This window comes from Ischnura elegans, chromosome 3 (assembly GCF_921293095.1).
Source record: "Ischnura elegans chromosome 3, ioIscEleg1.1, whole genome shotgun sequence".
NCBI classification, from domain to species: Eukaryota; Metazoa; Arthropoda; class Insecta; order Odonata; family Coenagrionidae; genus Ischnura; species Ischnura elegans.
Window position 1 is genome coordinate 137,169,772 of NC_060248.1, and position 72,089 is coordinate 137,241,860.

The 72,089-nt window shown below is 36.5% G+C and overlaps 3 protein-coding genes and 2 long non-coding RNA genes across 6 annotated transcripts in view; 3 read left to right on the forward strand and 2 right to left on the reverse strand.

The window, feature by feature from the left end:
* Positions 1–1,045, forward strand: part of LOC124155143 — a 5,555-nt gene extending 4,510 nt beyond the window's left edge. For both annotated transcript variants that reach the window (XR_006864159.1, XR_006864158.1), the window contains exons 2-3: positions 10–181; positions 509–1,045. This is a non-coding gene — a long non-coding RNA (uncharacterized LOC124155143). The remainder of the gene's footprint in view (positions 1–9; positions 182–508) is intronic.
* A 9,113-nt stretch (positions 1,046–10,158) lies between these two features.
* LOC124155144 lies at positions 10,159–19,498 on the forward strand. The gene is made up of 4 exons (XM_046528864.1): positions 10,159–10,719; positions 10,856–10,978; positions 11,812–11,894; positions 18,988–19,498. The coding sequence occupies exons 1-4, from the start codon at positions 10,425–10,427 to the stop codon at positions 19,420–19,422; spliced, it is 936 nt and encodes a 311-aa protein (XP_046384820.1). The 5' UTR covers positions 10,159–10,424; the 3' UTR covers positions 19,423–19,498.
* On the reverse strand, positions 19,424–20,862 carry LOC124155145 (putative nuclease HARBI1). The gene is made up of 3 exons (XM_046528865.1): positions 20,423–20,862; positions 19,587–20,175; positions 19,424–19,503 (listed from the first exon to the last, which is right to left on the reverse strand). Exons 1-3 carry the CDS (start codon positions 20,688–20,690, stop codon positions 19,491–19,493), a joined length of 870 nt encoding a protein of 289 aa, XP_046384821.1. The 5' UTR covers positions 20,691–20,862; the 3' UTR covers positions 19,424–19,490.
* A 726-nt stretch (positions 20,863–21,588) lies between these two features.
* LOC124155305 lies at positions 21,589–32,349 on the reverse strand. Its single transcript, XM_046529022.1, has 2 exons — positions 30,113–32,349; positions 21,589–21,661 (listed from the first exon to the last, which is right to left on the reverse strand). The coding sequence occupies exons 1-2, from the start codon at positions 32,347–32,349 to the stop codon at positions 21,589–21,591; spliced, it is 2,310 nt and encodes a 769-aa protein (XP_046384978.1).
* Positions 32,350–38,366: 6,017 nt separating this feature from the next.
* On the forward strand, positions 38,367–40,873 carry LOC124155146. Its single transcript, XR_006864161.1, has 4 exons — positions 38,367–38,643; positions 39,121–39,365; positions 40,397–40,558; positions 40,684–40,873. It is a non-coding gene; the product is annotated as an uncharacterized LOC124155146 (long non-coding RNA).
* The last annotated feature ends 31,216 nt before the right edge of the window (positions 40,874–72,089 follow it).

Consider the following 72,089-nt stretch of genomic DNA (forward strand, 5'->3'; position numbering starts at 1 on the left):
TTCTTCCAGGCGGACGTAGCTGTGTTATATGGTCAATAAGAGGGGGAAATGTTACTGATAGGACCTTTCAAAATGATGTGAATTGCGGATTGATATCTGGAGAATTTAAGGAAGCATGTGAGAGTGTCACGGGAAACACTTTTGAAAGAAGTTTGAGGAGATGTCTCAGGAGAACACATGTGTGAGTAAATGATTCTTTCATAGCCCTTTCATTGATATGTATTTCCAAGGTTATTCTAATTTTTTTTTTCTTCCAGGCGGACGTAGCTGTGTTATATGGTCAATAAGAGGGGGAAATGCTACTGATAGGACCTTTCAAAATGATGTGAATTGCGGATTGATATCTGTAGAATTTAAGGAAGCAAGTGAGAGTGTCACGGGAAACACTTTTGAAAAAAGTTTGAGGAGATGTCTCAGGAAAACACATGTGTGAGCAAATGATTCTTTCATAGCCCTTTCTATAGTATGTATTTCCAAGGTTATTCTAATCCTTATTTTTTTCTTCCAGGCGGAAGTAGCTGTGTTATATGGTCAATAAGAGGGGGAAGTGTTACTGATTTATTAATTATTTGCCCAGTTTTCCCCTTTTGGGTAATTTCTTTTTAAATTTTGGGTTGCAGAGAACAACAGGGAACTTCTTCATTATTGGCATTAATGGGCTTGAGTTACTTGAGAACATGATAGAATACTTGTTGCTATGATCAGGATTTCATGTATCAGGCTAATGTAATGTTAAATGACATTTTGACTTTATTCTTAAATTTGATTAATATCTGAGACATAACTTGTTTCTCAAAATAGGAAATGTCTTTTTCATGTGGGAGTGTTAGAACTTATTTCAATAATGATTATGTGCTTAGTTTTCCCACCCTTTTTTGAGCTAAATATTTTTATTCTTTCTAGGTTGAGTTTGGGAACTGGAAAATACATTCTAATGGCATGAACTGGTATATGCTATTGGAGTATATGAGGCCTTATGCATTGCTGTGAACTTGTCATTTTGCAGGCATATGGTAATGGTGAATGGCATTTCAACTTTATTTTACATATTTGGATAATGTGTGAGACTACTGCAATTTGAAATCCTTGGAAATTATGTAATATGTACTGTTTCCGATAGTCTTTTTAATTGTACTTCAGGTTTGCAAGGATTTTATTAGGATCTTACATCAGGAGGAATATCAGTATATTTAGAAGTTGATGATTTTAAGTATGGAATTGATGTTTAGTACAATCCATTTATTTGAAGATATTATTCTATTAACTACAAACACAAATACATAGTTCTGATTTTTTCGGGATCATGGTAAAATTGTTGTTGGGTATTCTATACACTGACCTATAATGATAACTTGGATGAACATAAATTTTTCCTTTTGAATGTTGATTTCCCATGAACATACTTGTGCATCTCAAATTGAATGGTTTGTTCAATTAATTACATTGTTAACTCTTCGGTTTACTTTGTCTCATGGTATTTATATGTTATGTTTTCTAGCAGCCTGGTGCAGTGGATAATCATAAACTATTTGAAAAATTGTTCTTCTTAATCCGGGACAGGATACTATGCATTAAGTGGCAGGCTGGATTTGTAATCCTGAGGGTGATACCTGTTGTGTGGACCTTACTGCTACATTTGCCAGCATTAGCAAAATCATCATTCCTTAAAGTCTAAACATTATGGCAGTGCACCTTTAAATGGATGTTTTAAAAGCCTTAAATTATGTGCATCTGTTTTGAAATTAGTTTGATCAAATTGTACTACTATTTCAACAAAATTATATTTTATTTATTCTGGAAAAATATTTTATTGCCCATGACTTTCCGTTTTAATGATCAAACATTACTTTATTTGACTGTAATTGTAAATAGTTTTGTGATTTACTGAACTGTGGAGATTGTAGTGAATTTTATTATAATATAAGGATGTGATTACGATGTGCCAGCTTTTTTTATTTCTATCCAGCAATTCATCTCAATAAGTATTTTAATTGTTAATGGTCTGGGTGTAATTTGGAATGCATTTGCTCTGTGTTGAATTAAATGCAGTTGCAGTCGGATTATTTGTCATGATTCTTAGAAAATTGGCAAGCAGATGGTTCTAGTATTACATACATGATTTGGAGTAGCAATGTTAACAAATTCACAACCCTCTTAGATCAGTCATCCTATCGCTTGGTTTGGGCATTTTTCGAGAGTCGAACCAAGGTCCTCAGACTAAAATACCGCCCGTATTATCAGGTATGCTATAATTTTATATAACCTTGGGAGATTTCATGAATCTAACTTCATAAATGAAGGAATGAAACATGGTTCCTTGTACCTATTCACCCGGATCGCTGAAGACAATTTTTGTTGTGTGGGTTGGGGATTTTTTCAGAGTTGAACCGAGATCTTCAGGGTCAAAAACCGCCCTTATTATCTAGTATAATGTAATTAACTATGACCGTGGAAAATTCCATGCACCGGACTTCCTAATTAAGGAAGTGAGACATGGTTCCTTGTACCTATACACACGGAGCGCTGTAGAACGAATGTTTTTTTCGCTTGGCTTGTAAATTTTTCCAGAGTCGAACCGAGGTTGTCAGACTAAAAACCGCCCGTATTATCAAGTATACTATAATTTCCTATGACCTTGGGTGATTTCATGAATCTAATTTCACAAATATAGGAATAAAACATGGTTCCTTGTACCTATGCACCCGGAGCGCTGAAGGAAGAAATTTTTTTCGCGTGGGTTGACAATTTTTCTAGAGTCGAACCGAGGTCTTCAGTGTCAAAAACTACCCATTTTCGCAAGTATATTATAATTATCTATGACCATGAAAACTTTCATGTACCAGACTTCCTAAATAAGGAAGTAAGACATTGTGGTGCCTTACAACCCATGCATCCGGAGCGCTGCAGTGCGAAATTTATTTTTCCCGTGAGTTGACAATTTTTCTGGAGTCGAACCGAGGTCTTCAGTGTCAAAAACTACCCGTGTTCGCAAGTATATTATAATTATCTATGACCATGGAAAAATTTATGTACCAGACTTCCAAAATAAGGAAGTAAGACATGGTGCCTTAAAACCCATGCATCCAGAGCGCTGCAGTGCGAAATTTATTTTTCCCGTGAGTTGACAATTTTTCTAGAGTTGAACCGTGGACCATAGACTCAAAATACAGACGTATCATAAATTTCCATTTTATTAACTATTTATAAAAAAAAATTTCATTTCCCTGCATCGATTACGTTGTGAGAAAACCGTGTTTCCTTTTACCTATGTCTCCCATTTAAATGCACGTAAAATTTGAATTCCCGCCGCGCTTGAGAATCAAGATGGCGGATTACATTGGTCAAGTGCGTGACATGGGGTGCGTTCCGAATCACGCATCATGTGCATCGATGCGCATCAGGCCGTTCCGAATCAAGCATTGATGCGCATTGATGCGGCCCTGCAACGAGCATATTTCGAGGTTTCGGAAGCATCAACTCGCATCAGAAATTCTTGATGCAGTTGATGCGAAGGCGAAAATGGGCGCAACCTTTAAAATTTTGACTGGTGTTTTGTGTTTGCATAGGGTGTTTACACGACTATATTGTGCTTCTATTATCGTAGGAAAGAGTTTAAGGAGTTATAGATATTAGTTTTTGAAATAATTAGTCCATATAAAATTGAAAATGGGAAAATGTATATCCGTTGCGTTGAAGTGTGCGTGTATGTAACTTGTTTACAACCGTTATTAATTTAATTGGTGGTAAAAAATGCAAAATACGATCTATAATTTCACACATTAATATGCAGGCGTGGTAGTTTTAACGGTATTTTTGCTTCTGTACACTAACTTGTGGAAATGTTCGACACTCTAACGTTATATGGTGAAAAGATAAGTTGAAAAGCTACATCAGGGAGTGTTTATAGCATAGAGACTGTGGTTTATAGTATAATAGTATCTAAGACTTTGTTCGTCGGAATATTAGAATTGCTTACTCTTTGCATAATCTCACTGGTCTATCATTTTAAGGCATATATGTTGCAAATTATTGCCATTTTGCCAAACGTTTATTAGCTATTTAATGTGCGAAACTATACATTCATTGCAAGTGAATTTGCTCGGTAGGTACTAAAATTATTTTCCCCTGCTAAAGAGATCAGTTCACGTTATGGTACCACAAGTAAAGGGACATTCAGGGTAGTGATGCCGTGATAAATAACATCATCAATTAATTAATTTATGCAAGGATCATGGATGTGTGCTTGATTTACATGTACACTGCAGTGCTGTGTGCTTGAAGAACCCCATCGAGTTGATTGAGTATTCAGTGCAATTGTTTTGTTCATACCGTGTGATTTGGTAAGCCCGGATAAATACGTATTGCAGTACTGCAGTTAGTTTATAAATTGGCTCCAAATACTCTTTAATCGACGCATTGATGACGCGGCCAACTTATTTTCAGTGTCCTCCTAAATGCTATCCAACTAAAGGCACACTTCTATCAATGTTTTCAAAAGTAATGGGTTTCCAAAATGGTTCTCAGTTGAACTTGGGTATTTGTCTTAAGAAGCTGAATCATATGATATCAAACATTGAAAAGTAAACAAAAACATTGAAAATCGGAAATCGCCATAATTATAGTGATTACCGGTTTTCAATGTTTACGTTCAATTTTCAGTCATAATTACACCGTATAAAATTTTGTAAAATCAGGAGGAAATGCTAAATTCTATTTGATGAATGCCACTCTAAGTAAATGGACAATGCCCAACTATCCAATCCCCAAAATGTACTTAATTTTATTGTGATTTAGGCTTTTTATGCACTCGGAACAGTAAAATATGTACCTATGTTGAAAAATGAGACATTGACCTACACTCCAAGAACTATTTTAACATGTTGTAGCTATTTATTTCTTAACTTTGCAACTAGGTTACAAGCACAAAAACCTCCCTTCAACCAGTTGCTTCCAACAGCTAAAAAATTCTATTCATTAATGCAGTTCAAATGCTTACCATTGTTAAGCCCATTTGGAAGCACATTTGCTACCATATTTTGTAAACATGTAATCAGCAATTATTTTTTCCTTTGGCAACAGAGTTTTTAACAAAATGATGTCTAACCTCTGTTCTTTGACCTTCCATGCAGTGCCAAGTTTTTTTTTGCTCCAGCTGCCTAACTTACATACTCGCCTTCTATTGTATACATAGCCACTGCACAGCACTGCTTTTTGTTTTCCCAAGCTACTGCTCCATTAACTAACTTAAGTGATTAACTAACTTAAGTGACATAAACTAACAATTGTCATCTGTTCAATCTATTTTGTCAATGGCAAAGTCAGCATTTTTGTATCCCTCCAGAAACTTTCCTGACTAAGAATAAGATAATTTATAGTTCCCATTAAAATATCTTAATATACTCTTTGCATATGCCCAGTATTGCATTGTAAAATCATCAATAAACCTTCTTAAGTTTGACACTGCAAAGACGCGATCTGGCCTTGTACAAATCATTGCATACATAAGAAAACCAATCAAAATTAGAAATGGAGCATCAGGAAAAGTTTTTGGGTCACTGCAGGAGCTACATTCAAACCTGCTTCTATGAGACAAAGGTTGATTGCAGGTCAAGTTAGTAGATGACAAGGAGATTATGTGATCTGGTAATTTTCGAGCCATTCCATTTTTTAAAGAAAACGTCTCTTCTGCTTCCTCGCTTCCGAACACTGACTCATTTTCTTGATTACTCTCAAAACTACTGTCTACATTAGTTGGAACTTTGTCATTACCCTCACAACTTGATTCAGGGATGGAGTCTTCATTACTTGATATTCTGATATTCCCCTCACTACTTGGGTACCTTTGTGAGTTCAGCTCTGCCATTCTCTCCACTGCCAGGTTGAGGCTAGTACCTAATTATCCCTTATCCCCTAAGAGCCTAGGTAGAATGAAAGAGTTACCAAGAGATATTTGGAGCTCCCTAAACATATTTACAAAGAATACTATATCACATGCTTCAATGAATCTTCCCGCAATATCAGGGTCAGTCAAAAAATACCATTTTTGACTCCTCACAATTGCCAATACTTTTTGCATTTGGCATCCAGCATCTTTCATTGCTCTGTAGCCACATAAGCATAGAAAATACATCCAAATACTTTTAGATGTCTTCGATTAAATTTTCGTTCAGACCATCTCTCCTCAGGTAATGCATTCCCTCCTGCTTTGGATGTTACTGTTTCGAGATATACAGCTTCTCAACAAGCTTCAACCCAATAATATTTTAGTAAATTGATGCCAGAGAGTTTGTACCTAGCTTTCTATTTGCTCAGCGAATCATTTCTGCTTGAAGATTATAAGATTTTGTAGTTTAATCTTTTATCACACATGCCCTTAACCTCCCCTGTTATGCCTGTCCCATATATTCACCCCCATAATCTGTATGCAGGCATTTCATATTGTCCCCTGTCTCATTCTCCATGCTTGCCTCAAAAATTGTATAGCATTGAAGGAGTAAATGAGACTCCTTACTTTTAATAAAGAAAACAAAAACCTTTCTTGTGCAGTCATCAGTTAAGGTGAGCATACATTGTCCTCGTCCTTTTTCTATTCCATGTTCCTATCCCTTTCTTTCCTTACCCCTGAATTTATATGTATATTTTGCATAAATAATATAAATATATTTTCACCTATAATACCATCAGACCACACAATTCTGAGAGGATCAGACTTAATGTATTACATACAGCTTCCATTCTAGCACTTATCTCGAATCATTTCTTTGCTAACATGCCATAAACATATGCTATACAAGGCTGCAATTTATTAAATATTAGGGGGACAATCCACACCACTGACAACCACATTATAACCTGCATGTTACTCTGTCACAAGTCTGCTACTCTTGTGCCACAGACTTAGTAAACAGTCCTCTACTGCTTTGACAGTCAATCCTACGTAACAAGTTGCATTACTTTTACTTTATGAATTATATTGTTTCAAATCTTGACAACATATGCCATTTTCTTCATAACTAGTGGCTAGATCACTCCTTTTACTTCCAAAGATCTGGCATCAAATAAGCTGTACCCAGATTCATTAAACAAGACAGCTGTGTCTTTTTAACTAGCTTGCTTACAGACAGTACATTGGTTGATAAATTTGTAACATTTTGATCTGGAGTATAGCACTTTACAGTGTGGGAACATGGGCACTTAGGGAGGAGAATGGGAGAGGCTGGAGGTGTTCGAGATGTGGGTAAGGAGAAAGTGAAGTGGACTGAGAGAAGAAGGAAAGACAAAGTGCGAGACATGTTGTGTGAGGAGAGGCAGCTTCTGGATGGAATTCGAAGGAGACAGGAGGTATGGATTAGGCAAGTACTGAGCTGGGAGTGGATGTTGAAAACACTATTAGGGGATAGAATGTTGGGTAAACAAAGGAGAGAATAGGATTTTTAGATAGCATGAAAAGGGTGAAGTTGTGAATTCAGGAGGGAAGTCAATGAGGGCAAGGGGGACTTTTGGAATGCTCCATGCAAACCTACCTTAATACCAAGCGGTAGAATACGTAAATAAAAATATCTTGGAGTTAATTTTTAAGCATTATATATGCAGTATGACAAAGTGTTTGTGAAAATTTTATCGAGGTATTAAGTATTCCTTCCCGATTTTTATGAAAAAAATTTGTTTTCAAGTCGTATATCTTGTCGGAAAGCCATAAATTGATGTCTAGCAGCTAAATCTGCGTACTATTGATCGTAAAAATCGTCTCTTCAAAACGATTTGACCCGTAAAACTCACTGATGGCTGAGATATACTATACACTACGCTTCCTTATTGACCGTTTTTCGAGTTAGCTGCAAAAATTCCCGTCAATTCACTCAGTCTATCACTATTTTAAGTAAATATGAGTGGCAAGTTACGGCTTGGAACTTTCGATCGACCGTAATGAATATAATTAAGTTTTAACATACGCATCAATAAACGTTTTTCGTCATCATAAGTACTATGCACATTAAATTTCGGCATATCAATCATTGTGTTATCGCTTAACCCGAACTATCTTCCAGCACGGGTGCCTGCGGGTATTTTGAACGGGGAATACTTCCCGCTCATATCGCATCAAGCCGTTCCGAATCACGCATCAGCATAAGCGCATCAATGCCTTGATGCAATTTCGGAACGGCTGCATCAAGGTCATGCGTTGATGCGCATGATGCGTGATTCGGAACGCACCCATGACCTGGCTTTTTTTTACCGACCTTGGGGAGTCGTTCCGAAATGGAGAAAGAGTCAACCGTCCGGTATACCCGACGACAGCGCCAAAACTGATGATAGAAGAACTACGTGAAAATATGCAGGGAAACCACACAAACAATAATAAAGCAATGGCGGGGAATGGACGAAAGGTTATGGAGGAATAAGAAAAGATTTCATTGTATGAAACATGTTAATGAAGAATTTTTATGTAGGGACATAAAGTACATTTCTATTACTATCTGAATGAAACAGTTAAATTTTTAGATTCACTCCACTATAAACGAATACGTAATTCCTCATTAATGCAATGAAGACGAATCGACAGAGTCCACATATTCGGTAGACTCATAGATTTTATCAATTCCTCAGAATTTGATAAAAACAAATCCACAGAAAGAGTCAACCTTTTTCGTAGACTACTAGATTTCATCAATTACTTCTTATATATGATAAAACTATACGACAGAAAGAGTCAACTTTTTTGGTAGACTAATAGATTTCATCAATTCATCAGTATGCAATCAAAACAATGCCACAGAAAGAGTTAACCTTTTAGGTAGACTATTAGATTGCATCAATTACTTCTTATGTGTGATAAAAACAATGCCACAGAAAGAGTCAACCTTTTTGGTAGACTACTACCTTTCATCAATTCCACAGCATGTAATCAAAACAAATCCACAGAAAGAGTCAACCTTTTTGGTAGACCACTAGATTTAATCCATTACTTCTTATGTAATCATAACAATGCCACAGAAAGAGTCAACCTTTTTGGTAGACTACTAGATTTAATCCATTACTTCTTATTGTAATCATAAGATTGCCACAGAAAGAGTCAACCTCTTTGGTAGACTACAAGATTTCATCAATTCCTCAGTGTGTATTCAAAACTAATCCATAGAAAGAGTCAACCTTTTTGGTAGACTACTTGATTTCATCAATTCCTCAGTATGTAATCAAAACAATGCCACAGAAAGAGTCTACCTCTTTGGTAGACTACTAGATTTAATCCATTACTTCTTATGTAATCATAACAATGCCACAGAAAGAGTCAACCTTTTTGGTAGACTACTAGATTAAATCCATTACTTCTTATGTAATCATAACAATGCCACAGAAAGAGTCAACCTTTTTGGTAGACTATTAGATTTCATCAATTCCATAGCAAGTAATAATAACATTTCTACAGAAAGAGTCAATCTTTTTGGTAGACTACTAGATTTAATCCATTACTTCTTATGTAATCAAAACAAATCCACAGAAAGAGTCAACCTTTTTGGTAGACTACTAGATTTAATCCATTACTTCTTATGTAATCATAACAATGCAACAGAAAGAGTCAACCTTTTTGGTAGACTACTACCTTTCATCAATTCCACAGCGTGTAATAATAACAAATACACAGAAACAGGCAACCTTTTTAGTAGACTACTAGATTAAATCCATTACTTCTTATGTAATCATTACAATGCCACAGAAAGAGCCAACCTTTTCGGTAGACTATTAAGCCGATGTCCCACGGTCAAATTTGCGTCAAAATATTTTGATCAAAATTTGATGCAACTGACGCGCACCCTGTCCCACGGTCAAAATTTTGTCCAACTGGCTTTTGGTCCTATCGTTTGTACAAATCACCGATTTGTACAAATGGATAGGACAGGTTCTAAATTTTCATCCAATTGGATGAAACCAACCAATCACAGGGCCTTTGACAAAAAAGCATCGCCAAGCGCTGACACACAGGCCAAATACGTTAAACTTATTTATCGTCTGCATGAGTATTTTAATTAATAATTATGTATATTATGGACACAAAAATAAACTTTGTTGTATTCCACACAGTATGCATTAAAAACCCAACCGGTTTCCACTTTTTCAGGTCGTTATCTTAAAGCCAGTTTCACCAACAGCGATAATATTCTCAGTTATCTTCGTTTTCGAAAACTCGGTTAAAATTATTATCTCAGTAATCTGAGGATCGCGTTTCACCGACGTCGTTTTATCCAAGTTTTCCAAAACCGAGTTAATGAAAAGAAATTATTTTGCTGGTGAATTTTTCATACGTGTAACGTCGGAAAAATAAATGACTGTAACTAAGCGCTTGTCATTGAACAATTGGCTGTTGAGCACATAACTCATCTCACCGCCAGTGACATCAAGTGACATATTCTATTATATCAAAGATTATGGAGAGCAGCGGCGCAATTTCGAAGAGGAGGAAAAGCCCTAATATGTCATACGCTGAGAAGGAATTATTAATAGTACTTGCTGAAGACCACGCTAAAGTGATCGAAAACAAGAAAACCGATGGCGTGACCTCGCTGGTCAAAAATGAGGAGTGGAGAAAGATTGCCTTGAGATTCAATTCTCAAGGCGTAGGTCCCCAGCGGGATGAAATTAATCTAAAATCAACGTGGGAAAACTTAAAGAAGTCGGCGAGGAAGGTGGCGGCCGATGCGAGAGTTGAACGCATCAAAACTGGTAAGTATTTTTGTTTCATTAATCGTTACGACATTTTGTGAATTTGAAATATTACGCGACTTCATTATGTAAATAAAAAGTCTCTTTATGTGTAAGTATCTTAAATGATGTCTCTCTTCTATTGTTGGTATTTCAGGGGGAGGACCGAGCAAGAAAATCAAAACTGACCCCATACTCGATAGAGTGCTCGGCATTTTGGGCTCTTCCGCTGGGGGCCTTGAAAATCAATTTGATGGAGACAGCGAGGAAAACCACGGAGGTAAATTCAATGGGATCAGTTTTATTTATTAGTTATAGCCGTCAAATATAAATTATTGCATGCGTTCCTGTCGTCTAAGTACTACCATCACAAGGTTTTTATTCCAAATTATCAAAATTTTGCACAAAGATACACCTTTTTAAGTAGGCGGAGAGATAACACACCATCCATGGAACAAAACGTAATTACTTTGGTAATCATGGCTGCATCTGTTTCATGTGATTCCTTCCAGTATGACCATTAAGACATAGCAAATTTACAGCAGCTGTAATTTCCCTCTTTTGATAGCATAGTTTATGAAGATAGAGACCAACCAAACCGTCTTTCAATCAAATAATATCATGAATTTATCATTGTTTAGTAATATCCTCGAAACTAATGGCCTATTATGGGGTAAAAATGCTTCTTTTTACTTTTGTCAAACCCAGTGAATGCTTTTTCTTTGTCTACAACTTCGAGAGAAATTGAATTTTTTTATTACTATGATATGTCATACACGTTTTATTACTATTATATGACTATTTTATGTCTTAACAGTTAAAAAAAGAAATACTTCTTGGATATTTGTTTGATTACTTTAACAACTGAAAAATTAATCTGTGAAGTCAAAATATATCAGTTTCATTAATAGAGAATGTGAAACTTGTTTGAAAATGGCATCATTTATGAATTAGTGCATGAAATTGTATCCTGTTCAAAGAATGAGCCCACAGTGTAATAATTTTCACTTATAAAAATTCAATTTAAAATGAGTTTACTATTTTAACAGCCTGCCTTTATGTTTGTGTATTTGGATTGGAATGATCTGTCTAATGTATGTTTACTTAACTCAGGTGCAGTTGAACCTGATGATGGTGATGAAATGGAGGCCTTCGTGCTTGATGAAAGAGCCATCATTGTCGACGGATCTATTGAGGTGCTATTTTTTAAATTAAGTACTTTATTTGATTGAAATAAGTTTTTGTCATTCATTTAATTGCATCAATAAGAGAATCCTTACCCAGACGGCACAGGAAGTTTTCGTACCTGAATACGAGGGTGGACCATCAAGATACAAAAATCGCGCTTAGGAATTTACTAAAAAGGTTTTGTTTCTTTATTTCCTATAATGACGAAAAAAGATGCAAGAGGACTGGCAAATTCATATGCATCGATAAAATTGTATCTCATCGATAAAACTGTATTCGGTCTGGGGCTATTTTCTTTCGCGGGTGGTGCCATCTGGTGCCATCGTGCCATATCCTCCTAGAAAGATCACATGTCTTCACAAGCTAGCACAAGCCGTTGGAGATCGCGTCGTTTACGTAACGTCTTACCACATTTCAGGGATTTTTGTGGTTAAGTTTGTGAAAAATAGAGTGCCTGGTAATAGTTAAGTTTCCCTTATTCTTTAATTTCATTCACTGGGCTTCAGAAATGTGTTTGTGAGATATTTTTGTTAAAAATGCCTTTCGTGTGTTTATTGTCGGGATGACGTAATGGAAACTCCGGGACATGGTTCAAGGTTTTAGCTTTCCAAAAGATCCTGAGTTGAAGAAGAAGTGCATTTGGGCGATAAGAAGAAAACATTTCACCCCTACGAAAAGCTGTGAGGTATGTACTCTTTCTCGCTGTAATTATTTGGATGTAATTTTAAGTTAGAAGTGGCTTCGGGATGTTGATGCATCAACATCCCGAACTATTCAGTACTGAAGTACTATTATAGTACAACTATTCAGTACTAAAAATGGTGATTCAAAATATTGTAGCAGCAATTCTTTTGAAAATTCTTGCATTTTAGTTGTCTTTTTTGTATTAATTCATTCGGTAAACGTGTGGTTCAAGGAGAAACTAGGAATAAGCTGCCAAGTTTAAAGGATAGAATATTGCTTCTTAGCTTGCCCTATGGTGTATTACACGTCGGTTTTCATCATTTCAAATTATCTTATGCTATAGTTGAAAACAATAAAAATATCAGGCATACAAATATTTACTATATTTACGAGCCTAGTAATTTGATTTCTCATGCAGAAATACCAAAAATTGGAAATGATTTGACCTAATAAGTTACATGGTATTTTATTATTTATTAATTTTAGGTGTGTGAGCTTCACATCGCACCATTGTGATATCAGAAAGTAATCTGTGGCCTTGGACGAGAAGACGAGGAGAAAATTCTTGCTGAATTGAAGGTGCCCAGATTGGAGGAAGGTACCATTGCTTCACTGTTACCTGTCGCCAAGAAGACAGACATTGTGGCAGAAGTGACATATTTGTGGATGTGGATTTGATTTGTGCAAGTTGATGCTGTGATAGTGGACGTTCATGGGAGAAAGTATTGAAGATAGTTTTTATGTATCGACCAGTCCTCTTTTAAATAATTTTCTATTCGAAAGAGAATAAGAGTAATTGTTTCGCTAAATTAGATGTGGGATAGAAGAGAAAATTGAAAATATTATTGTGGTTGACAATAGAAAATACATAATATAAGTATTGTATTTCTGTGGGTTTTTTCTTTCCTGCCTCTTTAAAATTTCTTGTGGTGGTGACTTCATGCAAAGTAAGTATAAAATCGGAGGTGTGATCTAAGAGATACCATGTTTTATTTTACAAGTGTTTATGCTGGTGATTTGGCAGGACTTTAATATTTTTAATAGGTTGATACATTTACTGCAGTGACCTAGAGACTTTTACTCATCCCAAATAATTTTTCAAATACTTTAGCGCCTGATATGGGTAAGTTTTAGTAGCTGAGACTGAACTATAAGTTAATTTTTGCTTGCATTTTGATGAATTCGATCATACTAATAGCAGATGTGTCAGCAATCCTGTTTCATCGGCAATTTTTATTTAAAAATTTTATTTCGTCAGGCTTTAGGGTAAGCTTTTTAATGCTCGTGGGCTATGTGATGTCTTATTTAGTGTCAAAATTAATAAGAATTTACTCTTATTAACATCTCAAGGTTTCCAAGTAAGTACGAGCCACTTAAGAATGCTGGATGCTGGGGATGCGTGAATTAGCCTTGAGAATCTCATTTTTCGCAGAGTTATTTAAGTGGCCGAATAAGTTTTGTAAGTTCTCAATGGGTAAATAATACTATATCATGAATTCTAATTACCATGTAAAACTCACAACCGACAAAACCTTTTTCGGTCGTGAGTCTTTCATGGTAATTAGAATTCATGATATGGTGTTATTTACCTATTGAGAACTTACAATTCATAATGATTCGTATCAAGGTTCTCGCTACGGTCGGTAGCAATCGATTGTGTTGCGTTCGATACATTTTTCGATCGTGCGAGTTACGATATATCTAATTTCGACCTAATCGATTGAGATTAGCCTGAGTGCCGTGTTCCTGCGCGCTTCGTATCCAATCGTACGTGCTTAGTAGCGGACATTCACATGCTGCGTACGCGCTTCGTCGACAGGCCGCGAATGGAAATTATCCATTGACGAAAAGCGACGGAGCGGCACAGTATCCCCTTAGTCAATGGGTACTATGTACATACGAATTAGATACGGAGGGTTCTGTGCCGTCTGGGTAGATTCACCACTTTTAATTGTCCTAGTGTAACCAATTCAACTATACATAGTAAGATTTTAACCCAGCACCATCAACAAATATGAGCACATTATTGCATGTATAAATAAATCTCAATCATCTCATACTACTACATCTTACTATGTGGAACAAGTAGCAACAAACCAATAGTAATGATGAACGTCAATAAATAGCATAAAAAGGGCAAAAAAATACCCAGACGGCACAGAACCCTCCGTATCTAATTCGTATGTACATAGTACCCATTGACTAAGGGGATACTGTGCCGCTCCGTCGCTTTTCGTCAATGGATACATACCATTCGCGGCCTGTCGACGAAGCGCGTACGCAGCATGTGAATGTCCGCTACTAAGCACGTACGATTGGATACATAGCGCGCAGGAACACGGCACTCAGGCTAATCTCAATCGATTAGGTCGAAATTAGTTATATCGTAACTCGCACGATCGAAAAATGTATCGAACGCAACACAATCGATAGCTACCGACCGTAGCGAGAACCTTGATACGAATGAATTGTAAGTTCTCAATAGGTAAATAACACCATATCATGAATTCTAATTACCATGAAAGACTCACGACCGATAAAGTTTTTGTCGGTTGTGAGTTTTTCATGGTAATTAGAATTCATGATATAGTATTATTTACCCATTGAGAACTTACAAAACTTATTCGGCCACTTAAATAACTCTGCGAAAAATGAGATTCTCACGGCTAATTCACGCACCACCAGCATCCAGCATTGTTAAGTGGCTCGTACTTACATGGAAACCTTGAGATGTTAATGAGAGTAAATTCTTATTAATTTTGACACAAAATAAGACATCACATAGCCCACGAGCATTAAAAAGCTTACCCTAAAGCCTGACGAAATAAGATTTTTAAATAAAAATTGCCGATGAAACAGGATTGCTGACACATCTGCTATTAGTATGATCGAATTCATCAAAATGCAAGCAAAAATTAACGTATAGTTCAGTCTCAGCTACTAAAACTTACCCATATCAGGCGCTAAAGTATTTGAAAAATTATTTGGTATGAGTAAAAGTCCCTAGGTAACTGCAGTAAATGTATCAACCTATTAAAAATATGAAAGTCCTGCCAAATCACCAGCATAAACACTTGTAAAATAAAACATGTTATCTCTTAGATCACACCTCCGATTTTATACTTACTTTGCATGAAGTCACCACCGCAAGAAATTTTAAAGAGGCAGGAAAGAAAAAACCCACAGAAATACAATACATATATTATGTATTTTCTATTGTCAACCACAATAATATTTCCAATTTTCTCTTCTATCCCACATCTAATTTAGCGAAACAATTACTCTTATTCTCTTTCGAATAGAAAATTATTTAAAAGAGGACTGGTCGATACATACAAACTATCGTCAATACTTTCTCCGATGAACGTCCACTATCACTGCACCAACTTGCACAAATCAAATCCACATCCACAAATATGTCACTTCTGCCACAATGTCTGTCTTCTTGGCGACAGGTAACAGTGAAGCAATGGTACCTTCCTCCAATCTGGGCACCCTCCATTCAGCAAGAATTTTCTCCTCGTCTTCTCGTCCAAGGCCACAGATTACTTTCTGATATCACAATGGTGCAATGTGAAGCTCACACACCTAAAATTAATAAATAATAAAATACCATGTAACTTATTAGGTCAAATCATTTCCAATTTTTGGTATTTCTGCATGAGAAATCAAATTACTAGGCTCGTAAATATAGTAAATATTTGTATGCCTGATATTTTTATTGTTTTCAACTATAGCATAAGATAATTTGAAATGATGAAAACCGACGTGTAATACACCATAGGGCAAGCTAAGAAGCAATATTCGATCCTATAAACTTGGCAGCTTATTCCTAGTTTCTCCTTTAACCACACGTTTACCGAATGAATTAATACAAAAAAGACAACTAAAATGCAAGAATTTTCAAAAGAATTGCTGCTACAATATTTTGAATCACCATTTTTAGTACTGAATAGTTCGGGATGTTGATGCATCAACATCCCGAAGCCACTTCTGACTTAAAATTACATCCAAATAATTACAGCGAGAAAGAGTACATACCTCACAGTTTTTCGTAGGGGTGAAATGTTTTCTTCTTATCGCCCAAATGCACTTCTTCTTCAACTCAGGATCTTTTGGAGAGCTAAAAACTTGAACCATATGTCCCGGAGTTTCCATTACATCCCGACAATACACACACGAAAGGCATTTCTAACAAAAATATCTCACAAACACGTTTCTGAAGCCCAGTGAATGAAATTAAAGAATAAGGGAAACTTCACCATTACCAGACACTCTATTCTTCACTAACTTAACCACAAAAATCCCTGAAATGTAGTGAGACGTGACGTAAACGACGCGATCTCCAACGGCTTGTGAAGGCATGTGATCTTTCTAGGAGGATAGGGCACGATGGCACCAGATGGCACCACCCGCGAAAGAAAATAGTCCCAGACCGAATACAGTTTTATCGATGAGATACAATTTTATCGATGCATATGAATTTGCCAGTCCTCTTGCATCTTTTTTCGTCATTAAAGGAAATAAAGAAACAAAACCTTCTAAGTAACTTCCTAAGCGCGATTTTTGTATCTTGATTGTCCACCCTCGTATTTAGGTACGAAAACTTCCTGTGCCGTCTGGGTAACCACCACTAGTGAACAACGAGCAGCAATAAATCAACAAAAATTGTGGCCAAAGTGATAACAGTAATTAACTCATCGCATCCTCCTTCCTCACTGATTAGGAGTACACACATTCCAGTATATATGATGATATTAATTTTATGAGGTTCATATCATCACTTTGAGCACATTTAACAAACAAAATCAATAAGATAGGTGGGATGCTCTTCCAGATCATGTTTCCATGCACATACGGTTAAGACTGTGTATTAAATGCCATTCTGTAATGTAAAAATATGTTACATATACTCACATTGATTTCACATATGATACACAATTCATCCTCAGCGAGTTACACTTATGCTCTCATTGTAACCATATTCTATCTCATACCATGTTTTACAGGACCAAGCAGGTGTTTTCTATTCCTTTAGATTTTCTGTAATTCAGTTATACCTGATTTGGGCCTGTAAGTAATTTCTGTTATCTTACCAGGTAGATACTCCTTGTTATTTCTTATCTTAAGTAGCCATATTTATTTACATTCATTGGCTAAATATCATATGAATCCATATCGTAAGTCTTTTTCATTTAATTGTCAACTTCTATGTCCGGATCTTGTTTCTCAATATTTGTTTTCCTAGGTGAAGTTTCTTATTATAAGTAGCAGACCTAACATCCTGCTATTCGTGTTGTGATTAACTTTGAGTGCCAAAAGGTGTATATCTTTACTGTCAAAGCTGGATTCTTAGGAAGATCTTCATCTAATTTTTATAGTGACAATAAGTCCTTCAATCATTGCATTGCATTTTGAAGTTTTTGGAATGGAAGTAGAATGTGTGAAATTCTAGTCTAGTGAATAATTTCTCATGTTTATACAGTCAAACTCTGTTCCCGTATTAGAGTGCACAACATACAATATACCATGTCTGACAATTGTGATTTTAGTACTTTTTTCCCTGACCCACTGGTTACATTTTCTAGCTGAGCAACATCTATGTATTAACTGAAGTAATCCGTGATCATCAATCAGTCAGAATAATTAAAATGGAACTAGGCCTAGCGAAGTATCAGTCTAGAACCTATGGATATGTTTCCGTTTACAACTTCCTCTTTTTTTCTGCTATAAATTAACAGTGCATAGAATTATTTGTAATTATTTGAAAGTATCTATTTCTTCCAAGGAATTCTCTCGGTACAGATTATATCCATACCATGGTTCTATCTCTTTGTTTGTATCGCTATAATTCCATATGATCATTGCTTGGCCCTCAGGTTGGTTAATGAGTATAGAAATGGTTCCTTTGATACGCTGATAAAGTACCACATATCAGAGCACACCAGTCAAACATTGATAAGCAATCTGAGGCCAATCCAAATATTTTGTAAGTGTATGTAACCAGTGAGTCAATGAAAAAAGTACTCAAATGACAATTGTCAGACATGAGATATTGTATGTTGTGCACTCCGATCCAGGAACAGAGTATGTCAGTATAAACATTAGAAACTATTCACTAGCCACAGGTGTGAGCAATGACTTACATGAATGCGTAAGGTTTTGCTTATCATTAGCTCAAAGAAACAGGATTCTTAAGATCCAACTATGAATTCCTTTCTGAGATATCATTTAGGTTCAATTTTTCCTACTGTGGGTGTAATTGATAACAGTGAAGTTGAACTTATTGAATTAGCTTTGTTTAAAATGTGAACTTGTGACCCCTGTTTCACATTCTGTTCTCTATATTCAAACTCAGAAACTAAAGATCAGACATGTTATGCTATTCATCATCAATGAAATATTTTGACCTTACAGGCAACACCAGAGCAGGATTGGGGCAATTACACCCCTCTGATGCTGAAAAGTCGCATCAATCCTGTGCTCAGGCCTAGTGCCTCTGCAGATGAAGCAGATCAGATGCCCAGCATTGCTGCTGAGTCGGCACCACAAAGAAGTGCCTCTGGAGAGAAGCCATCCACTTCACAAACTCCTTCTTGGTCACGAAGGAGGAGGCCACATATTGAGAAGGATGGTCTCACAAGCGTGCACAAGAGGAAAGCAGAGGCATTGACTGTCACAACCACCCTCTCAAAGGAAGAGCATCAATGGCAGCATGAGTTGCACCTCATAAAAGTGGAGCAGGAGAAGGTGAAGTTGGAGTTGGAGAAAATTAAATTGGAGAGAGAGATGGAGCAGCTCAAGCAGGATAAGATCCAAACAGATTTATTGAGAAAAGAATTAAATAAATAATGGAAGAAATTGATGTGTTTCATTCACCACATTGGTTGAAAACCTTGGTCCTTTTTCTATCCTCCAGATTATTGGATAAGGCTGAAATAACAAAAAATATCTATTAGATAAATGCAGTAAGTAGTTAATTTGTTATCAATTGTATCTTATAAACAAACATTTACCTCTGGAAATATTCATCAATAAGGGTCCTTCGCACTCTGCCCTGATTTTGTGCTCCTGCCTGAACTTGATGTCCATTCGCCTCCCCCTCTGCCAAGAGATCTTCCCACGGGGCCCTTAATTGCAATCTAGGATCATCCATGGGCATCTCATCTCCGGCCCTCCGAAGAATGTTGTGTAACACTGCTGTGGCTACTATTATGGGAAATGTATTTTCCAGCTTCACATTCATGCCAACAGCTAATATGGGAAATCTTCTCTTCCAGCACCCAAACAATCTCTCCACAACTTTCCTTGATCTTATCTGTGATTCGTTGAAAAGATTTTCCTGAGGCGTCCTTGTAACACTTAGGGGAGGCATGAGGTATGTCCTGCATGCATATCCTGCATCCACAAGTAACACTGAGTCACCATATGCACCCTGCTCAAATGAGGCTCTCTGGTTGCAGTTATTAAATATGCTGCTGTCATGAGTGCTGCCTGGCCATCTTGCCACAATATCCGTAAATTCCATCTTGGCACTGCAGATGGCCTGGACATTTAGGGAAAAGTATCCTTTTCTATTCCGAAAGCGTTCGGCTTCATCTCCACCTTCAAGAAAAGATAAGCACAATGTGACCCTTTTCCCACTCCTTGGTATCATAGTTCCATACATGTTTAGATAAAAGAAAAAGCTCTGCTCACAGGAAGTTACTATAACACTGTGCAATATTTCATTTTTATACAGAGATATGAATATAATGGTAATGTGAACTATTTAAAAAAATATCAACTCATGCATTCTTATCATACTGTGAAACTTCAGGACCCTGAATACAATGGCATAGGATGGACGTACCTGGAGATCTTATTCTCACATGTGTGCAATCCATTGCTCCGATGGCCTTTGGAAACCTGGAAATGCCATAAAATGCCATTTGAGCATCCAGGATTGCCTGAGGGCTGTTTGGCATTCTAATGTATGCTGGACGTAAGGCAGCAATGGCACAACTAACCCTGTGGACGATTCTATGGGCAGTTGACTTGCTCACTCCTGAAAAGTCTGCCAAACTTAGCTGATCACCACCAGTGGCATAAAACCTTAACGTGAGCAGCAACTGACTCATTGGTGATACAGCTTCGTTTCTGGAATGTAATTATTGGGAACTGTGAAGTATTCTGTATTACCAGTAGCTTGAATAATAAGAAAAAAATACAACATATAGATGAGAGTAATCATGGCTAGTTACATCATTTGCAAGGAGGTACCTATAATTAACTCCGGCTCCATTCAAATTTAGACTTGTGAGACTATGGTCATGGCTTCCAGATGAGCATAAATAATCCGTTTTTTCAGGATTGAGGCACTGCAGTTAGACTACTTTAACATTTGCGTCATCACGGAACGAAATTTCGGGGAAAATGTGTGTCGTGCAATTAAAAACCATGACTTACCATACTATAGTTTATTGTGCTTCTTTGAGACATTGTGTAATGATTGCGCTTTTGTAGGGAAAAAGATAAATGGGGAATAATTAGAATTTCGACAGCCCTACAATTATTTATAATAACCATCATTGATAAATCGCTGCGGTATTACAATAAAAACAATAAGAATACGCATAAAAGCTTTACAAACTTCCCCGACATTGCTTAGTTCATCTCATAACTCATCGGTTATTGCTTGAGTGAACGTAAATTTGTCTGTGGTGAAGACCGTCCGTTTTTACATGCGTGAGTTTCGGTTCAAGGTGTTATTCTAATAACGAACTACTGCTAGAAGAGCGAAATTAATCACGAAAACCTCTTTATAAATGATTTTAAAGACACTGGATTGAACATTAAGGATATCCACGAATGTAAACAATCACTTCTTCGTCAACAAATGAGTTACGGCAACCAACGTATACATTTCATATGGTCATATAAATAGCCAAGATAATGATATAACTATAGCAATTGTCTGTCATAAATGTTATCTTTTGATAACAGATGTTAATTCTATCATAATATCAGGAAAGGGCCTTACCTGTCCGTGAAAAACTCCAACTCCTGTTCGATGAGAGCAAGAACAGCCATTGCAGATTCTTTCGTCAACCTAAAATGAATGACGAAATCGACATCATCATAGGTGTCAAAATAATCTGCGCGTTCCTTTATCCATCTTGGACGTCACCTTGGATAATAATATTCGAACTCTTCCTCGCTATCACTCGAATCTTCCAAGAGCTGATGAAGTCGCCTTCGCATCAACGCCATGACACACTGGTTAACTCGGATAATAGCCTTTACGCGGAGGGATATCGTCAGTAAAAGTATTAACCGAGATAACTCTCCAAAACCAAGTTAATGTTGCTGGTGAAACGCGATTTTTGTATTATCTCGGTTTTTCAAGAAAATTATCCGAGATAAGTAGATTATCCGGGTTGGTGAAACTGGCCCTAAGGGCCAGTCGGAGGTCAAAATATCAACAATACGGATCTACGAACAGCCTAACCGACTTTGGCACCCTTCAAAACCTATGGTTTGACCCCTTGGTTTTTATGATTGCCCGACTTTTAACTCTATGACCTTTGACCCCCGTGGTGACCCTCGGAGGTCAATTAGTGAATAATACGGGTATTTGGACAATACCAATGACTTGGGCACCCTACAAAACCCATGGATCGACACCTTTGTTGGTATGCTATTCCTTTTGCCACCCTTATGACCTTGACGGTGACCTTACTGGGTCAACGGTTGAATATTCGTAAATAAAAGTGTTATTTTCGGATTTCTCGTGTCCGAAAACATAAGAATTGACATATTGGTTAATGAAATTCACACTTTTGTCTATCTCGATTTTTTTAACATTGAAACCCCATAAGGCAAATTCAAATTTTTGGTTTGGACCCACTTTGTGAGGTCAAAAGGTCAAAATTGTAAAATTTTGCTTACACTCAACAAAACTTAGGACCTTTCCCCATAAGTGTGACAATTTTCATGAATATTGCTCCATGCAAAGCTACTAAAATTACAGGTCAAAAATGACACACGACCCTTGGGACAGTCTGTATGATAAAAATTCTTGCTATGGTCCTGTATCCCCAACCGATTATTTTCCCTCAGCTCCCAATCGTAGCCGGAGCTGCATCCGGGCACAAAACACCGAGATTTACCCATGATATTTCGTAAATATCTTACTGGTGGAGAAACACTAAAAAAAACACCAAAATCGGTGAAATTCTCGGCTCACAGAGGATGATAACAGCCGATCACTCATAAGCCGCCACTGACAACAAGCCAAATAAAGGGGATGATGGTAGTGTCGGTCGCGCCACAAGTGGCAAAAGTTGGAGTTTGAATTAATGCGCGGGACCCGTGTTCAAATTATGACTGCTCCCGCCACCTAGTGGGGCCTCCTTAGTAATGTAAACTCTATGGACTCGACCTTGGGAATGCCCGCAGCCAAGGCTGACATCTCGCGGCTCTTATTTACACCTCGGGTGCGGTCCGTTGAACGCTACCAATGCTTCGGAGCGCCACCAAGCGGTCCGTTATTCGCTACGGAGCGCTACAGGTTAGGCTGTGACGTCACGGCAAACGTCATACACCCGTTTCCCGCCTCGCTCCGGACCAGCTCCAGACGCTCCCCTGAAAACTTGGGTCAGCGGAGGAGCGAGTCAATTTTTGGCGGAAATTCGAAGGGAATGCACTGAGGCAATGGAGAGTTTACTCACGTTGCAGATGATGGACGCTGAATATGGACGCCTTTCTCCTATATAAGTGACTACGAAGTAACGGAGTAGACGCACTTAGTAAATAGATGTAAATTTAATGGTGATTTAAATAAATATATAGCAAGAACTAAATATCGACAAACATTCTCGTATCTCCCCCAAAATGAACTCAAATGTCTTTGGAAGCAGCCTTTACATACAAAAGGCAACAAAAATTATTAAAAGGGGCATGTAATATAAAGAAAGGATTGTAAGAACATATATCGACAAATTTACTCATGCCATAAATTAAAATCTGAAGAAAAATAGGATATACATGAAATAGATTAATGTTTTTTAATAGTCGTTAACCATTATAAGTTAATATGTTTCAACTGGGAAAACGGTAGAGTACCTACTTTTTCCTTTACTAGGGTAATGAGTTTCATTGAGAAGGGTAGGCGAGGGTTGGTGTGAGAAATACAGTCCAAAGTTTCTTCCTTTACTATGTGGAGCCTCGATATTGAAAAATAAAATTCATTTTAATGATATTCAAACATATTTATTAATATTCAATGATCATAGTCACCTCAATTCGCAATTAAAACCACATCTTCGATTTCATAATCCCAGTTTGCCCACCCTCGTTCATTTCCGCCATCTTGACTTCGCTCCTGACCGGTCCGAAAAGAAATTCTCGTAGCGAACGTAGCGCCTATGGACCGGTGCTTCGGAGCACTTCCGTCTGTAGCGTCTGGTAGCGAAAGTAGCATTCATTGGACCGCACCCCTCGTGCAGTCTTCGAATTATTCCGCACTCCTGGCGCCATCTTTTGAACAGCGCTCTCACTCGGTCAAAGTAACTTTGGGGGGGGGGGTGGGGGGGGGGGGAGTATAAAGGACACTTGGGGGTTAATCCATTATAAGACCATTTCTGACCCCGAAAAATTGCAGTTTCATTCTTCAGTGAATGACTGTCTTGAAACCACAACAGGCCGGTTGCGTTAAATAGCTATGAGGCAGCACTGCAGGCAACGCAGAATAAAATAATCACAATATTATGTATAGTTCTTTACGCAAAGTTTTGTGATAAGGATTCTTCAGCATTAGCCAAAGGAACAAATTATTGCATTGAAATCTTAAGAATTATGAATGCAAATTTAGGAGTAATTCATTTAAATGATCCCCATCAACATAAAATAGTATTTGTTTTGTCGTAAGATTGAAGGGATCGACCCTACAATCGTAACTAACAAAAGAATCGATATATGCATCAACAAGGAACATACATCCCGATCTCATCCCTCACAACTCTCAAGGTCAACGTCTCTCCCACTCTCTCTCTCTATCTCTCTCTATTCCAACTTCAAAGGATGGCAGCAATGGGTTCGGCGGTGATAAACTATTTCTTGGTTGCCTGGTAATTTTTCGAGTTCTAACTTTACTGGAATGGAGGGAAAATCAAGCAAACAATCGCCGATAACTGTCAGCGGTGCAACTTAATTATCTTAATCCGCTTAATTTTTCGGTACCCGTATCATGGGTAGTTTAGGAAAAAAGGTTTCTGCGTATTTGTCCGTCACGGGATTAATGGGAAAAACCCAGTGGGAGCTGATAGACAGTCTTTTGTTCTTAATGAGTGAGAAAAGTGAGGAGATCATGGTGCAATTTCCTCGACACTAAAATTCAATTCAAGGGTGCAACAGGTGGGGGACTTGTTCACTACTTGATTTGCATTCGCTTGCGGAGCATTGCGAATTCGGATCGATAAAAGAGGAACTGATACGTCATCACATTGTAGGTGGCACGCGAGAGACAGTGAGCCCCCTCAGTTAAAACTCACTCTAACCCTCCCCGAAGCTATCAACGCAGCTAGGCAAGCCGAGCTCCAGGGAGAGCAGAACAAGCTCGTCAGAGACAAAGGTGATTTCAACGTCAGCGTGACGTCGCACAGTGGTCGCAAATCGAAAACAGCTGGCCAAAATCAATGACGATGTGATTATTACGTATATATTTCACGCATTTCCAAAGTTTTTGATCCGCCAATTCTAAATTTTCAATTGCTTTCATTTATTTGAAATACTTTTATTGTTATTTACAATTAATAATTTAAGACGGCCAATGGAATTTGATATTAATTTATTAATTCCGCGATAGCAAATGCAAATGATGCATCTTACAAAACTCAATTAGATCCCAGACAGCACAGGAATTTTACGTATCTGAATACGAGGGTGGATCATCAGATACAAGAAATAGCGCTTAGGAAGTTACTAAAAAGGTTTTGTTTCTTTATTTCCTCTAATGACGAAAAAAGATACAAGAGGACTGGCAAATTCATATGTATCGATAAAATTGTATCTCATCGATAAAACTGTATTCGGTCTGGGATTATTTTCTTTCGCGGGTGGTGACATATTATCTCCTACGAAGGAGGCCCGATCACAAACCTGCACAAGGGCACAAGCCTTTGGAGATCGCGTTGTTCACGCTACGTCTCACCACATTTCAGGGATTTTTGAGGTTAAGTTGGTGAAAAATAGTGTCTGGTAATAGTGAAGTTTCCCTTATTCTTTAATTTCATTCACTGGGCTTCAGAAACGTGTTTGTGAGATATTTTGTTAAAAATGCCTTTCGTGTGTGTATTGCCGGGATATAAGGCAACTCCGGGATACGGTTAAGTTTTTAGCTTTCCAAAAGGTCCTGAGTTGAAGAAGAAGTGCATTTGGGCGATAAGAAGAAAACATTTCACCTCTACGAAAAATAGTAAGGTATGTTAAGGTATGGTACTCTTTCTCGCTGTAATTATTTCGATCTAATTTTAAGTTATAAATGGCTTCGGGATGTTGACGCATCACCAGCATCACTTCAGTACTGAAAATGGTGATTCATAATATTGTAGCAGCAATTCTTTTGAAAATTCTTGCATTTTAGTTGTCTTTTTTGTATTAATTCATTCGGTAAACGTGTGGTTCAAGGAGAAACTAGGAATAAGCAGCCAAGTTTATAGAATCGAATATTGTTTCCTAGCTTGCCCTATGGTGTATTACACGTCGGCTTTCATAATTTCAAATTACCTTATGCTATAGTTTAAATTTTTTAAAAATATTCAGCTATACAAATATTTACTATATTTACGAGCCTAGTAATTTGATTTCTCATTCAGAAATACCAAAGATTGGAAATGATGTAACCCAGTAAGTTACATGGTATTTAATTATTTATCAATTTTAGGTGTGTGAGCTTCACATCGCACCATTGTGATATCAGAAAGTAATCTGTGGCCTTGGACGAGAAGACGAGGAGAAAATTCTTGCTGAATTGAAGGTGCCCAGATTGGAGGAAGGTACCATTGCTTCACTGTTACCTGTCGCCAAGAAGACAGACATTGTGACAGAAGTGACATATTAGTGGATGTGGATTTGTTTTGTGCAAGTGGGTGCTGTGATAGTGGACGTTCATCGGAGAAAGTATTGAAGATAGGTATTATGTATCGGCCAGTCCTCTTTTTAAATAATTTTCTATTCGAAAGAGAATAAGAGTAATTGTTTCGCCAAATTAGATCTGGATTAGAAGAGAAAATTGAAAATATTATTGTGATTAACTAAAGAAAATACATGATATCTGTATTGTATTTCTGTGGTTTTTTCTTTCCTGCCTCTTCAAATTTCTTGTGGTGATGACTTCATGTAAAGTAAGTATAAAATCGGATGTGTGATATAAGAGATATCATATTTTATTTTACAAATGTTTATGCTGGTGATTTGGCTGGACTTTCATATTTTTTTAATTGGTTGATACATCTACTGCAGTGACATAGAGACTTTTATACTCATCCGAAATAATTTTTCAAATACTCAAGCGCCTGGTACGGGTACGTTTTAGTAGCTGAGACTGAACTATATGTTAATTATTGCTCGCGTTCTGGTGAATTCGATCATAATAATAGCAGATGTGTTAGCAATCCTGTTTCATCGGCAATTTTTATTGAAAAAAATCTTATTTCATCAGGCTTTAGGGTAAGATTTTCAATGCTCATGGGCCATGTGATGTCATATTTAGTGTCAAACTTAGTAAGAATTTACTCTTATTAACATCTCAAGGTTTCCAAGTGAGTACGATCCACTTATGAATGCTGCATCCCACGTAAGACACTGCCTCCAAAAGGCGCCTTGAGGGCGCCTTTCAGGTGCCTAGAGCAGGCGCTAGTGCCCTGTGCCTTTTTCAAGGCGCTTTAAAGGCGCCTTTCAGTTGCCTTTAGCAGGCACCCCAATGAAAAATTTGTACATAATTTCTATACATGGTATAAACAATGTAAAATTTTTATATACATATGTATATAGTTGTATAGGACGTATAAAATATGTAAATTCTATAGAAAGTACACAATTGCCATACGGAATGCGTGCAACGTACACATTTTGTGCAAATCTGTGTACAGTTGTTGTTTAATAATCAAAAAGGGGGAGAGTGGACTGTATTACACTGGATTGCCGCCGAATGGTACTCACGAAATTCGGAGGCTTCAATGCCATGGTGAGCTGGCGCGTGGTCTCCGAGGCAGCTCCTCCTCGGTTATTCGAAGCACAAGCACGCGTCTCGTATTAGTCCTTGCTAACAACTGTCCTCGTCTCGAGGATCAAAAAAAGAGAACCTTTTGCCCTCTTACGGCGAACACAAACAAAACAAAATAAAAACAAAATGCACCACTCGGCGGCAATACGAATGATAAGTTTACCGAACATAACCCACCCACCAAAATTGGGTGCCAATTTTTATAATAATGATAAACAAGTAACGTCATGAGTGCTTAGGGAAATATGAAGAAACTACAAAAGAGCGTGCTAACTGAACCTGGGAATATAATGAACAAAGGTGAGGTTATAAATTAGGTTCTTCACTCTGAAGGGGGCCATCATCAGAGACTTAGTACAAATGGGCAGCCCACGGAAGGGAAAGGTTCAGCACGAATGTTCCTAAGCAACGATATGTACAAGAAAATGAACAATTGCCCTAGCATACGAAATAAAAGAGAACCAGAGCATACAAAAGAAAGGAAAAATACATTATTGAACAGGCAGTTTGGCCAGTTTTGAGACTGGGCGTTTAAAATTACCAAACGCTGTTCGGACAGTGCAAACTCGCACTCGTCCATCAGTTCCTGGATGAACATCAATAATTCTTGCCAACGGCCATTGCAAAGGAGGACTATTCTCCCTTTTAAGAATCACTAAATCTCCTCGTTCTAAATTTGGATTTTCTAAAATCCATTTTGACCTAGATTGCAATGTGGATAGATACTCGTTCGTCCATCGATTCCAGAAATGTTGAGAAATTCGTTTCACAAGTTCCCATCGGGTTACTCTGTTGATTTTAACATCTAAAAGGCTTGGTTCGGGAATAGCCACTAATGGTGTGCCAATCAAAAAATGCCCAGGTGTTAAAACTTCCAACTCGTTGGGATCCGATGGCAAAGAGATCAATGGTCTGGAGTTTAATATCGCTTCAATTTTGGCAAATAAGGTTGATAGTTCCTCAAAGGTTAAAATCTGGCTACCCACTGTCCTTTTTAACAAACCTTTTGCCGACTTGATATTTGCTTCCCACAGACCGCCAAAGTGAGGTCCCTCAGGGGGATTCATATGCCAAGTGATATTTGTGATGGAGTATTTATCCGAAATTTCATTACACTTTAATAAGGTTTGAAACTGTTTGTTTAATCCGGTCAAATACCTATTTGCGCCGACAAAATTGGTGCCACAGTCAGTGTAAACATCTGAGCACAGACCTCTTCGCGATACAAATCTCTCAAAAGCCGCAATAAATGCCTCTGACGAGAGACTAGATACAATTTCTAAATGACATGCCTTGGTTGCTAAACAAATGAACAAACACATATACGCCTTCTGTTGTATTGCATTCCTTCTCAAGGATTCCTTCACTAAAAACGGTCCTGCAAAGTCAATCCCGGTGTGCAAGAATGCACGCGCAGGTTGCCCACGAGGAGAAGGCAAGCCTCCCATTAAAGGCACTTTAGGAGCACAACGCAATTTGAAGCAAGGGATGCATTTAAAAATTCTCTGCCTGATTACACTTCGGGCAGAGATAATCCAAAATTTAAAATTTAACAAATATTGTAAGGTAGCTGGCCCTACGTGTAAATACACCTTGTGATAATAGTCTATTATCAAGTGAGTCAAATGACTATTTTTGGGTAGCAACAATGGATGCTTCCGTTTATAAGGTAAAATTGAGTTTTGAAGACGCCCACCCACCCTGAGACAACCATCTGAATCAAGGAAGGGATTTAAGCGTTGAATTGGAACTGAACAAGGAAGACCTCGATTTAACCGATAAATGTCCTCCTTGAAGTGACATTGCTGAGTCATTCGAGTGCAAAGTATCAATGCCGAATTGATTTCATTCAATTTCAGATATCCACTGATGCGATTATTGGATTTAACCCTTGTGTTGGTAATAAATCTCCGACAGTATGCCACAGTTCTCAACAAATTGGACCACGATGAGTGACGTTTGATAAATTCCAAATCGGGTTCCAGAAATACTGTGAAGGCGGAATCTACAATATGTTTACTTTCCGATAGTTGATTGAATTCAATTGGTTGGAAAGAACTGATTTTCCAATTAACAAAGGGTTCCGATAGCCAAGCGGGCCCATGCCACCACAAATGCTGATAAACTAATTCACTGGGCAAACAGCCCCGACTTCCTATATCTGCTGCATTATCTTGAGTTTTAATGTGATTCCACGTAATACCAATTGCATTTTCCTTGATTTGCATGATACGATGAGCAACAAGGGTTTTCAAACGATGGGGTGGGGTGTCTAACCATGTTAGAACAGTGCTAGAGTCTGTCCACGCAAATACGCGAGTTATTTTCACCATTCCAGAAATACAATCAAATACAAATTTTATAAGTTTGGATAACAGGACAGCTCCTAAAAGTTCCAAACGAGGGATTGATTGAGTTTTAATTGGTGCAACTCGCGTCTTAGACAAAACTAAGTGAACAGTTCCCTTTTCTGCTAAATCACCCATTCGCACGTACACAGAAGCACAGTACCCTCGTTCAGAAGCATCACAAAATCCAAGAATTTGGGAAATGTAACATTCAATATTCAAAGTTGTGTCCTTTCCTATCCACCTTGGGATTTTGACAGCAACCAATGATGGCAATTGTTTCACAAACTCTTTCCAAAGTTTCAAAGTAGAAGACGGAAGTTCATCGTCCCAACCCAGTTTTAATTTCCACAAATTCTGCATTAGATATTTTGCCCAGAAAACAATAGGGGCAATCCATCCTAATGGATCGAATATCCGTGCGATTGTGGACAAAATGCCTCGTTTGGTATTGGGCGTTTCCCATTGTCGTACATGATAACAAAATGTGTCCGACTTGGCTTCCCAATAGATGCCCAACAATTTTATTGAGGGAACTTGATCATAGTTAAGGTTAACTTCAATTTGGCAAAGATCAGACGGAAGCTCTTGTAACACCTCTACTAAATTGGATGCCCATTTACGGACTTGAAATCCCCCCGCATTCATTAAATTATTTATTTCAGTGATTAAACTCTTTGCCTTTTGGGGAGATGCGGTGCCAGTAACAAAATCATCTACAAATAAGTCCCGTGAAACAACATCTGCTGCACAAGGATAACGTAGAGCTTCATCTATGCACAACTGTTTAATAGTGCGCATAGCTAAGTAAGGTGAAGAGGCGAGGCCAAAAGTCACCGTATTAAGTTCGTATTCTTGCAAATCAGAATCTGAATTTGGACGCCATATTATGTGTTGATACGCTCTCTCCTCAGGGCGAAGTTCAATCATTCTGTACATTTTACATATGTCACCTATTAAGGCCACCTTATGTAAGCGAAAACGAATAATCAAGGCTGATATGTCTTGGTGAAGCTTGGGTCCCACCAGAAGCATATCATTAAGGGAAGTTCCTGTAGTGGTCTTGGTAGATGCGTCAAAAACTACTCTCACTCGAGAAGTCGTACTACATTCTTTATATACAGCATGGTGCGGTACATAGTATTTACCGGTACCCCATCCGACTTGAGACATATGGCCTAGTGAGATGTATTCGGACAAAATAGAGTTATATTCATCTCTGCCTTGCGGATTCTCATTCAATTTCCTCTCCAGCAATTTGTAACGCCTAATGGCTGTCGTCTGAGAATCTCCTAATGCCGCCAAACAATCTATTTTCTTAAGCAGTAAAGGAACAATATATCTGCCGCTTGGCTTTCGATAATGGCAATTAACAAACATTTCCTCTGCTAACTCATCCTGCGGTGACACAATATGAACCATAGGTGCTTCCTCTAATCTCCAAAATTTTTGAAGAGTTAAATCGAGATCAGATTCCGAAGATACAAGACAAGTAGAAATGTTAGATGAGTCACGAGTTGCAGAAGACACCGAGTTTAATGGCCCAATAAGCACATACCCAAAAATCGAAGGCCAGGCAGTGGGAAGTCCACTTGAACGAACCACTGGCTTATCCAACATTATATCAGAAAACATATCTGCTCCAAGCAAAATATCAACTGGCCCTGGTTTGTAATACTCCGGATCGGCTAATTCTAGGAATTCAAAATGATGGCGTACTCTATCTGGGACTTGCTCCGTGGGTTGTGTTGAGCTTATCTTTGGTATAACAATGGCATTTACTTGAAGCTCAGGACCCCGTCGACGCGGTCGAATAACTACAGAGGCCGTGCCCTTGGTGGATGTAATCGGAGTAGCGGCTAAACCAAAACAATTGACCAGCGATGATCTGCGAGGAATACCTAGCCGTTGCTGACAGTCCGTTGTAATGAAGCTCGCTTGAGAAGCAGGATCAATTAGAGCACGAATAGGAATGAACGTTCCTGACTTGTTCCTTGCAAGTACAAGACATGTCCCCAACAAAACCATAGAATAATGCAAATTCATCTGGCAAGCAGAACATGAAATTGAATTTGACGAGCCATCCACCTCGACTACAGCTGATTCAGAGTTTACTGATTCAGTATTCTTAACACGTTCACTGCGGCGTGCGACACTGTGTCGCATGGCAAGTTTGTTTCTGCCGGCGGGCGTCGACAGTGCGTCGCTGTTGACTGCTTTAATTTTTTAGTGCCCGTATTGGTTTCGCTTGAAGCGAATTTCTTTCCGATGCATTCTCAGCCCTCAGAAAGTTCAACAGATAGTTCCGGTGGTTTCCGCCGTGAGTTTAGAGTTTTTGTTGCCGGCCAAGATACTCAATTTGTAAGGTGGGTTCATTGGCTCCTGAATTTTTTTTTCGGAATTTGTTACCGCATACATTTTATTTAGATTCATTTCACTTGGTAGAAATTAATTTGTATTTAATTTCATCTTTCTTGCCCGTATCGTGTAACATTTTCGTATCTTATAACGGCTTTACACTAAATGTCTACATTTTTTTCGTGGAGGTGTTTTCTGGACATCGATACATTATGTGTCAATTTAGTGTACCCCACCTTCAAAGGCCCGGTTCTTTTTGCCAAGGAGAAAAATTTAGTTCAGTGTTTGCTATGAATCCGTCAAGACAGAAGGATATTACCGGCGGCAGTCGTCTTGTTTTTTCTTTTCTGATCAGTCCACTTTTTCAACGGTAAGTTCTACTTCTTTTCTTATAAATATTTGGTGTGATTTGATAAACTTTTATAGGATAACATGATATCTTTTTGCAACGAGTAATAATGAAGTATTATTCTGTATATTATATTTGCACTAATTGAATTAAGGATTCGTTACATTGGATTATTTTTCAATGATTTTTTTAGACATGGATCATCCAAAAAATGGCGTCAAACGGCATTTATCTAATTCCTTGAACTTTTCTGGCGAGCCATCCCCCGTTGTTCGTGGCACTTCCTCTGCACTGACGTCGCCTGGATCCTCATCAAGTGGCCTGCTGTTCGAATCGCCTTCACCTAAGAAAAAAAATCCCGTGTGTTGGTCAAAAAGCAGTGGACAGACGAGGAGCTACTCGATGCGTTGCAGAATTCTGACAGGGACGACGATCTCAATTCTGATTCGGAATCCAGCCCAGTGGAATGCACCGATGAAGATGAGGAAGGTGATGATGATGAAGAAGAGGCAGGTGATGTTGATTTTTTTCCAAATGCAACTCCATCTATTGCCGTAACAACCGTGATGCCGTCAGCTAGCCCACGAGCCATACCCACTCACGGGAGTCAAGTGTCGCAAGATCAGGGTGCAGCTGTTGTAAATGTACCACCAGCTGTAGCAGGGCAACCATCAATATCGACTTGGTGTCAAAACGCGCATCCTTCCGCACAAATTCCTTTTTCAGGAAATTCTGGGTTGAAAATAATTCCTCAAGGAAATAAACCTCTAGATTATTTTTATTTGTTATTTTCTGATCAAATATTCGATTTAATATTGCAGCAGACAAATTTGCAGGCACAAAATTTTTCATCTAAGAATGTTTCACCTAAAGCTCGCATAAATGGATGGAAAGACATCAACCGTGATGATTTTGAGGTTTTCTTGGGTTTGCTTTATCTTTCTGGTCATATTCATGTACCCAGTTTTGCACATTATTGGATGAAAAATTCGGTGTATAACTTTCCCCTTTTCCGAAATGCCATGGGGCGCGACAAATTTTTACTTATTCTTAGCACTCTTCACTTTGCGAGAAATCCTCAGCAAGGTGAACCTAAACCGTCAGACCCACTTTTCAAAATCAACCCATTGGTGGAGTTATTTCATCAAAGAATGTCAGACATTTATTATCCCTCTAAAGAGTTGAGCATAGATGAGTCAATGTTGTTATGGCGGGGACGCCTTTTCTTCAGGCAATATATCCAGATTAAGAGGCACAAATATGGTATCAAACTATACATGTTGACACATCCTAACGGTCTCTTATTGAAATTTAGAATTTATTGTGGTTCTGCTGATAAGGTAGTAGGTGGAATTGGCCATGTTGAAAAGGTCGTGAAACACCTTATAAAAGATCACTTCGATGTAGGCCATGCAATATATATGGATAACTATTATTCTGGGGTTGGTCCAACAGCTTACTGTCTTGATCGTGAAACATACGTAACAGGAACCTTGAAGGCGAACCGGAAAGGTAACCCATCAGATATAGTGCAAAAAAAGTTGAAGCCTGGTAATGTAGAAGCAACTTACTCTAATAATGGCATCTGTGTTCTCAAATGGCGGGACAAACGTGACGTTCTAATTGTGTCCTCAGAGTTTGGCGCCCGTATGTCTGAACACAAATCCCGCTCTGGTAAGGTTACTCAAAAACCTGAGGCTGTAAAGCATAACGAGTTTATGGGAGGGGTCGACAGATGTGACCAATTATTAGCATACTACCCCTGTGAAAGAAAAACTCTTCGCTGGTATGCCAGAGTTGGCGTTCACATATTCCACGTTATACTGAACAATGCCTTTATACTGTATAATATTTTCAGCAATAATGAAAAATTGACTCTTTTGCAATTTCGGGATAGTGTGATTCAATCACTAATTTATCAACATCGTCCACCTCTAGAATCATGGGCAGAAAATCCCAAGTCAAAAAACATCCATGTTCCGAAAGAAGTTCCCCGAAATGAAAAAAATAGAAAAATAAGAAAGAGATGTGTCATATGTAAAAATGCAAACATGCGAATAGAGTCGAACTATTACTGCGATCTATGTCCAGGCAAACCAGGATTATGTATTGAAAGCTGTTTTGAACGATTTCATGGTTATAATTGAAAGACTGTACTGATATTTTTACATATTGCTCTTTGTAAAAAATATCTTACCTATTTGTAATTTATGATTAGATGTTTTTCGCTTGTAAAAAAGTGTTCATAAGGATGTTGAAATAAATATTTATGTTTCTGAAAAATCTACTTGGTTTCAATGTCCAAAAGTAATGGATGGTAAAAAATGTGTAATGTTACTGAAAAATTGATTTGGATCTCAACTATATACCTTTAGTTTACAAGAAACTTAACTTATTGATCTGACATGAATAAGAAGAGAATCTGACAAAGTAACATTATTTGGAAAATCCAACCGAGAAAATGGATTTTTTTTACATTTTACGCTTTTTTGCAATAATTTATATTTCATGTATAAATTTTTATTTGGTTGTATGTGTGCGAGTTACTTAGATTAACTATTTTTAAGCGATACACTAGTGAATTCTTGTTGTTTTATGAGATATATTCTGCGTGTACCCAAAAAACTATGACGCGCTCTTGGCGGTGATCTACGCAACGTGATCGTAAGCCACTTTCGAATGCTTGCGCATGCATAAAAATGACTTGCACTAAAATAATCTATAACTATTGATCCCGTATACAAATTCTTAGGAAACTGGATGAATACAAAACCTGCCACAAATACAGAATACCATGGCGAATGTGAACAAGCAAGAATTCCCGTGTGTTGCGGGACTGCATAAGCAAAACCTATTCGAGGGGCTTTCGTACGGCGGCAGTCGACACTGTGTCGCAAGTCGTTTTTTTTTATAAACAAAGTCCAAAATGCAGAAAGGTATTTAGATATAGTTTCTATACGTCAAAAAGAGAATATTAAAGAAATAAAACATTTCAGCCATCGGGGAGACTAAAGAAATTTAGCCCAGCAGTGAATGTGTTAAGAAGTTCTGCAGCCGGTCGATTATTTAAAGACTGTGTCTTATCACTTGTGGCTTGAGATTTGTGGACTACATTGTCGTAGCACAAGTTTCGATTGCATACTAAGGTATGATGTTTATTATTACATACTTTACAAAGGTTTTTGGAAAGACATTGCTTAGAGGAATGTTTCTCTCCTAAACAATTGTAGCACAGCCGTTTTGTTTTCGCCAATTCCCTTCTCTTCGTCATCGATAGAGAAATGAATTTCTCGCATTGATATATCTTATGATCACGCGAACAAACAGGGCATGATAACTTCTCTACCTTGGCTACATGGAAATGAGATGTTTTCTTTGCAAAAGATTTGGTTGATGAACTAACTTCTTTCAATGATATAGACTGTGCGCTCTCCTTTACTCCCGATGATCGGAGAACGTTAACGTAGTCGCGACCAAATTTTAAAAGCGTGTGAACCGATGGAAAGTCCACCCGGTTATTCTCAAGTTCAAAATGTTTCCTAGTGTCTTGATCCATAACTCGAGATGCTAAATAGAACAAAATAAATTCACCCAAATTAGGTATGTTCATCGTCTGCAAAGCAATCACATTTTCAGAGTATGTTTCGATGAACTTTTGCAAAGAATCCAGAGAAGTATTCTTCAAACATGGATAGTTAAACAACTTATCTAAATAATGAAACGCCAACTGGCGTTTATTCTCGTACTGTTGGATCAAAGTTTTCCACGCTATTTGATAGTTTTCAGCGATTAGCGGCAAACTAGTAACAAGCCTGTGGGCATTACCTCGTACGCTTGACACCAAATAATGGAATTTTTCAATGTCAGTTAATTTAGTGTTTAGGTGAACAAGACTATTGAACACATCAAAAAACGGCTTGAAATTCTCAATTTTCCCATCGAAGGAAGGCAGCGTAATTTTGGGTAAATGTACCGTTCTATCGTCGGATTCATTCGAAGAGGCTCTATTTGACGCTGCAGGTACCTCCCGAATCAGAACACGTCTTGCCACAGCTCGTATTTCGTGGTAGTAGCCTTCTACCTTATCGAATGCCTTTAGCTGTGGTGCCTCTTCCTCATCTAGCTCTAAATCAATTGTCATTTCCCGCAATTGATCCGATAATTCAACGAATGACTTATACTGATCATCGAGTAGCAAAAACCTACTCTCAAAAAGGTCTTTATCCACCGCGTTGCCTTCGACCGTCATGGATATTTCGTGTAACTTTTCAATGATACGCATGTTCTCTTCAAATTTAGATTTAGTAAATCGAAATCTCCTCAGAAGCCTACTACTCTTCTCTTTATCGCACATGATAAATCAACTTCACTCAAATGAATAAGAAACAATGCTACACAAATGGAAATGCCTGACACAAATCCAAAGAAAACGACCAAAGAATAGCAAAAATACCAATGAATCAACAGGAAAGAAATATTTCCCCAAGCACTCGCCACGACAAATAATGATTTCAAATATGATAACCAACAAAATGATTACGTTGTGGATTCACCAAATGGATCCACCCAACAAATATGCGATTCGGTAAGCCAAAATCCGGCCCGAAGGACCAAAAAATGTTTAATAATCAAAAAGGGGGAGAGTGGACTGTATTACACTGGATTGCCGCCGAATGGTACTCACGAAATTCGGAGGCTTCAATGCCATGGCGAGCTGGCGCGTGGTCTCCGAGGCAGCTCCTCCTCGGTTATTCGAAGCACAAGCACGCGTCTCGTATTAGTCCTTGCTAACAACTGTCCTCGTCTCGAGGATCAAAAAAAGAGAACCTTTTGCCCTCTTACGGCGAACACAAACAAAACAAAAGAAAAACAAAATGCACCACTCGGCGGCAATACGAATGATAAGTTTACCGAACAGTTGTATTACCTCTATAAAAATTGTGCAATAAATTTACAAATTTTATATAAATTTTTAGAGCCATAGCAATTTACACATTGTGTACACGGTATACAATTTACACAAGTGAATACAATATGCAAACATGTATGGGAAAGGGCCCGTTTAATCACTAAAACAGTTACTTTCATTTTTACAATAAAACTGGAAGCTTGGTTATAAAATGTTAATAATATACACTTAATCAGAATTTTAGTAATACATCAATATAATCGCGTTTGACGCAATTCTCTTCATAAGTGATCCACCACAATAAATCCAACAAATTACTTTAAGCAACAAAATGTGCAAACAGGGACAAGCAAGTATTTGCACTACTTTTTGTATTTACAGAAAATATATATTTGCCATATAAAAAACTCAAGTTACAAATTTTTGCCCATGACGAACTTATTTTAATATTTCGGATTAAAAATCGTACTTTGAACCTTGCGCCAAAACGACCGGCGGCCATCTTGAGTACCCAACAGCCATTGCTACTCTTTTGTTTACTTGTGTTTACTTCCGTAGCTGGCTCTATTTAGTGACTTAGAGAGTTTAGCTGTGCTATAAAAACTTGTTTTGCTAGCAAATTTACGTTGAAGTACGCTGCGGAAGAGGAAAATAATCCGTATTTCGCAGTGAAGTCTGGCGAAAAGGGATACGAAGAATATTGTTTCCTGCACAATAAAATCTACGTCGGAATAGGTTTCTGTGTACAGATTTCCCTGAAACAGTGGCTCTTAGTGGGACGAAGACATATAAGGAGATGCTTCTGTCAGCATCAACCCATCTCTGCGGTGCTGATCATGTAAATGTAAGTAAATGGAATATTTTTTTGTAAATCACCGAACTTTGAATGTACCCTTGTGTTCTATTACGATTGTGTAGTACGTACTATGTATGGCTAATGAACCTCTAATTACATTCAAATAATTATATAAGGTTATTCATAATTATATTATCAGTGTAATTACAATTTAGCACGATCTTTGCTTTCGCTGGCATAGTAAAAATACAATTACTTAGACGGATTAAGTGGAAATATCAGGGTTCTCGCAGTAGAACCCACTTTGATAGCAGTTCTTTATGACATTAAAGCATTAGTCTCAATCTCAATTAACAAATGTACATGAAGGGTTTTTATTGAAAATGAATAACCATTGGGAATATGTCGAATAATCATAGTAATTAATAAGATGTTCAAGACATAGCCATCAATTTAACTCTCTCCGATCATTATCTTTTAGGTATCAATTTGTGCTTTTGTACATTTTTCACAAATTCCTTACAGTTGGAAGAGGATGCAGAAAACTACATAAACTTGGAATATGATGCGTGGCCCTTTGAGAATAAAGGAAACATAGTGACGCCTCATATACTAGAATGCCAGGATTATGAAATCGCAGCCTCTCCAGATCGACCCCTAATGAGGATCAAAGAACATTTATCGAGGTCCTGGACATGAAGAGCCCGAGGAGGTGAAAAAGGACCATGAAAAAGGATGCATAATTAGAATGCTGCTTTGATGCTTTTACGGTCAGTCAATACTTTTAATAGGGAACTTATGTTAACCGCCTAATGCCAAGTTGCAAGTACTGTCTTTCTTTTACGATACTGGCTTTCAGAAATTAGCCCTTATCATAGGCGTAGCCTTGTCCATACTTTCCCTAAATCGACTTTTCAGCATTGCTTTTGCATTCCATGTGTACCAAGGGACAATACAACTTTAATGGCCTATGCATGTGGTGCAACATGGCTATTTTTCCTATGCCTAAAGACCCAAGAATGATTTCTGAACCAGAAAACCCTTGTAACCCCATCCCACAGCCAAACTTGTTCCACTATTATGATTTTTATGTTTTTGGCTAAAGAATCTTGAAATGGTGTCAATTGACACCATTGTCAATTTAAATACATAATAAAGATAGCAATATAGTCTGTTAAAACAGTTAGGAAGAGTGTTAACTAAAATAGAGATTCATTGATGTATTTGCATGTTATGCTCGCAAATTTTTCAGTTCAATATTGGAGCATATCACCAATGAATGAGGTATTTTTAATCAGTCAATCTTTAAACTTAATTAAACCAGAGATTTTAGTGGATATCAAACAATACCATGGCTCAATTTCACTCATTTTATGATTGTTAAAAGGCCTCGTTACACGGTACATTAATGCGTACAAGTTAATGTATGTTTGCGTGAATGATTTTGGTGGACCCAAATGGAACATGTACAAATGCATGAACCAAATTAGAACAGGCTCTATTTTCAGTGCATACATTCACAGAAGTTTGGTGGTTATACGGTACATTTTCGTGTTCATTCACGCATTCATACATTTAGACATTAACCCGTATGTGTTAATGTATTGTGTAACCAGGCCTTAAGGCAATTATAATCGCATGTTTTCACCTGACCTTAATTATTTATTGACCTCAAAACTCCCGAGTACTAAATAAAATCTCAAATGGATGGATAATCAATAAAAACAGTTTTAATGGTGTTTAACTGTGCCCCCTATTCCTAATTATTAATGTCTAATGCTGGAATATATTTTCAATGCAGGTGCATCATTTCAGCACAGTTGGGGGTGACAACTACAGAGAAATATGTTGGCCCCTAGTGAGGAAAGTGTTCACAGTAGGGCTTTCTGTTAATTAACATTCAGTCAACAAAAGGGCAAATAAAAGGGCTTGAAATCTACAGAAACTTTAAATTTCATTCAAGGTAAGTCTTTCTATTTACTACTTGGGCTAGTTTTTTAATTTTCATATTTACCATTGAAGTTTCTTGTTAATTTTGAAGTAAACATTCAAAGTTCTTATTTGGAAATTTCATTCTTTATCCCCTAGGTGCATGGTGCAGATATTTTCAAGATTATCATTTTGGTACAATCGGTAAAGAGGCTATATATAAATGCAATTGGGAAATGGCTGAGCAATTAATGTCCATAGAAATCTTGTCTTGAATAAATGACATTTGTTATTTGGATAATTTTTTAATTTACTTATGTCTTAGGCTGCATATAGAACCATATTATAGTAGATATCATGGTGATAGATTGCATAATTGTTTCATGTCAGAGTCAAGGGGTCATTGAAGGGGTAAGTGCTCCAGAGATATGTCCTGAAAATTGAGTTAGTCATTTTTTATATTTTGCTGTATTAATATCTCGTGTGTAAAAGCAAGTAATATTATTTTTTTGAGTTATGCTTCAGAACCCTGTATTTATATAAATTGGAAAAATTGTAACTGGTGTAGCCGATATTTGTACTGGATATTGGTTCATAAATGCGATTCCATTGTACAACCTTTGAAGGCACTGTCGAAGTAAAATTTTTACATGTGCCTTCAAGTAGCCTTTTTGAGGTGCCTTCTCAAGGCGCCTAAAAGGCGCATTTAAGCTAGAAGATGATAGGCACCTTATAGGCGCCTTGTGTGTGCCTTTTGAAGGCAGTGCCTTGCCTTAAAAAAGGCACCTTTAAGGCGCCTTTTGGAGGCAGTGTCTTACGTGGGATGTTGGGGATGAGTGAATTAGCCATGAGAATCTCATTTTTCGCAGAGTTATTTAAGTGGCCGAGTAAGTTTTGTAAGTTCTCAATAGGTAAATAGTACTATATCATGGTAATTAGAATTCATGATATAGTATTATTTACCTATTGAGAACTTACAATTCACAATGATTCATAACATTCTCGCTACGGTCGGTAGCTATCGATTATGTTGCGTTCGATACATTTTTCGATCGTGCGAGTTACGATATATCTAATTTACGACCTAATCGATTGAGATTAGCCTGAGTGCTGTGTTCCTGCGCGCTTCGCATCCTTTCGTACGTGCTTCGTAGCGGACATTCACATGCTTCGTACGCGCTTCGTCGACAGGCCGTGAACGGAAATTATCCACTGACGAAAAGCGACGGAGCGGCATTGTATCCCCGTAGTCAATGGGTACTATGCACATACGAATTAGATACGGAGGTTTCTGTGCCGTCTGGAATATTTAAAAGCATAAATTTAATGAATTTCACAGTTTATTTTTGGATATTCATTGAACAATTAATGGGGAATGAACCAAGCATTTTCAAATTTCTCATACGCTTAATTGTTTTTTATACTTAGTAAATGGTATTTTGGAGTTAATGTTGCAATAACTTCATAGTTCCTTGAAACGGGCCAATGGATTTGGTAGCACTTTTAAACTGGGTCCTTTCTTTCACAATTTTCAATGAAGGCATTCATACAAAAATTGAAATGTCGTAAACAATATTTCATAAATCCTCTGGACTCAAGCTAAACAGCAAATCTTAAGTTCCGATTGCAATAAGCTGTTTTCGCCGTGGGGAATTACCATTTGATACGATACTTTTAATCAGATTTTCATTTCGCTCGGGTTTATTTAACATTCAAAGAAATGGACCAAGAAATTTCCTTATCTTTCCCAGGCATTGCTGAGTAATAATTCTAATACACATAGAATTATTATCTGAAAACCCCTCACCTTCATTGCCACCTCGGACAAGTGGCCAATAGGAAGGGTAGCTTCTTAGGCGATAGCTAATCCATGTATAAGTTTTCCTTCTCCTTGTCCTTTCAATGCTCTACTCAAATAGCTTTTTTAATCGACCAATTTCAGGTAACTCCGTGTAACCTTCAAAGGTATCGTTTATATTTACATATTGCATTAAGAGCTATGGATATATCTCTAAACTCATCACAAATCCAGAATCATTTACATACCGCATGTACTGGGATGACATTTAAACTCTTTGCTTAAGTAGTCCAATACGTATTGCTTCTTAAACGACATAGATCCTTATCCACTTTCAATAATTTTCTCTGAAAACGCGTGAAATTTCTCATATCCACTGAAATCATAACCGAGTGGTTTTATGGTAAAAACCACTATAACTAAATTAAATGCCATTATTGAACCAAAAATAAATGCAGAATTGTAAAGGGGTATTGAACTACATTGCACCAAAACTCTATGGCCTATCTTCTTCAATCCTGCAGTCTTCTTCTCAAAACGCCGAGAATAAAAAAAAAGTTACCTCATTCACGCTTGAAGTAACTCACTTCGACGACTTTCTTTGGGCCAACTCTGAGTAAAACGAATTTTAGCGCGAAATTTTCGGACAAGCGATATCTATAAATAATTTAGGTTTTCCACAGGTATTACAAATGTTCTTCAAATAGTTATGAATGTAAAAAAAACAAATGCTTAAAAAAACAAATGAAAAGAAAGAAATGGAATAACAATGAAAAAAATTAAAAGACAAAAAAAAGATAAGAAAGAATTAAAATGATTTAAAAAAATTACAAAATAAACGCAAATGAATGGAAAAAAAATTTATAAAAAGAATTATAGTAGAAAATTATATCAACAAAAAAAATGTGTATCATTAGCATATTAAATTGTAATCAATACTCCAATGTAACCCTAATTCAAAATGGAAATAATCATATTAGTTATAAGTTTCTGCTAATACAAACCAAACACTACCCCCACAACATAAACAAATGCGCCAAAAATTATTCAAATGTTAACTGGCTGGTTAGGGTGAACTGAGTTCACCGGGACAGCAGGAACGCGCCTTCGGCGCAACAATTAATGCGTGACAGGGAGAGGTTCGTAATACTTATATCATAATTTTTCCAAGACATTTCGCATATGAATGGTGAAAAGGCTTACTCCGTCCATTCCCGGTTTTTAAAGTGCAATTTATTACGAGTTTACAAATAGCTGTTGTTGTGTTTTCTCGGTGGCGTAATAAATAGCTTCTTCGGCAGTCGTCAGCCCTGCCTGTGGTTTAGGAGGCCGCTGCGGAGTTGGCAGAGGATAAGTGTGCCGCTTGAGTAAGAAATCTAAGCGGTCTAACGATAGGACCGATTGGAATAGCATTTTGAGGGATTTTTTTGGTTCTGAACGCATTTCAGTCTTTGTATATTAATATATACTCAACTTCTTGCCTTCCGCAGCAGTTCATAGGAGACTACTTTTAGAAGAGCATCGGTACATGTAAATAATGAAACCATGGTCGCGTAAATGTGTGAATAAATATTTCATGTGAAAACACACATATTCTTCTTATTCATTCTTCATAATTAATCGCTTTCACAAAGTTACGCCTCAAGCCATCAGTTTTATCTTCAAAATCTCTCGGTTTCATGTTTTTTGGCTAAATGTAAAGTGTAAAGTTTGTCCTCCACGAGGATCTTCGAAATCGTCCGGTTTCACGCAAGTGTCATTTTACGCTGAATGCTCCATGTTTGACAGGGCCCTTTAGCCGCTCTGCGAAAATTTCAAATAAGTAGCGTACTTTATAGACCATATCCTGTAAAATCGGAATACAATATTCAAAGGTTCCTTGCAATAATTCGAAAATACGACTTTTGGCCAGCTTTTTTTGATTTGCGACCACTGTGCGTCGTCCCAGTGACTGACTGACGCGGAGGCGATCGTCTCCGAGGAGAGGGAAGTGCGTGAGTGCCGCAACTCCATCCGCGGTCGAACTAAGTGTCCCTCCGGAGACTCGTTCTGCTTTATTTGTAAGGGCATTTTGCCAAAGTATGTAAGTCGAAAAAAGTGCAATTGGTTGATGATTACTCTGATGGGGAAGCCAATATGGAAGGGTTCAAAGGTGCAGTTGAGAATAAATCTATTATGAATCAAAAAAATGGTTGGTTTATTTTAATGAGATCGGAATAGCTTGTGGTTATATTCCTTCAGGGTTTTTTCCCAAAGGAATAAAGATCCATAGTGAAGTAAATGAAATTTTGAGAGGTCCTAATGGAAAAAGATGGAATGTTTGGGGAACATTGGAACATACTCTGTGCTACATTGATTCTGTACTAGACTGTACCTGTTTTGAAATCAAGGCTTTAAAAACTCCTATACAAGTTAGAAATGCCTAGGATCATGTATTACATTTTCCCTCTCGTTATCTTCATGTGTCCAGTACATCAGGTTTTCCTTTCTAAGGAATTCCCTTGACTTTTTTGGGAATAGGAACGTGGAATGTGAGGACAATGATGAGGGAGGGTAAGCTAGAAAATATAAAAAGGGAAATGCAGAGAGGAAGGACAGATATCTTGGGTCTATCCGAAGTTAGGTGGAAGGACAGTGGGGACTATTGGAGTGATGGTTATAGGGTTATTATTGTGTTGGGGAGGAGAGTAAACGAGGGGTAGCTTCAGTACTAAACGGGAAGATGGGTAAGCATGTGGTAGGTATAGATCAGGTAAGCGATATAATTCTTTTGTAGAAACTGAGGCACGACCCCTCAACATAGTGGTGGTTTAAGTTTACATGCCCTCTAGCAATCATAGGGAAAAAGAAGAAGATGAGGTATAAGGACAGCTCGAGGAAATAATAAGAGACACACCGTGTAGCAAAAATTTGGACAAGAACCCTTCTGTCGGGGGAGGGAGGGATGGAAACGAAATAGGAGAATTTGGACTTGGAATACGGAACGACAGGGGAGAGAAAGCAGCAGAATTTTGCAGGAGCAACAAATTATTCATCACAAACACGTGGTTTAATCGTCATAAAGGGCAAAGGTACACATGGAAAAGTCCAGGGGATGTGGGGAGATATCAAATAGACTACATTATGGTAAGACAGAGGCTTAGGAATAGTGTGAAAAACTCGCGCAGCTTCCCAGCAGAAGGTGCGGATTCTGACCACAACCTAGTACTTACGAAATGTAACGTGAGATTAAAAAGACTTGTGAAAAATAGGAAGGCGAAGAAATGGAATGTCGAAGAGCTAAAGGACAACGAAGGGAGAATATCAGGAACTAGTGGACATTAGTAAATGGGTGATTGGAAGTACAAGAAGAAGTGATAGGAAGGGTGGGATAGTAATAAAACGGGAATAGTCAAAGCGGCGAAGAATTCGATTGGCTACGTTGAAAGCAGAAGGATAAAGAAACCTTGAGTTACAGTGGAAATGGTAAAAAAAATGGAGGAGAGAAGGAGGTGGAAAAACGTGGACAAAAACTAGGGAAAAAGAATTTATAGAAAAATTAGTATTCGATTAGGGCGTGAAAATAAGAGGGCAAGGGAGGCTTGGTGGAAAAGACTGTGTGAGGAAATGGAAAAGTTCCAGTAGGAAGGAGAGGTAGGCGCGATGTACTCCAAAGTTAGGTCGCTATTGGGCGGCAAAAGAGGACAAGCCATGTCTAAAATAAAGGCTAAATATTAGAGGATGCTAACCGAGCGAGAATAGCTACAGAGGGGATGAAAGATAGGTGGAGGATCTGTATGACGGAAGATACAGGCCGGAGAGATAAACTTTTGGGGAGGAAAGTGCAGTGGAGGAGGACAATCTTGGATCTTAGATGCCCCAGTCTGTTGAATGCCTGTTCACTGTTGTCTGTTCGTTCACTGTGTTTTCCTAATGCTGTTCTGTGTTTGTTTCCATTTTTTTGTGGCTCGAGATGTATCGTACGCTGTTCGTACTCTAAATCTCCAACAGGTTTTCAAACGAACAGCATACAGGAACAATTTCTGAACAGCTATTGCTCTCCCGGAACAATAAGAGACAGACTTGAAACGACATCAAATGTTGAATATTATTATACCAGTTGAAAAGGCAAGTGAATGAATCGCTCCTGCTGTATACGTCTTAAAAATAGTTCAGAGCCTCGGAAATGTTGTGATTATCGGAGCTCAATAAGTGTATTGTAAGACCGTATTCTCCAATCACTAACTTTAGCCAAACTACAAGGGGCAAAAATATTTTTTTAAACAGACTGAATCAAGGGTTTTTATCAGATCAACCTGGGTGAATCAAGTCAGTTTATCACCACATTTATTATACCCTTTGTCAGGTTTATGTTGATAAGTAGTGTTGCCGCGTTGTTGATTTCAAGTGTTGCTAAAAATTGCGCAAAAAAACAGGTACAAGTTTCGTAGGAAAATTTAAGGCTGAATTATCAAACATTTCTCAAACTATTTTCTCTAAGAATAATGTGTAACTATTTTGTTTCGTCCACATTAATCGGCCGGCAAATTAAATCTCTTGGGTAGAGAAGAAAATAACAGGAAAAATATTAGGATACATTTATAATAAAATACTTTCAATTCAAATCAATTATAGCCAACGAGCATGGATAAACTCTACGTACTTGAGACTCCATCTATATTCTGTGCAAATATTAATTAGATATAGCTAATACTTAACAACCAAAAGTCTTTCTCTGGCTCCAAAATGTCCTTTGTAATATTTTACATTTTAACTTCTGCTGTTTGAATGGATTATCGAAGACCATGCTTCTATTAAAAGCGTTCAAACCTCGGAAAAGTTAGTTGTTTTCCTGGGACTCATACAAAAAGACCTACCAGAAAGATACTAGCTGAGACACTTATACCTTCTTTACTCTCCGATCCCTGACCCCCAGGATTCTACTGCGAATAAGGTCGTATTATGACACCGCGCCTTTGACTGTCTGAACGGGGTTATCCCACAGAAACTTCTAACTTTTTAAAAATGTGTATCATACCCTCAGTTCTACTTTGACTGTGGTGAAGGAAAGTTAAGTTCTCTTGAGTGCGCAGAATTTGTGAAAATGATTTGAATTGGTTTGAGGAGCGTAATGATTTCAAACTTCCACATGCCTCTAAGCACGTTTTTGAATAAATCCCTGAACATCTTTTCCAAAGCAGTTTTTATATAAGTTTTAATTTTATATTACTAATTTTAACTTAAAAATTTCTTATCGTTCCTTTCTAATCTAAAATAAATTAAAACTTAAATTATCAAATGCCACTGTTTAAATTCCAATCGATACGATATATCCAATATGCATTAAAAAATCGTGTGTGACAGTGCAGCGTAGACAAACCAATAGAATATTTATCGATATCAGGAGTTCGATATTTTACGTCTCCGAAGTTATTCATACCCGACGCTCCTGCTCCGCATATTTAGCACCTCGTCATTCACCTGTCCGTCAGCGTGTTGCAAACTAGAAACAATCGTTTTTCTTAATTTCAAAATTACTATACTTTAGGATGATAAATTATGTCGGCATTAAGATTTTTAAAAAATTAGGAAAATAAGGAGAACAATATAAGCATTACCTTTCCGTTGATTATTGTCAGTAGTAAACAGAACTTGACCGTGTAAATTCTAGAGTTGAAATCATTAAGGTCATCCTCCTGCCTTTCAATATAATGCCTTTGATTTTGTAACGTCTCTCGTACCTTTTAAAGCGGATGGGATGACAGAGTCGTGTCGATGACGGCCGAGAATTTCCCCTAATTGTGTCACCTAAAATTGTAGACCCTAGATGTGAGGAGTGCCTCCGATGTAAGTTAAATTCTTTATAAAAAGTTTAGAGATAAAATTAATTAACCAAGAGAAAGTGGAAATAAATCTTGAATCGTTACCTGTAGCGTCGTAAACGTAACTTAAGAGGTGCAAGTGGACTCATAAATAAGAATTCGCCTGAAGCATTCACTTGGTGCCACATTTGCTTAAATTGAGAGTGGCCCAAACTTCCATCAAAACCGTACTTAGAGATTAATGTGCATTTCAGCACAGCTTTTAATTCTCGAGTGGTGGAAGTGGTGAGTAAGGAGGCTATTATTCCCGATGCAAAGTGGTTCAGTAGTGCTTGAAGGTTTACTTCGCACATGGTCTCAGTTATTTTATTTCCTTTGTTATAAGCAGCCATTTTTGCTAGCACTACTCTGTCATAGCTGGGATACAATTCTTGTCCATGGCTCAGAGCTGTCCTACGGAGAGACCGATATTGACTCTTGATCAACTCAATGGCGGTGCATCCTCCACTGTCATCTCAATGTGGACCTTTTCACTTATTCTCCACTATGAAACAATTCTCTTTGCCCAAGTAGGGGTCGTAGTCGTTTTTCTACAACTAGCTGAGCTGCTGCAGTATCTTCCTTCTTTCTCAGACTAACACAAGCCGCGAGATCAAGCTCAGCAATAGTAGAAGTAGTTTTTAAAGTTTGAATTTTCTTCTACGAGATCAAACACATGAGGTGCGAAATTCTTTTTTTGGCCGCTCGGGAGAGCCTGGCGAATAAAGAGTGAATTTTTTAACGTAGAGCAAAAGGTGGAATATTATTTAATAAATGAATTTGAAAGAAATATATTTTTACAAAAAAACCAACCGTCTCTCGTAGAAGTATCGGAAAAGTAATGAATAACATATTCCGGAAATCATGTGGATTAAGCGAACCAATTTTCGTAGCGACACAAAAATCGGTCATTGTTTCGGGAGCTCTCAATCCATTTTTTAAAGCATGAACATGAGATAAAATTAATAAGAGATAAAATTAATTAACCAAGAGCAAGTGGAAAACTGTTAGGAAATCACTGGGAAAATTCAGAGCACCAGGGTTTTGTCTTAAATTCAGCCTCTGCAATGCAGCAAGCATTTTTTATCAGGGAATGATTTTTCCCCCAATTTCAATATTATTTTATGCAAATAAAGTCGATTAACCACGTGAGGAGGCATTTTATACTGGATTGCGGAAAGAGCCTATATAAATTTAAAAAATAAACAATAGTAAATTTATAGAGCCTATTGTTATCCAATGTCCTAATGAGTACATGGGGAAGAACGTGTGGTAAATGTGTAACAGACATGAATAACTATTTGTTTACAGTTACCCTCAGTTATACTTTGACTTATAGATTTTTTTATTACTTCGACTTACAGACTTTCGATAGGATTACCGTTTCCCCTACTTGAAAATTTATAACTTCGCCAATTTCTTTGACTTTGTTCTATTATTACCGAATACTTCATATAGGCAGTTACATTTTGTTGCTTCAAACGTCAATGAGGAAATTTTCAAATGACTTTACCTAAGTAATTCTGCTTTGTATGACATGATTGGCAGCAATTCATGCATAAGCTCACTGCATACTGTTCACACTAGAACACGCTGTCTCTTATTTTCCCATGGTTGGTAAAAACTGCGCACCTCATTTGGAGTTTTCTTCACAGCAACAGTAATTCTCCTTACGAAATGTCTTTCGGTAAGTCATGGTACTAAATTGTCAAATGAGTGGCGGTCATGTCAAAATAGTCGTATGGAGTTGCATATTTAAAAAATATTACCTCAACCAGCTGCACCCGAAGCGTTAATAGGGCCATTTTTTTATTCGTGTTGTCCCTATGAATAACATATGAATTTAGGGGTGCGGAATTCAATAGTATCCTAAATAGCTTCATACACCACTTATTATTGCGTTTTCTTTCTATTAGGTACGAATGCAATAACAGATCCTTGAGATCCACCGTACCAGTGAATTTATTAAAACCTAACACACAAACGGACTTCCGAGTCTCTTTTTTGCCTTTCAGTACTATTCCCATTTCGTAATATCCCCAATTATTAATAAAAATAACCGCACATAGGAAGTACACCCGACGAGAATTTCAACAAACCGCCTAGAAGCAGAACGCCACACAGCATGAGCGGTTCTAGTGGACTGAAGCGAGCACGTGGTTTCGAAGCTCCATCAAGAGACGAGAAAGTATCTCGGAGAGGTCCTGGTATACGCTGACTGTTACAAGGAATCTTATCTTGGTTGATTACTGTTCACAAAAGAAAAAAAATGTAGAGAGCAGCACATGGTCTCTTCGCTTCGAACTAAGCGGGAGGACCAAACACACTCGGGACTCGAGGTGTTGAATCATATCCGGAGAAGATGGAGAGAAGGCTGTGAGCTTATAAGGAAGATATTTAAGTAGCTGACCCTTCTTGACAAGCAGAATGGGCAGCGGTTTTCATGATAGTACAGTTGAAGTAAGAAGTTGATTTTTAGGACTAAATTCGTCAACTCGCTGGTTTAAAACGGAATATCATAGAAACATTTAAAAAAATCTGAAGGCATAAAATCACAATGAATATTTTATTGGAAAGAAACAAAAATTTCTTCAAAAACCAGACTAAATAGTAACTTGGCCGCAAATCAAGGGATCTGGGTTCAAATCCCGGATAGGGTAAATAATTTTTCCTCTCATAAATTTCGCAAAAATCTGCAAATAGATTTTTTCTAGAGTTTTCTGTCTCCTTTTAGAATGCACTGCATGAATAAATTCCGATCAGATGGTCCAGTATGGACATTTTGATTAAATGGACTTTTGCCCAGCAAAACAAGTCATAGGAAAGTCAATTGTAGCTATCCTTTTTAATTGTAACATCCTTTACACAATTCAGCGACATAATGCTAAAAATCCTCACGAACCTCGGAAGATATATCACACAGAAAGAGGTACATAGTTATTTCAATTATAATCCGTCTTTCTACGGAGGCAGTGTGCTCTGTGCAATACGAAATGGGCCATCATTTTCCCCTGGCAAGCAAACTATAAGAAGGATTGCAAGTGCCGCTGAGCGATACTTTACACATATGGGAGTATTATCCAAGATATTTTTGCCGTATGAGTAAGAACAGAAAGTTTCCTTTTTACAAAATAAATCAAGTTTTACATGATAAATTTTCCATAGTTATTATCGCAGGAAACAAGGAAAAGTAGTCAGCCATTAACATTCCCTAAGTTGGCTCAGAAGTGACGCTCATGCATCAGGAAATTGATCTTTCAGCAAACATTCCTTTTTATAGTTACATAATTTATCGAAAAGTTATTGTTGAATTATATTTCAAATTTAATAGTAAACGAGTCGATTGGGCGCTTGAATTCATCAAGCGGGTAATTAGGGGGGGTGGGAACATAGTTGTGTCACATGTTTCCGAGTCATGTGCCCATAAGTGGTTCAAAAAGCGAAAGAAGCACTCAAAACATCGTTTTGAATGATTAAAATATGCGGGCAATACGCTCATTCACTGTCAACAATACTTAAGACTTTCTTAGTAACCACGGTGATAAATGCATCGGGAAACCGTTTTGATGTGAATGATTTACGCAATGTAGAATAATATAATGTATGGTAGATGAACTTATGAAATATAGCCGATTTTTCGTATTTTAGCCCTTACCTTAGGATTGTGTCACCTCCATTTCTTTTTTTTTAACATTTGAATACCCTAAACATGAAGAAATTAAATACATCATTTTTAGAAAATAAACGAACAGAGACTAATGAAATGATTATCCGAATAAATATGTCTCGAATAATAAGGTAATGTTCGGATTTCACTGACTACGTATGTCTCTCAATGTTGTCACCTTTTTATATCTAAGGAAGGTTTATAACAACAAAACGCATTGATTACAATAAATATATTAATACGGTCATGAAACTTGAATTGGAGAAAGAACCGAAGAATGTTCAACTGTCCCCGTTGATGTTATATTCGGTAAGTAATAGCAGTTCGATATATTTTACAAAAACGTAGATTGGATATGTGACGAATGGGAGCTTGGAAAGCAAATATATTTAATTGGTGCAGCATGAACAATGCTGTAATAAATATATCCATTACATTTCTTCGGTCTAACATCATTAGTAATAAAGATACGCAAATTAGCATATTTGCTACCATAATCATATCGAATTGTCAAGTATACTGACACGTGAAAATAAAAATTCGCAATCCTATTGATTTATCTTCCCATTTGGTCATCTACCCTATATTTCATGGTCAAATACGCCCGCGGATGTAAAATCCTGCATGTTATAGCAATTCGATATATTTTTAGAAAACGCTGAATCGATAAATATCTAATGTGATATGCAAAACATATTTCCATTGGGGTTTGTGAAGAATACCAGTATGTACACATTCAGCAATTTTCATTGGTCCAACGGATATATGAATCAAGTTATGCCAATTTGCGTATTTGCTATACCAATTGAATCGTACTTTAGACAATAGTGACATCTGTACTATAAAATCCGCAATCCTAATGATATCCCTTCCATTCTATGGTCACTGCGTTATCCCTGCCTTCTCTACTATCCCCGCTTTCAAAATTTAGCCTATGTTCTTATATTGGTGACGTAGATAGACGGGATGCGTGTATTTCTTACGGGGTCCAATACAAAAAGGTATAAATTCATATCGATGTATCTTCATTAGGAAACATTATACATCTAAATAATTTATGTGTGCTCATAATTCATTCTTTTCCTTACATATTGTTAAAATTTTTATCCCCGTAACTATGTAAATAAGCCCAAAAAAAGGCTCCATCGAATGCAACCTTGTATCGATAATAACTTCGACTCTAATCAACCCATCCGTTTGATTTAACTTTAGTTGGATGAATGACATTATCAGTTGTATTTTATATGACTTTCATGTTCAAAACTTGATTAACAAAAAAGTTATTAGCGATTAAAGCGTATCCAAGGAGATTGGTATCGATATATCTTGCACGTGAATCGATCGAGCGGAATGGCAATCATTGCAAATGTTGACTTTTTTAATGATGCTATTACCCTGAAAATTTCATTCATCTAGCTGATATGGTTGCTAAGATATTCAAGATTGTATGCTCCACAAAAAAATGGCGACAATGATTTTTCGCGTGCAGGACATTTTTCGGAATTTAATTATTAATTAAGTTAGAGGGATACGGAGAAAGTGAGCTCAAACGTAAGGGTTCGGAGAACCCTTTACCGTTTTTCTAGGAGATTCCAAATTTTCACATGGCACATGTCTCAACGCCGAAATCCAAGGTTGAAAATTCGACCACCTCTACAATGGAAAGTCAAAATCGTTTATTCTTCGGAAGTTTTTCGACATATGAAAATTCCGAGATAGCCAAAACATCAACCAAAAAATCTAGTATCTTGCGTTTCAAGGAATTTGTCCTGCAATGATTGCAAGTTGGTCAAAAAAATTCTTTACGTAGTGCCATTAGAAAAGCATGGGGCACTTTCAAAAAATCATAAAAAATACTAAATATCAATTTATCGCATAACAACCACACCAAAAAATCAAACAAAAAATATAGTTTATGTCAAGGGATTGGCTTGTTCCTGACGCATTTGCAAATACCGAAAAAAACCTTAAACGTTTTAGTCACATAAGGCTCCCATGTTAATTCAAGTCGATATATCTCAAAAACTTATCGAATTTTTTAAGATTTCAGATTTTTCCTCCCGATGAATATTTTTTTACTTTTACGTCCAATAAGCCAAATATCCAAACCTATCACAGTTTGGGCTACTAATTTGTGTCAATCACCCAATCAATCAATTACTTTCCAGCTTTAAATAGCGTAACGAGTCGATTGGGCGCTTGAATTCATCAAGCGGGTAAATAAGGGGGGTGGGAACATAGTTGTGTCACATGTTTCCGAGTCTTGTGCCCATAAGTGGTTCAAAAAGCGAAAGAAACACCCCAAATATCGTTTAAATGAGTGAAATAGACGGGCAATACGCTCATTCACTGTCAACAATACTTAAGACCGTCTTAGTAACCACGGTGATCAATGCTTCGGGAAACCGTTTTGATATGAATGATTTACGTAATGTACAAAAATATATAGTGTACGATAGATGAACTTATGAAATGTAGCCGATTTTTCTTATTTTAGCCCTTAACCTAGGATTATATCACCTCCTTTTTTGATTTTTAACGTTTGAATACAGAAGACTTAATTAAATTAAATACATCATTTTTAGAAAATAAACGAACAGAAACTAATGAAATGATTATCCGAATAAATATGTCTAGAATGATGAAGTAATGTTCGGATTTCTCTGACGATGTATGTCTCTCAATGCTGTCATTTTTTTATATCTAAGGAAGGTTTATAAGAACAAACGCATTGACTATAATAAATATTTTAATACGGTTATGAAACTTGAATTGGAGGAAGAACCGAAGAATGTTCAACTGTCCCCGTTAATGTTATATTCGGTAAGTAATAGCAGTTCGATAAATTTTACAAAAACGTAGAATCGATATGTGTCGAATGGGGGCATAAAAAGCGAATATATTTCATTGGTGCAGCATGAAAAATGCTTTAATAAACATATTCATAAAATTTCTTCGGTCTAACATCAATTGTAATAAAGATACGCAAATTAGCATAATTGCTACCATAATCATAACAAATTGTCAAGTATACTCACATGTGAAAATATAAATTCGCAATCCTATTGATTAATCTTCCCATTAGGTCATCTACCCTATTTTTCATTGTGAAATACGCCCGCGGATGTAAAATCGTGCATGTTATAGCAATTCGATATATTTTAAGAAAACGCTGAATCGATGTATATGTAATGAGACACTACATGCAAAATATATTTCCATTGGGCTTTGTGAAGAATACCAGGATGTACACATTCACCAAAATGTCATTGGTCCAAAAGATATACGAATCAAGTTATGCCAATTTGCGTATTTTCTATAATAATCGATTCGATCATTCGATTATACTCCATCTGTAATGTAAAATTCGCAATCCTTTTGATTTTATTTCCGGTCCATGGCCATTCAGCATATAATTCCTTGTCAAGTTTGCCCATTGATGTCAAATCCGATGTGTTATAACAATTCCATATATTTTAAGAAAAAGCAGATTTGATATATATCGAATGAGAGACTACATACAAATAAAGTTCCCATAGGGCATTGTGAGGAATACCAATGTGTACCCATTCACAAAATTTCATTGGTCCAACGCATATACTATTCAAGTTATGCCAATTTGCATATTTGCTACAAAAAGCGATTCGATCTTTCGATTTAACTGCCATCTGCACTGTAAAATCCGCAATGCTGTACATTGTAATTCCAGTTAATAGTCATCTACTCTATAATTCCTTGTTAACAATGCCTGTGGATGTAAAATCCTAAATGTTAAGGCAAATCGATATTATTTGGAAAATGAATATTCGATATATATCGCATGTGATACCATATACAAAACATTTTTCTATTTGGCATTGTGAATAATATCGTGATATACCCATTCCCAAAATTTCTTTGGTCCAATTTATAGAGCAATCAACTTATGCCAATTTGCGTATTTGCTATAATTATCGTATGGATCGTTCGATTATACTGACATCTGTACTTTAAAATCCGCAATTCTATTTGTTTTACTTCCAGTCTGCGGGTATTTTCTATATGAATCCTGGTCAACTATGTCCTTGGATGTAAAATCCTATATGTTATAGCAATTCGATATCTTTTAAGAAAAAGTAGATTCGATATATATCGAACGTGAGACAACATACAAAACATATTTCCATTGGGCATTGTGAGGAATACCAGGATTTACCCATTCACGAAATTTCATTGGTCCAGCGGATATAATATTGAAGTTATGCCAATTTACGTATTTGCTATAATAATCGAATCGATTATTCGATCATACTGACATCTGTACTGTAAAATCCGAAATGCTATTGGTTTAACTTAATGTCAATGGGTATCTACTATATAATTCCTGGTCAACTATGCCCTTGGATGAGAAATCCTATTTGTTATAGCAGTTCGATATATTTTATGAAAAAGCATATTCGATATATATCGCACGTTAGACTACATACAAAACATATTTCTATTGGACATTGTGAGGAATACCAAGATGTGCACCTTCGCAAAATTTCATTGGTCGAACGGGTATACTTTTCAAGTTATACCATTTAGTGTAGTTGCTGTAATAATTGAATCGATATTTCGATCATACTGACATCTGTAGCGTAAAATCCGCATATGCTATTGGATTAAAATCCAGTCTATGGGTATCTACTATGTAATCCCTGGTTAATTATGTCCTTGGATGTAAAATCTTACATGTTATAGCAAAACGATATATTTTAAGAAAAAGTAGATTCGATATATATCGAACGTGAGACTTTATACAAAACATATTACCATTGAGCATTGTGAGGAATACCAAGATGTACCCGTTCACCAAGTTTCATTGGTCTAACGTATACACTTATCAAGTTTTCCAATTTGCGTATTTGCTATACTAATCGAATCGTACATTAGACACTGCTGACATCTGTACTGTAAAATCCGCAATCCTATTGATATCCCTTCTATGGTCACTCCCTTATCCCTGCCTTCTCTAATATCCCCGCTTTCAAAATTTAGCCTATGTTCTTATATTCGTGACGTAATTGGACGGGATGCGTGTATTTCTTACGGGGGCCTAATACAAAAAGATATAAATTAAAATGGATGTATTTTCATTAGAAAACATAATTTATCAAAATAATTTCTGTGTGCGCATAATTCATTCTTTTCCTTACATATTGTTAAAATTTTTATCTCCGTAGCTATGTAAATAAACCCAAAAATGGCTCAATCTTATACAACCTTGTATCGATCATATCTTCGAGTCTAATCAATCGATCCGCTTGATTTTACCTTTGCCGGATGAATGACATTAGTAGTTGTATAGTGTATGTCTTTCATGTTCAAAACTTGATTAACTAAAAAGTTATTAGCGATTAAATCGAATCCAAGGAGATTGGTATCGATATAACTCGCACGTGAATCGATCGAAAGTAATAATTGAATCGATTTTTCGATCATACCGACATCTGTACTGAAATATCCGCAATGCTATTGGTTAAATATCCAGTTAAATGGTACCTCCTATTTAATCCCTAGTCAATTATGTCCTTGGATGTTAAATCCTACATGTTATAGCAATTCGAAATATTTTAAGAAAAGAAATAAATTCATACTGATATGTCTGCATAAGGAAACATTATTCATCTAAATAATTTATGTGTACGCATAATTCATTCCTTCCCTTACGTTTTGTTAAAATTTTTTATCCCCGTAACTATGTAAATAAGCCCAAAAAAAGGCTCCATCGAATGCAACCTTGTATCGATCATAACTTCGACTCTAATCAACCCATCCGTTTGATTTAACTTTAGTTGGATGAATGACATTATCAGTTGTATTGTGTATGACTTTCTTGTTCAAAACTTGATTAACAAAAAAGTTATTAGCGATTAAAGCTTATCCAAGGAGATTGGTATCGATATTACTCGCACGTGAATCGATCGAGCGGAATGGCAATCTTTGCTAATGTTAACTTTTTTAATGATGCTATTACCCTGAAAATTTCATTCATCTAGCTGAAATGGTTGCTAAGATATTCAAGATTGTATGCTGCACAAAAAAATGGCGACAATGATTTTTCGCGTGCAGGACATTTTTCGGAATTTAATTATGAATAACCCAAGAGGGATACGGAGAAAGTAAGCTAAAACGTAGGATTCGAAGAACCCTTAACGGTTTTTCTAGAAGATTCCAAATTTTCATATGGCACAAGTCTCAACGCCGAAATCCAAGATTGATAATTCAACCACCTCTACAATGAAAAGTCGAAATCGTTTATTCCTCGGAATTGTTTTGACATATGAAAATTCCGAGATAGCCAAAAAATCAACCAAAAAATCTAGTATCTTGTGTTTCAAGGAATTTGTCCTGCAAAGATTGCAAGTTGGTCAAAAAAATTCTTTACGTAGTGCCATTAGAAAAGCATGGGGCACTTACAAAAAATCATAAAAAATACTAAATATTAATTTATTGCATTGACGACCACATCAAAAAATCAACCAAAAAATCTTATTTTCGTCTAGGGAATCTCATTTTCCTGACGCATTTATAAATACCGAAAAAAACCTTAAAAATTTTAGTCCCATAAGGATCCCATGTTAATTCAAGTCGATATATCTCGAAAGGTTATCGACTTTTTAAAGATTTCAGATTTTTCCTCCCGATGAATATTTTTTTACTTTTACGTCCAATAAGCCAAATATCCAAACCTATCACAGTTTGGGCTACTAATTTGTGTCAATCACCCAATCAGTGAATCAAATCGCAACTTTTATAGGGACGTTAACGAATCGATTGGGCGCATGAATTAATCAAGCGGGTAAATAAGGGGGGTGGGAACATAGTTGTGTCCCATGTTTCCGAGTCATGTGCCCATAAGTGGTTCAAAAAGCGAAAGAAACACCCCAAATATCGTTTAAATGAGTGAAATATGCGGGCAATACGCTCATTCACTGTCAACAATACTTAAGACCTTCTTAGTAACTATGGAGAGCAATGCTTCGGGAAACCGTGTTGATATGAATGATTTACGCAATGTAGAAAAATATATAGTGTACGATAGATGAACTTATGAAATGTAGCCGATTTTTCTTATTTTAGCCCTTAACCTAGGATTAAATCACCTCCATTTTTGATTTTTAACGTTTGAATTCAGAAGACTTAATTAAATTAAATACATCATTATTAGAAAATAAACGAGCAGTGACTAATGAAATGATTATCCGAATAAATATGTCTAGAATGATGAAGTAATGTTCGGATTTCTCTGACGATGTATGTCTCTCAATGCTGTCATTTTTTTATATCTAAGGAAGGTTTATAAGAACAAACGCATTGACTATAATAAATATTTTAATACGGTTATGAAACTTGAATTGGAGGAAGAACCGAAGAATGTTCAACTGTCCCCGTTGATGTTATATTCGGTAAGTAATAGCAGTTCGATAAATTTTACAAAAACGTAGAATCGATATGTGTCGAATGGGGGCATAAAAAGCGAATATATTTCATTGGTGCAGCATGAAAAATGCTTTAATAATCATATTCATAAAATTTCTTCGGTCTAGCATCAAAGGTAATAAAGATACGGTAATTAGCATATTTGCTACCATAATCATAACGAATTGTCAAGAATACTCACATGTGAGAATATAAATTCGCAATTCTATTCATTTATCTTCCCGTAAGGTCATCTACCCTATATTTCATGGTCAAATACGCCCGCGGATGTAAAATCCTGCATGTTATAGCAATTCAATATACATTTTAAGAAAACGCTGAATCGATATATATGTAATGAGATACTACATGCAAAACATATTTCCATTGGGCTTTGTGAAGAATACCAGGATGTACACATTCGCCAAATGCCATTGGTCCAACGGGTATACTTTTCAAGTTATACCAATTCGTGTATATGCTATATTAATCGAATCGATTTTTCGATCTTACTGACATTTGTACTCTAAAATCCGCAATGCTATTGGTTTAAAATCCAATCTATGGGTATCTACTATTTAATCCCTAGTCAACTATGTCCTTGGATGTAAAATCCTACATGATATAGCAATTCGATCTATTTTAAGAAAAGGTAGATTTGATATATATCGAATGTGAGACTACTTACACAACAAATTTTCATTGGGCATTGTGAGGAATACCAATATGTACCCATTCACTAAATTTCATTGATCCAATGGTAAATCTATTGAAGTTGTGCCAATTTACGTATTTGCTATAATAATCGAATAGATTTTTCGATCATACTGACATCTGTACTGTAAAATTAGCAATGCTATTGGTTTAATTTTCAGTCTATGGGTGTCCACTATATAATAACTGGTCAACTATGCCGTTGGATGTAAAATCCTATATGTTATACCAGTTCGATATATTTGAAGAAAAAGCATATTCGATATATATCGCACGTTAGACTACTTACAAAACATATTTCCGTTGTGCATCGTGAGGAATACCAAGATGTGCACCTTCGCCAAATTTCATAGGTCCAACGGGTATACTCATCAATATATGCCAATTTGCGTATTTGCTATATAAGTCGAATCGAACTTTCGACTATACTGCCATCTGTGCTGTAAAATCTACAAAGATATTGGTTTTATTTCCAGTCAATGGTTATATTCTATATAACTCCTGGTCAACTATGACCTTGGATGGTAAATCCTACATGTTATAGCATTTGGATATATTTAAAGAAAAAGTAGATTCGATATATATCGAACGTGAGACTGTATACAAAACATATAACCATTGAGCAATGTGAGGAATACTAAGATGTACCCGTTCACCAAGTTTCATTGGTCCAACGTATACGCTAATCAAGTTATACCAATTTGCGTATTAGCTATGCTAATCGAATCGTACTTTAGATAATGGTGACATCTGTACTGTAATATCCGCAATCCTATTGATATCCCTTCCATTCTATGGTCACTCCGTTCTCCCTTCCTTCTCTACTATCCCTGCTTTCAAAATTTAACCTATGTTCATATATTGGTGACGTAGATAGACGGGATGCGTGCATTTCTTACGGGGGCCTAATACAAAAAGGTATAAATTCATATCGATGTATCTTCATTAGGAAACATAATTCATCTAAATAATTTATGTGTGCGCAAAATTTATTCTTTTCTCTACATATTGTTAAAATTTTTATCCCCGTAACTATGTAAATTAGCCCAAAAAATTCGAATACAACCTTTTATCGATCATAACTTCGAATCTTATCAATCGATCCGCTTGATTTAACTTTGGCCGGATGAATGACATTAGTATTTGTATAGTGTATGACGTTCATGTTCAAAACTTGATTAACTAAAAAGTTATTAGCGATTAAATCGAATCCAAGGAGATTGGTATCGATATAACTCGCACGTGAATCGATCGAAAGTAATAATTGAATCGATTTTTCGATCATACCGACATCTGTACTGAAATATCCGCAATGCTATTGGTTAAATATCCAGTTAAATGGTACCTCCTATTTAATCCCTAGTCAACTATGTCCTTGGATGTTAAATCCTACATGTTATAGCAATTCGAAATATTTTAAGAAAATGTAGATTCGATATATATCGAGCGTGAGACTGGATACAGAACATACTACCATAGAGTATGGTGAGGAATACTAGGATGTACCAGATCACCAAGTTTCATTGGTCCAACGTATACGCTAATCAAGTTATGCCAATTTGCGTATAAGCTATACTAATCGAATCGTACTTTAGACAATAGTGACATCTGTACTGTAAAATCCGCAATCCTATTGATATCCCTTCTATGATCACTCCCTTATCCCTGCCTTCTCTAATATCCCCGCTTTCAAAATTTAGCCTATGTTCTTATATTGGTGACGTAATTGGACGGGATGCGTGTATTTCTTACGGGGGCCTAATACAAAAAGATATAAATTCAAATGGATGTATTTTCATTAGGAAACATTATTCATCTAAATAATGTCTGTGTGCGCATAATTCATTCTTTTCCTTACATATTTATAAAATTTTTATCTCCGTAACTATGTAAATGAGCCTAAAATATGGCTCAATCGAATGCAATCTTTTATCGATCATAACTTCGAGTCTAATCAATCGATCCGCTTGATTTAACTTTTGTCGGATGAATGACATTATCAGTTGTATTGTGTGTGATTTTCATGTTCAAAACTTGATTAACGAATAAGTTATTAGCGATTAAAGCGTATCCAAGGAGATTGGTATCGATATAACTCGCACATGAATCGATCGAGCGGAATCATCAACATTGCAAAAGTTGACCATTTTAATGATGCTATTACCCTGAAAATTTCATTCATCTAGCATAAATGGTTGCTAAGATATTTATGGTTGTATGCTCCACATGAAAATGGCGACAATGATTTTTCGCTTGCAGGACATTTTTCGGAATTTAATTATTAATTAACCAAGAGGGATACGGAGAAGGTGAGCTCAAACGTAAGGGTTCGGAGAACCCTTTACCGTTTTTCTAGGAGATTCCAAATTTTCACATGGCACATGTCTCAACACCGAAATCCAAGATTGAAAATTCGACCACGTCTACAATGGAAAGTCGAAATTGTTTATTCCTCGGAATTGTTTCGACACATGAAAATTCCGAGATAGCCAAAAAATCAACCAAAAAATCTAGTATCTTGCGTTTCAAGGAATATGTCCTGCGATGATTGCAAGTTAGTCAAAAAAATTCTTTACGTAGTGCCATAAGAAAAGCATGGGGCACTTTCAGAAAATCATAAAAAATACTAAATATTAATTCATCGCATTGACAACCACACCAAATAATCAACCAAAAAATCTTATTTATGTCAAGCGAATCTCATGTTCCTTACATATTTAGAAATACATAATAAAAGTGAAATAGGTTTAGTCCCATAAGGCTCCCATGTTAATTCAAGTCGATATATATCGAAAAGGTATCAACTTTTTAAAGATTTCAGATTTTTCCTCCCGATGAATTTTGTTTTTACATTTACGTCCAATATTCCATACAATCACACCTATCACAGTTTGGGCTACTAATTTGTATCAATCACACAATCAGTGAATTAGTTTGCTGCTATTATAGGGACGTTAACGAGTGGATGGGTGCTTGAATTCTTCAAGCGGGTAATTAGGGGGGTGGGAACATAGTTGTGTCACGTGTTGTCGAGTATTGTGTCCATAAGTGTTTTAAATATTCAAAAATTTTCCCGCCGTTTTTTAGAATGGGAAAGCATCTTACTTGTTCTCTCATAAAAGATTTTTAATGTTCAATAGGATTTCATTTAACGGATAATTCATTCTATGGATAGGTTAAGTTTAGCATTGAGACATAATTGAACTGAGATTTCAAGATATTGGCAATTTTGTGGTTATTTTTCAACCCTTAAAGTCCATAAGCGTTGTGATAGGCGAATCTTGAAAATGCAACGCAGATTCGTTTGATAAATATACAAAGATATAAAACTCACAAAATATATGTCCATCATGCCTTATGTTAAATACTAAATTGTAACCATTCCCCAAATTTCTTTAGTTTTAAAGAAATAGTTTTCAAGATATTACAATTTGCAAAATGCCCTTCGTAATGGTCACGGTATTTCAACTAAACAGACATCTACTACAGACATATACTATTGATTTCTTTCCATTCAATTGTTGTCCCCAATATTTGCCAACAAATCTATACACGCAATGCTATAGATTTTATTCCAGTCATTGGTCATCTACTCTATAATTCCTGGCCAAAAATGCTCGTAGACGTACAATTCTAAATGTAATAGCAATTCGATATAATTTTTGAAAACGCAGATCGATATATATCGAATGTGAGACTACATACAAAACATATTTCCATTGATCATTGTGAGGAATACCAAGATGTAACCTTTCATAAAATTTCATTCGCCTAACAGGTATAGTAATCAAGTTATGCCAATTTGCGTATTTTCTACAATAATCGATTCTATCTTTCGATTATACTGTCATCTGTACTGCAAAATCTGCAATGCTGTAGATTTTAATTCCAGTCTATGGTAATATACTCTATAATTCCTGGTCAACAATGCCCGTGGATGTAAAATCCTAAATGTCTTAGCAATTCGATATAATTTGTGAAAACGAAGATTCGATATATATCGAATGTGACACTACATACAAAACATATCTCTACTGAGCATTGTGAGGAATACCAACATCTACCTATTCACCAAATTTCAGTGGTCGAACGCATAAAGTAACCAAGTTATGCCAATTTACGTATTTGCTATAATAATCGAATCGATTTTTCGATCCTACTGACACCTGTACTGTAAAATCCGCAATGCTATTGGTTTAACTTTCTGTCAATGGGTATCTACTATATCAAACCTGGTCAACTATGCCCTTGGATGTAAAATCCTATATGTTATAGCAATTCGAAATATTTTAAGAAAAGAAATAAATTCATACTGATATGTCTGCATAAGGAAACATTATTCATCTAAATAATTTATGTGTACGCATAATTCATTCCTTCCCTTACGTTTTGTTAAAATTTTTTATCCCCGTAACTATGTAAATAAGCCCAAAAAAAGGCTCCATCGAATGCAACCTTGTATCGATCATAACTTCGACTCTAATCAACCCATCCGTTTGATTTAACTTTAGTTGGATGAATGACATTATCAGTTGTATTGTGTATGACTTTCTTGTTCAAAACTTGATTAACAAAAAAGTTATTAGCGATTAAAGCTTATCCAAGGAGATTGGTATCGATATTACTCGCACGTGAATCGATCGAGCGGAATGGCAATCTTTGCTAATGTTAACTTTTTTAATGATGCCATTACCCTGAAAATTTCATTCATCTAGCTGAAATGGTTGCTAAGATATTCAAGATTGTATGCTCCACAAAAAAATGGCGACAATGATTTTTCGCGTGCAGGACATTTTTCGGAATTTAATTATGAATAACCCAAGAGGGATACGGAGGAAGTGAGCTCAAACGTAAGGGTTCGGAGAACCCTTTACGGTTTTTCTAGGAGATTCCAAATTTTCACATGGCACATGTCTCAACGCCGAAATCCAAGATTGATAATTCGACCACCTCTACAATGGAAGGTCGAAATCGTTTAATCCTCGGAATTGTTTCGACATGTGAAAATTCCGAGATAGCCAAAACATCAACCAAAAAATCTTGTATCTTGCGTTTCAAGGAATTTGTCCTGCGATGATTGCAAGTTGGTCAAAAAAATTCTTTACGTAGTGCCATAAGAAAAGCATGGGGCACTTACAAAAAATCATAAAAAATAGTAAATATCAAATCATCGCAATGACAATCACACCAAAAAATCAACCAAAAAATCTAGTTTACTTCAAGGGAATGTCATGTTCCTCACATATTTATAAATACATTAAAAAAGTGAAAACGTTTTAGTCCCATAAGGCTCCCATGTTAAATCAAGTCGATATATCTCGAAAACCAATCGACTTTTTCAACTTTTCAGATTTTTTCTCCCGATGAATTTTTTTTTACTTTTACGTCCAATAAGCCAAATACCCACACCTATCACAGTTTGGGCTGCTAATTATGGTCAATCACGAAATTTTAAATCAAATTCCAGCTTTAAATATGTAACGAGTCGATTGGGTGCTTGAATTCTTCAAGCGGGTAATTAGGAGGGTGGGAACATTGTTGTATGACGTGTTGTCGAGCATTGTGTCCATAAGTGTTAAAAATATTTAAAAATTTCCCTGCCGGTTTTTGAAAGGGCAAGGAACTTAATTGTTTACTTTTAAAATTATTTGTTATTTTCATTATGATTTCATTTGACGGATAGTTCATTATTTGAATAGGGTAAGTTTAGCACTGAGACATAATTGGAATAAGGTTTTTAAAATTTCAAGACAGTGATGATTTTGTGGATATTTTTCAACTCTTAAAGTCCAAAAGCGTTGTGATAAGCGAAACTTGAAAATGAAACGCAGATTCCTTAGATAAATATATAAAGATATACATACCACTCGCAAAACATATGTCCATAAGGCAGTGTGTAAAATACTAAATTATAACGATTCCCCAAATTTCTTTGGTACTAAAAAATAGTTATTCTCAAGATATTCCAATTTGAAAAAAATAGCTTTGGCATATTTGCTATCATTATCGTATCGAATTATCAAGTATACTGACACGTGTATTGAAAATTCGCAATCCTATTCCAGTCTTCGATCATCAACCCTAAAATTCCTGGTCAACTATGTACGTGGATAGAAAATCCTGTATGTAATAACGATTCGATATATTTTAAGAAAAAGCATATTCAATATATATAGATCGTGAGACAACACGCAAAGCATATTTCCATTGGGCATTGTGAGGAAGACCAAGATGTACCCAATCACCAAGTGTCATTGGTCCAACGTAAATACTAATCATGTTATGCCATTTCGCGTATTTGCTACAATTATCGAATCGATCTTTCGATAAAACTGCAATCTGCACTGTAATATCCGCAATGCCGTGGATTTTAATTCCAGTTAATAGAAATCTTCTCTATATTTCCTGGTCAACTATGTCCTTGGATGTAAAATCCTATATGTTATAGCAATTCAATATATTTTAAGAAAAAGTAGATTCGATATATATCGAACGTGAGACTAAACACAAACAATATTTCAATTGGGCATTGTGAAGAATCCCAAGATGTACCCATTAACAAAAGTTCATTGGTGCAACGCATATACTAATCAAAATATGCTAATTTCAGCATTTGCTATAACTATCGAATTGATCTTTCGATTATACTGACATCTGTACTGTAAAATCCGCAACGATATTGATTTTATTTGCACGCTATGGTAGTCTTCTATATAACTGCTGGTCAACAACCCCCTTGGGTGTAAAATCCTAAATGTTATAGCTATTCGATATAATTTGTGAAAAAGCAGATTCGATATGTATCGAATGTGCGACTACATGCAAAACATATTTCCATTGGGCAATGTGAGGAATACCAAGATGTACCCATTCACCAATTTTCATTGGTCCAACGTATATACTAATCCAGTTATGCCAATTTGCGTATTTGCTACAATAATCGATTCGATCTTTCGATTATACTGACATCTGTAATGTAAAATCCGCAATGACATTTTTTTATATCCAGTCTATGGTCATCTACTATATAATTCCTTGTCAACAATGCCCGTGGGTGTAAAATCCTATATGTTATAGCTATTCGATATAAATTGTGAAAAAGCAGATTCGATATATATCGAATGTGAGACTACATGCAAAACACATTTTCATTGGGCATTGTGAGGAATAAAAAGATGTACCCATTCACCAAATTTCATTGGTCAAACGAAATCACTATTGAAGTTATGCCAATTAACGTATTTGCTAGAACAATCGAATCGATTCTTCGATCATACTGACATCTGTACTTTAAAATCCGCATTGCTTTTGGTTTAACTTACAGTCTATGGGTATCTACTATATAATTCCTGGTCAACTATGTCCTTGGATGTAAAATCCTATTTGTTATAGCAGTTCGATATATTTGAAGAAAAAGCATATTCGATATATATCGCACGTCAGACAACATACAAAACATAATTCTGTTGGGCATTGTGAAGAATACCAAGATGTGCATATTTGCCAAATTTCATTGGTCCAACGGAAACAGAATTGAAGTTAGGCCAATTAACGTATTTGCTATAATAATCGAATCGATTTTTCGATCATACTGACATCTGTACTTTAAAATTCGCAATGTTTTTGGTTTAATTTCTGGTCTATGGGTATCTACTTTATATTTCCTAGTCTACTATGTCCTTAGATGTAAAATCCTATATGCTATAGCAATTTGATATATTTTAAGAAAAAGTAGATTCGATATATATCGAGCGTGAGACTATATACAAAACATGTTTCCATTGCGCATTGTGAGGAATACCATGATGTACCAATTCCCTAAATTTCATTGGTCCAACGTATACACTTATCATTTTATGCCAATTTGCGTGTCTGCTATAAAAATCGAATCGTACATTCGACTATACTGCCACCTATATTGAAAAATTCGCATCCTATTGATAACCCCTCCATTCGATGGCCATACCCATATCCCTCTCTTCTCTACTTATCCCCGCTTTCAAAATTTAGCCTATGTTCTTATATTGGTGACGTATATAGGGCGATGCTTGTATTTCTTACGGAGACCTAATACAAAAAGATATAAATTCATATTGATATATCTTCGTAAGGAAACAATACTCATCTAAATAATTAATGTGTACGCATAACTCATTCCTTCCTTTACATATTGCCATAATTTTTATTCCCGTAACTATGTAAATAGGTCTGAATAATGGCTCCATTGAATGCAACCTTGTATCGATCATAACTTCGACTCTAATCATTCGATTCGCTTGATTAAACTTTTGTCGGATAAAATACATTAGCAGTTGTATTGTGCATGACTCTTGCATTCAAAACTTGATTTACAAAAAAGTTATCAGCGTTTAAAGCGTAACCAAGGAGATTGGTATCGATATAACTCGCACATGAATCGATCGATCGGAATGGTCATCATTGCAAAAGTTGACCATTGTGATAAAAGTATTACCCTAAAAATTTCATTCGTGTAGCTGGAACGGTTGCTATGATATTCAAGATTGTATGCTCCACAAAATAATGGCGACAATGATTTTTCGCGTGCAGGATATTTTTCGGAATTTAATTATGAATTAACCAAGAAGGTTACGGCGAAAGTAAGCTCAAACGTGAGGGTACGAAGTACCCTCTAACGGTTTTCCCAGAAGAGTCCAAACTTTCATATGGCACATGTCTCAAGGCTGAAATCCGAGTTTGAAAATTCGCCCATCTCGACAATGTAAAATCGAAATCGTTAATTCCTCGGAATTGTTTCGACGTACGAAAATTCCAAGATAGCCAAAAAATTAACCAAAGAATTCTCTACCTTTTTGGCAAAGGAATTTGTCGTACGATTATTGCAAGTTGGTCAAAAAAATTCCTAAAATTTTCCCATAAGAAAAGCATTGAGAGCGTTCAAACGATAATAAAAAATACTAAATATCAATTCGTCGCTATGGCAACCACACCAAAAAAATCGACCAAAAAATCTAGTCCATGTCCATTGAATATCATGTTCCTCGGGCGTTTAAAAGTACAAAATAAAAGCGATAAAGTTGTAGTCCCATAAGGCTCCCATGTTAATTCAAGTCGATATATCTCGAAAACCAATCGACTTTTTCAACTTTTCAGATTTTTCCTCCCGATGAATTTTTTTTTACTTTTACGCCCAATATTCCATATACGCACACCTATCACAGTTTGGGCTGCTAATTTGTGTCAATCACACAATCAATGAGTCAGTTTCCAGCTTTAATAGGGACGTTAACGAGTCTATTGGGCGCTTGAATTCATCAAGCGGGTAATTAGGGGGGGTGGGAACATAGTTGTGTCACATTCTTCGGAGTCATGTGCCCATAAGTGGTTCAAAAAGCGAAAGAAGCACTCAAAATATCGTTTTGAATGATTGAAATATGCGGGCAATAAGCTCATCAATGTCAACAATACTTAAGACTTCCTTCGCAACCACGGTGACCAATGCTTCGGGAAACCGATTTGATATGAATGATTTACGCAATGTAGAGAAATATATAGTGTACGATAGATGAACTTATGAAATGTAGCCGATTTTTCGTCTTTCAGCCCTTACCCTAGGATTGTATCACCTCTTGATTTACTCACATTTTTTTGATTTATAATGTTTGAATACAGCAGACTTAATGAAATTAAATACATCATTATTAAAAAAGAAACGAACGGAGACTAATGAAATGATTATCCGAATAAATATATCTCGAATAATGAAGTAATATACGGATTTCTCTGACGATGTATGTCTCTCAATGCTGTCATTTTTTTATATCCAAGGAAGATTTATAACAACAAAACGCATTGATTACAATAAATATATCAATACGGTTATGAAACTTGAATTGGAGAAAGAACCGAAGAATGTTCAACTGTCCCCGTTGATGTTATATTTGGTAAGTAATAGCAGTTCGATATATTTTACAAAAACGTAGATTCGATATGTGTCGAATGGGTGCTTAGAAAGCAAATATATTTAATTGGTGCAGCATGAACAATGCTTTAATAAACATTCATAAAATTTCTTTTGTTTAACATAAATAGTTCGACAGATACGAAAATTTGCATATTTGCTACCATTATCATATCGAATCATCAAGTATACTGAAACGTGAAATGAAAATCTCGCAATCCTATTGATTTATCTTCCCTTCTGGTACCCTATATTTCATGTTCAAATACGCCCGAGGATGTAAAATCCTGCATGTTATAGCAATTCGATATATTTTAAGAAAACGCTGAATCGATATATATCTAATGAGACACTGCATGCAAAACATATTTCCGTTGGGCTTTGTGAAGAATACCAGGATGTACACATTCACCAAATTTCATTGGTCCAAAGGATATACGAATCAGGTTATACCAATTTGCGTATTTTCTATAATAATCGATTCGATCATTCGATTATACTGCATCTGTAAGGTAAAATTCGCAATGCTTTTGATTTTAATTCTGGTCCATGGCTATTTACCATATAATTCCTTGTCAGGTTTGCCCATTGATGTAAATTCCGATGTGTTATAACAATTCCATATATTTTAAGAAAAAGCAGATTCGATATATATCGAATGAAGCACTACATACAAACAATGTTCCCATTGGGCATTGTGAGGAATACCAATGTGTACCCATTCACCAAATTTCATTGGTCCAACGCATATACTATTCAAATTATGCCAATTTGCATATTTGCTACAATAATCGATTCGATCTTTCGATTAAAATGCCATCTGCACTGTAAAATCCGCAACGCTGTATATTATAATTCCAGTTAATAGTCATCTACTCTATAATTCCTCGTCAACAATGCCTGTGGATGTAAAATCCTGAATGTTAATGCAAATCGATATAATTTGGAAAATGAAGATTCGATATATATCGCATGTAAGACCATATACAAAACATATATCTATTGGGCATTGTGAGAAATTCCATGATATACCCATTCCCAAAATTTCTTTGGTCCAACTTATATAGCAATCAAGTTATGCCAATTTGCGTATTTGCTATAATTATCGTATCGATCTTTCGATTATACTGACATCTGTACTTTAAAATCCGCAATACTATTGGTTTAACTTCCAGTCTACGGGTATTTTCTATATGATCCTGGTCAACTATATCCTTGGGTGTAAAATCCTATATGTTATAGCAATTCGATATCTTTTAAGAAAAAGTAGATTCGATATATATCGAACGTGAGACTACATACAAAACATATTTCCATTGGGCATTGTGAGGAATAGCAAAATGTACCCATTCACGAAATTTCATTGGTCCAGCGGATATAGTATTGAAGTTATGCCAATTTACGTATTTGCTATGATAATCGAATCGATTTTTCGATCCTACTGACATCTGTACTATAAAATCCGCAATGCAATTGGTTTAACTTTCTGTCAATGGGTATCTACTATATAAAACCTGGTCAACTATGCCCTTGGATGTAATATCCTATTTGTTATAGCAGTTCGATATATTTGAAGAAAAAGCATATTCGATATATGTCGCACGTTAGGCAACATACAAAACATAATTCTGTTGGGCATTGTGAAGAATACCAACATGTGCATATTTGCCAAATTTCAATTGTCCACCGGGTATACTTTTCAAGTTATACCAATTTGTGTATTTGCTATAATAATTGAATCGATTTTTCGATTATACTGACATCTGTACTGTAAAATCCGCAATGCTATTGGTTTAACATCCAGTGTATGGGTAACTTCTTTAAAATTCCTGGTCAACTATGTCCCTAGATGTAAAATCCTATATGTTATAGCAGTTCGACATAATTTAAGAAAAAGTAGATTCGATATATATCGAACGTGAGACTGAATACAAAACATACTACCATAGAGTATCGTGAGGAATACCAAGATGTACCTGTTTACCAATTTTTTTATTGGTCTAACGTATGTACTTATCAAGTTATGCCAATTTGCGTATTTCCTATACTAATCGAATCGTACATTAGATACTGCTGATCTGTACTGTAAAATCCGCAATCCTATTGATATCCCTTCTATGGTCACTCCCTTATCCCTGCCTTCTCTAATATTCCCGCTTTCAA

Bases quoted from the DNA above. Each gene is read 5' to 3' on its own strand.
- LOC124155144 (XM_046528864.1), top strand. From the start codon at position 10,425: ATGGAGAGCAGCGGCGCAATTTCGAAGAGGAGGAAAAGCCCTAATATG. The intron at 10,979-11,811 runs GTAAATTCAATG...TACTTAACTCAG, and splicing joins CAGCGAGGAAAACCACGGAG to GTGCAGTTGAACCTGATGAT. The intron at 11,895-18,987 runs GTGCTATTTTTT...TTGACCTTACAG, and splicing joins TTGTCGACGGATCTATTGAG to GCAACACCAGAGCAGGATTG.
- LOC124155145 (XM_046528865.1), bottom strand. From the start codon at position 20,690: ATGAGTCAGTTGCTGCTCACGTTAAGGTTTTATGCCACTGGTGGTGAT. The intron at 20,176-20,422 runs GTACGTCCATCC...CTTTTCTTGAAG, and splicing joins TGTGAGAATAAGATCTCCAG to GTGGAGATGAAGCCGAACGC.
- LOC124155305 (XM_046529022.1), bottom strand. From the start codon at position 32,349: ATGCGACACAGTGTCGCACGCCGCAGTGAACGTGTTAAGAATACTGAA. The intron at 21,662-30,112 runs GTTAGACACCCC...CATTCATTTTAG, and splicing joins TCTAGCACTGTTCTAACATG to GTTGACGAAAGAATCTGCAA.